Raw genomic sequence first — 72,089 nt, forward strand, 5'->3', positions numbered from 1 at the left:
AAGACTTTGGGAAGGTCATTCTAAAACCTTAATTCTAGCCTGATTTAGCCATTCCTTGACCACTTTTGACGTGTGTTTGGGGTTATTGTCTTGATGGAATACCCAACTGCGCCCAAGACCCAACCTCCGGGCTGATGATTTTAGGTTGTCCTGAAGAATTTGGAGGTAATCCTCCTTTTTCACAAGTCCATGTCAGAAAACCAACAAATTTAGCTGAACTGCACCAATTTTGTCAAGAGGAGTGGTCAAAAATTCAACCAGAAGTTTGCCAGAAGCTTGTGGATGGCTACCAAAAGGGCCTTATTGCAGTGAAACTTGCCAAGGGACATGTAACCAAATATTAACATTGCTGTATGTGTACTTTTTGACCCAGCAGATTTGGTCACATTTTCAGTAGACCCATAATAAATTCATAAAAGAACCAAACTTCATGAATGTTTTTTGTGACCAACAAGTATGTGCTCCAATCACTCTATCACAAAAAAAAAGAGTTGTAGAAATTATTGGAAACTCAAGACAGCCATGACATTATGTTCTATACAATTGTATGTAAACTTTTGACCATGACTGTATATATGTATCATTTCAAATATTCAATGTCAGTTTAACTCATTTACTCTCACCAAGGCTCTGAGAATTACGCTCATGGTTTTCTGGCTTCATCTGGTGGTTAAGGCGCACCAAAATTGTATATTTTTTAAAATTTCAATCGCCAAGAATAAGGTTAATTTGGTTTTATTGGAAAAAGCATAGTTATTTAGCAGGATTTAAAACAAATAGCAGTTATGTTAGTCTAACAGTTCTTAAGAGAAAGTATGTATACTTTGTTTATATCCTATTCTAACAATGTTGCAATTAAAAACACAATGCAACTTTATTTAATTTTTTTTAACTCCATGGCGGAATTTCAGACCGGTACAGTTAAAATTGAAAATCATGTCACATAAGGAACACATGGGCCCGAGGGGTGCACAAGGGAAATTGTCCTGAGACTGTATAAATGTAATTCTTCCTTATTCTTGATGCTGTCTTCTCTACCTGATTGTCTTATTCTGTCTGGCACTCAGGTGGAGGAAGAAAAGAGGGATCTTAATGAGGAGCTATTGAATCTCTCTTCCACTCTGGACAACCTGAGATCTGAAAAGGAGCAAATGGAGAGAGAGCTCCAAACAAAAAATCTGGAGCTGGAGGAGCTGAAGGCCGCCAAAGAGGAGCTGGAGCGAGGGTTGGAGAGGGCCGAGGTGGATCGTAGAGAAGAAGAGGTGAGGCAGAGATGCAGGGTTGAGGAGTTGGAGAAGGGAATGAAGGAGGAAACGGAGAAGCAGACGAAGCAAGTGGACGACCTCCAGGTGCAGCTTGAAGCTTCCCGTCAGCGAGAGATCTCCCTTAAAGAAAAGAGCGCAGAAACAGAGAGGGAGCGAGAAAGGATCCAATGTCTTTTGGGGGAGTTTGAGGAGGAGAAACGATGTCTGCAGAGCTCACTAGAGAAATGGAAGATGGAAGGGGAGAACTGGGAGGGACAGAAAAACAAGCTAATGGTTCGCATTGATGTTCTGGAAGAAGACATTGTAAAAACAAAGGCGGCAGAGAGGGAAGCGTTGGAGCAGCTAGAAGGAGAAAACAGGCGGCTAGTGGAGGGAAAAGAGAGACTTCAGCAGGAGAACCAAAAGCTTAATTCCAGCAAGGAAGAGGACAGACAGAACCTGGAGGTGGAGATAAAGAAGCTTCAGTCGTCTTTGATGCTGATGGTAGAAGAGAAGGAGTGTATGTCCTCGGCTCTTTCTACGTTAGAAAAAGAAAAGCAAAAAGCTCAATGTGGCGAGAAGAAACTGTCAGAGGAGCAACAGAGCCTTCAGTCCACAGTTATCACCTTGGAGGAGCAGCTAGAAGCAAAGCAACTCTCTGTCTCAAAGCTCACTGAGCAGGTACACACACACACATACTTAGGGCCTGATTTACTAAAGGTTTGCATGTACCGTACTAAAACACATGCAAACTTGATAGCAAACCGCAAAGCTGAGCTACTAAACGTGTGCAAAGTGGATTGCATCTGTTAAGTGATCAGAATAAGGCGTGTAATCCATTTTGCGTCTCTGTCTTCATTAATGTTCAAAATGTATGCTGATCATCAAAACGCCCACAATACTGGGAAGAGAAAACGCAAATATAATTATTTAGCACGCACAATGTGAATTATCAACACTCATCACCGTTTTGTGAGCACTATTTAGCTTTTTTTTAGCACGTGTCAGAAGGACGTGCAAATTCACAGTTTCACACACGGCTGCAGGATCAGTTCTCTAGCTGCAGAGACACAATGCACAGACAATCCGCCTTCCTACGTGTGTGTGTGTGTGTGTCAACATTTTGGACAGTCAGAAGTAAAACATCTTAGACATATCATCTATTCAGCAATTCCCTTTTTTAATTTTATAGCTGCTTGTCGACCTAAGGGGCTGATTAAAACAAATTCACTTGATGCGTTTTGGTGTCTGCTGGCGTTTTTTTAATGCTGTTTTTTTTTTTTAGGAAATATGTCTAAAATATATTTCCTACATGAAAAGATGTTTCATTATGCGCATTTTCTTGCCTTTGAGTCATTCCAGACACATGAATGCGCTGCTGAAACGTTCCACAGCATCGCGCACTGATTTAAGTGTCAGTGTGCACATGTTTCTGTTGTCTAGATTGCGATTCAGAAAAGGTGTTACAGATTATACATGTGTGCTGCTGGTTCAAAACATTGCACACCGAGGGAGGAGCATGATAACAGAAAATGATCAGGTGTATCCTTGACAAAAGGCGGTCTGCAACACTTTTCAAGCAACACGCCCACTCATAATACACGCTATTTTATTTTTTGCACATGCTGTCTAGCGCATGGTATTTAGAGCTTAGTAAATCAGCCCCATAGTTGTATAATGTTGCATATCATTGGAGTTGAGCTATTGAGTTAATAGTCTTGCATGTTCATGGTCATGCTCATTTGTTGGTAGCAGTCATGTTCTTTTACAGAGCGATCGATCATTTCTAAACAACTCACTAAGATTTGTGATGGCTTCAGTAGTTTGTGTATATAAATGCATGCTTTAGCTGTGCTGATACTCCAGCTTCTTCCCACACACCACAAACTTGTATGTTAGGTTAAGGGGAGACTCTAGATTGTGCATACATGTGAATGGTTGTCTACATGTCTGTCTGTATGTGACCTGTAATTGATCGTTGCATGCACCCTGCCTCTCAAAGTGTGCTGGGATAGGCTCCAGTCCTAATAGAAAAAAACATATGTTAATTAACAATAGTTTGTATAAATAGGGAACATTATACTGTAACTTGCTTCTCAATTATTGGTATGAAATATGTCTACTTGTTTGAAAAAAATCTCCTTACTTGTCTCCGCCCAGGTGTCTGAGCTGTCGTCTCGTGTCGCCCGTCTGGCCAAAGAGAGAGAGTCGGCCAACACTAAGTTAAATCTTTGGATGAAGACGTGCAAGCAGTTGGAGCAAGAGAAGCAGCTCATACTGAGCAGCTCAGGTTTGTTTGTGTACACCTCCAATTAGGTAAAACAGAACATTTTTAACATGGACCACCCTTACACCAGATGGGCAGAGCAGTGAGGAGGTGAAAAAGCTGCAAGCAGAGGGGAAGAAGGAGGTTGAAGAGCTAACTGCTTCCCTTAAGGAGGCAAGGGCAGAGTTTGAGGTGAAAAACAAGGAGGCGGAAGAACTAAAGGCAGCCCTGGAGGAGGTCAACGGTGAGTTAAAAGAAGTCAACCAACTTGTGGACGAGAAGACAAAGGAGGTGGACGACACCATGAACAAATACTGCAGCTTGATGTTAGAGGTGCACAAACTAGAGGAGGCCAATGAGGTTCTGACGACAAGGCTGCAGCACCTGACTGCCAGCAAACACGCCAACAAGGACAAGCTCCACGGCCGCCGGCGCTCTGCAAGAACTTCCGCTTCTTTAAAAGAGGAGAACACAGAGAACACGGTTCCTTCCACTCCTCAGAGGTCTCCACAGGGATCCACCTCCGGGAAGAGGGCTCATGGAGACATGAGCGATAAAGACAGCGCTCAGAAGGCCCTTCACAACCTCACCAAGAAGATCAAAGCCAATGCTGTGACCACACCTAAAAGAAGAAGTGACCAGGAGGAGGAATTCCAGCCTGAGGGACTTCCAGAGCTGGTACAGAAAGGTATGTACGCATGGCAATGTAACATGTACGCTGCAGAAGTGGAGTCATAGTGTGTTCTCTTAGGGTTTGCTGACATTCCAATGGGGGAAGCCAGCCCCTTCATCTACAGGAGAACCACTGTGAGGCGCTGTAGCCCTCGACTGGCCGCCAGGCAGACAACCACAGCATCAGACAGCAAGGTGGGATGTAACACACACAACTAATCACTTACAGCTTTTCAAACACACTTTTGGTGTTGTACTATTTGACTGGCTACTGCAAAAGATTCCAGGTCAAAGGTAAAATACAGCTTCCCTGATTTCCTCATGCTCATGTTGTTTTCCCCTCATCAGGTGTTGCAACCTTTATTCCAGCAGAGTCCACAGTCTGCAGACGCCTTAAGCAGGAAGTGTCTTAGTGGAGAAGAAAAGGACATGGAAGAAGATAAATGTCATGTTCAGTAGGAATACATAAATACACTGCGAGCAAGTGCATGTGTTTATATACCGTTTATAATTACACTCCACTTGTTAACATCACTCACACCAAACCTGAATCACCTTTTTGGTTTATTATGGGGTGTTATGTGGCACTATTGTAGATATTTAGGAATAGCGGGAATGTTTTAGACCACCACTAACATTGTCTCTGAATGTAAGCTAATCTCACTGTATATACTTCACTGTCCTAAGCTTGTGTACATTGTACAGCCTATAGTAGACCATATTTACAAGGATTCATTACTTTCTTTGTAATGGCAGCTACTTTTTATATCGCCAATTAGATTTTAATAGTTTCTTTAATTGTGTCTTTGCTTTGTAGCATCTCCTAAATTTTGAGCTTTTATTTACATGAAACATGCTCATTGTCTCAGGTGTACTTTTATGATGATGTTGGTTTGTTTTTTATTACTAAACGTGTCTAAACGACTACATTGTCTTTCTTTTTTGTTATTTTGCCGGACTAAATCAAAAACATCCAATTTCAGTGTTTCCGCTGGTCATTAAAAGGCATTCGCCAGTCGACCACAATCATTAAATGGATTGTGATTGTAGGCCTGGGCTAATAATAAGTCAATAAATCGAATGATTTATTGACTTATGGTGGTTGTCGGGGCTGGCGAACTTGCTGTCTTCGTTCTAGTTTATTGTCGTGTTGGTTGGTTTGTCTGGTGTCGGCCTGGGCCTGCCCTTGCGCTCTGCCGCGCCGTTCTTCTGAGTTTCCAATAATTTTTACAACTCTTATTTATTTGTGATAGAGTGATTGGAGCACATACTTGTTGGTCACAAAAAACATTCCTGAAGTTTGGTTCTTTTATGAATTTATTATGGGTCTACTGAAAATGTGACCAAATTTGCTGGGTCAAAAGTATACATACAGCAATGTTAATATTTGGTTACATGTCCCTTGGCAAGTTTCACTGCAATAAGGCGCTTTTGGTAGCCATCCACAAGCTTCTGACAAGCTTCTGGCTGAATTTTTGACCACTCCTCTTGACAAAATAGGTGCAGTTCAGCTAAATTTGTTGGTTTTCTGACATGGGCTTGTTTCTTCAGCATTACATTATATGACAATGTGAACCCCGGAAATTATGTCGTAATAAGCTGACCAACCACAGCTTCTTTTTTATTTTCTAACTTTATTTTAACAACAAAATTCAAACAATCAGAACATACTGGTAAAAGTAAACATGTCTCTATACATGTTTTTTTTCAAAATATGTACCGGTACATAGAAATCATTTTCCTCTTTAATTTCCAAACTGTGATTAAGAAACTGAAACAAAACTACCATTATGAAAGAATAAACAAAAGAAACATAAAACCTGTGCGAGGAATAACAAAAGAAAATAAGAAAAGAAAAAATCAAAGCATCATATAACAATTTTCTTTGAATTTTGATGTAATCATGTAAATTATTTTAATATAATGTATTATAGGATGTAGGAAGTTTTAATGACCTTTTGTTTTTCTTTGTCATCATTAGTAAATGCTGACACAAGTGTAGATTTTTTTGGTAGAGCACGCAAAGATCTGCCGGAGGGTACGTAGGGGGGGAGCAAGACGCTTTGCGTACGCAAGGTACGTGATGCGAGAGTATTTTTCAGCTATATATATACAGGTAAAAGCCAGTAAATTAGAATATTTTGAAAAACTTGATTTATTTCAGTAATTGCATTCAAAAGGTGTAACTTGTACATTATATTTATTCATTGCACACAGACTGATGCATTCAAATGTTTATTTCATTTAATTTTGATGATTTGAAGTGGCAACAAATGAAAATCCAAAATTCCGTGTGTCACAAAATTAGAATATTACTTAAGGCTAATACAAAAAAGGGATTTTTAGAAATGTTGGCCAACTGAAAAGTATGAAAATGAAAAATATGAGCATGTACAATACTCAATACTTGGTTGGAGCTCCTTTTGCCTCAATTACTGCGTTAATGCGGCGTGGCATGGAGTCGATGAGTTTCTGGCACTGCTCAGGTGTTATGAGAGCCCAGGTTGCTCTGATAGTGGCCTTCAACTCTTCTGCGTTTTTGGGTCTGGCATTCTGCATCTTCCTTTTCACAATACCCCACAGATTTTCTATGGGGCTAAGGTCAGGGGAGTTGGCGGGCCAATTTAGAACAGAAATACCATGGTCCGTAAACCAGGCACGGGTAGATTTTGCGCTGTGTGCAGGCGCCAAGTCCTGTTGGAACTTGAAATCTCCATCTCCATAGAGCAGGTCAGCAGCAGGAAGCATGAAGTGCTCTAAAACTTGCTGGTAGACGGCTGCGTTGACCCTGGATCTCAGGAAACAGAGTGGACCGACACCAGCAGATGACATGGCACCCCAAACCATCACTGATGGTGGAAACTTTACACTAGACTTCAGGCAACGTGGATCCTGTGCCTCTCCTGTCTTCCTCCAGACTCTGGGACCTCGATTTCCAAAGGAAATGCAAAATTTGCATGGTTGGGTGATGGTTTGGAAAGGAAGATGCAGAATGCCAGACCCAAAAACGCAGAAGAGTTGAAAGCCACTATCAGAGCAACCTGGGCTCTCATAACACCTGAGCAGTGCCAGAAACTCATCGACTCCATGCCACGCCGCATTAACGCAGTAATTGAGGCAAAAGGAGCTCCAACCAAGTATTGAGTATTGTACATGCTCATATTTTTCATTTTCATACTTTTCAGTTGGCCAACATTTCTAAAAATCCCTTTTTTGTATTAGCCTTAAGTAATATTCTAATTTTGTGACACACGGAATTTTGGATTTTCATTTGTTGCCACTTCAAATCATCAAAATTAAATGAAATAAACATTTGAATGCATCAGTCTGTGTGCAATGAATAAATATAATGTACAAGTTACACCTTTTGAATGCAATTACTGAAATAAATCAAGTTTTTCAAAATATTCTAATTTACTGGCTTTTACCTGTGTGTGTGTGTGTGTGTGTGTGTGTGTGTGTGTGTGTATATATATATATATATATATATATATATCCATGCATGCATGCATGCTTTGGAGCCCCTGCCTCGAAAGAAAATGTTTGGTTTAGTGCCCTAAAATATGAGCCCTCCTTTAAGGCAACACTTGCCTAGACCTTAAAAAGTTCAAATTCGAGGCCTGCTTATATAGATAGATAGATCTCGGAATAAACGTGGACTCACTGGTGACGGTGGCAGAGAAGAGGACTGTGGAAAAACTAGTGAGCATCATGGATGATGCCAGTCACCCTCTGCATACTGTTATCAGTAGCCAGAGGAGCCTGTTCAGTGCTAGACTGCTTCATTCCAAGTGCAGGACTAATAGACTAAAAAAACTCCTTTGTCCCACACGCCATCAGACTGTACAACTCCTCTCTGGGGGGAGGATGGGGTATTAGGATGACAGGGGATGCAAAACAATAACATATACCCCATTATTTATTATTTACTTTTTACTTTTTAAATTATATCTCAACTCTGTACACTGCTGCTGGAATTGTAATTTTCCTGAGGCAACTCTCCTGAAGGAATCAATAAAGTACTATCTATCTATATATATATATGTATATATATATATATATATATACACATACAAAGGACATTGCAGCCCTTTGAGACACTTGTGATTTAGGGCTATATAAATAAACATTAATTGATTGATACATACATACATACACTCACATGGGCATTATGTCTTTTTAGGTGGCATTAAACATTAAATTAATAATTCAGTGTTATTAATATTGCCCTTAACTTTGTAGCTGAGATAGGCTCCAGCGACCCCAAAAGGGACAAGCGGTAGAAAATGGATGGATGTAGTATACATGAAATAGACCCCACCACTAATCATTATGATAAATAGTCATAAGTAGTTATTGAATGAAGAGCAATGTTTTTTATTTGTTTTTTGCTCCTGTGTTCTCCCTACAGTTTGTGTCGTGCAATTTCAGATAGCTATGTCGCCGCCCTCAGGGGCAGCTCGATACTACCTGTCAACATACAGCATGCTATTCTATTCACTCAAAGCACGCTGACATTAAGGGCCCTCTTCCAACAACTCTCCCTGCCGGCTGCACCATGAAACAGCTGCTCAACGAACACATGTTGATATGGTGAATGACAGACCCAGATAACTTATTCCACACAATCCCCAACAACTGCCAATATTACATAGCAGACCATTACAATAGGACAGAGGTGGGACCAAGTCATTGCTTTGCAAGTCACAAGTAAGTCTCAAGTCTTTGCCCTCAAGTCCGAGTCAAGTCCCGAGTCAAGACAGAGCAAGTCCGAGTCAAGTCCAAAGTCAAGACTGGAAAGTCTCAAGTCAAGTCCCAAGTCCTGCATTTTGAGTTTCGAGTCCTTTCAAGTCGTTTAACCACAGACTAATATATTTACACAGATTGTGTATGCTTTTAAAATGCTGTATTTATTTATTAAAACAAGTGCATTTGAAATTGCAGGGAAAAAGATAGTGCTGACATTGCACTTCAAAATAGCACTATTAACCAGTCATTTTAAACATGTAACTCATTCCTTTACAGAATAAACACATTTGAAAAAAACAAGTGCAACTGTACTTATTTGCACAAAAGTGTTAACATTGTATTTCAATGGCATATTGCATTGTAACTAGTTCCACAGCAGTTTATATCCTGTTCTTACCTTATCTCATTTATCTCATGTCATACTGTATGTGTGTTTATGTGTGCGTACACATGAAAAACATAACAAATATATGAACATAACAATGAACAGAGTTGTACTTTTTAGATGTCAGGACCCATGCAATATGTACACATATTCTTAATATAGTATACATTTTAACTGACCTTTATTTGACTATGTTTGTCTTTTTGTATGTGGCTAAAATACGCGGTGCTGCTGACCACCGTCTAACTTTACGTTACTGTGTGTGATACATTGACTAACGTAATGTTACTGTGTGTGATACATTGACTAACGTTACGTTACTGTGTGTGATACATTGACTAACGTTACGTTACTGTGTGTGATACATTGTCTAACGCAACGTTATGTGTAGGTACCTCATGCAACCCTGCTTAAAAAAAAATCACTTGACAAAAAGTATGAATAAGGTAGCAAACTGCAGTGGACGCAACAGATTGCCGTGTTTGCAATGACGTTGTAACCATAGACTTCTTATAAGTAGACGCAGGTTGCTGTGACGTGAGCAATTTGGCCGCCATCTTGAAGTGGTGATGAGGAGCCGGCGAGCAGCCTAAACTGACAGTTGACAGGTAGAAAACAAAGATGTGTTCAGCGTTTTCCTGCTCAAATGAGCGGACTGTTGAAAATAGGAATCGGGGGATTACTTTTCACAAGTAAGATTTAACATTAACGTACTATTGGTTGTATCTTATGAAAATAATATTACCACAGAGTTGAGAAGGATCAAAGATCTTCAATATTTGTATGTGAAAATCACAAAGAAATCTTCTGGGGGAGGATGACGCCCCTACAGGGGTTTGGTTTCCAAACTTTCAACCCCACCTAAAACAAAATTCACCAGCCGCCACTGATTATGATGCATTCTCATTTTAGGCAAAGTATAAGACAATACTTTCTTAACAGTATAATTGTAACCAGGAATAAGTCTTCAAGTAACAATATTCAAATACTAACATTGTTGGGTAAAACAGAATTTGGTTTTATTCTGAATCCAGTGAAACAGATTGGTGGTTTTAGCTGATATGAAGACTTTCAGGTGTTTATATGTGTTTATGTTTAAGTATTTGGCAGACGCTTTTATCCAAAGCGACTTACATAAAATAATACATATAAAACAATCACTGCAAATATTATCATTTAAGGGAAGAATGTAATAGAAAATATCAATACAAAGTGTCAAGACAGAATAAACTCTCTGCTGCTGCAGCAACAGAGATACAGTCTATAGGTCCCTAAGATATATAGATATCTAATGTATTCATACATTGTTTATGTAGGATATACGCATGTATATATAACCTAATCATATTGTTTCTTCAACTTAAAAATAGTTTACCGTTTTTTCCCCTTCTCTAGGATTATAATCCCAGTTTTGATCTCGGACGTCTGGTCACTTATAGCATATAAGAATATTATATTACTGTTAAGCAAACTATGAATACTAAAACACGCCAAAACATGTGTCTGTTATCATAGCTACACGTATGACAAAAAAGGGAGGTGAAAATCAGTGGTATTCAGTGAGGTAAAATGAATTAAATGCGCTGACAGTTCATTGTTCCTGCCAAATGAATTGCACTGAGTGGAGCGGATCACCACTCCAAGATGGCGGCCCCGCGCCTCGTCTGCGCCAGTAGGCAGTAGCGCTCCATGCTGCGTCTACTTATAAGATGTCTATGGTTATAACGTTAGCAGTGAGTTTGCAGCCTCACTGATTTAACTACGCAGCAAATAAAAGTCACGTTACTTAGCCAATAAACGTTATCTTACATTCAAAACTTACCCTTCTTTGTGCAACTTCAAATGTTGAACGTTGTTGCGTCTCCGTCTGTAATATTCGAACTGCGTGATTTCCATACGGCAATTCGTTTTTTGTTGACCAAGTCGTAGTTTTTATACCCGAACGAAACCAACTTTGGCATAATTGTTGCGTTGTTTGACAACTTGTTCGGTGGTTGTACTGCAATTTGATTGGATGAATGCTGCGTGATGAAAACAACGTAGATCTAATTTGATTGGCTGTTGTACTGACAACACACCAGCTGACAGGAATAACACGTTGAGAGACACAGACGAAGAAAATGAAAAATACGGAGCGCTCCCAAATAACTTTTTAAGCGTTGGATTTTGGGGAAAGTAGCAAGTCATGTCAAGTCATGTCAAGTCAAAAGGCTCAAGTCCAAGTGAAGTCACAAGTCATTGATGTTAAAGTCTAAGTCGAGTTGCAAGTCTCTTTACATTTTGTCAAGTCGAGTCTAAAGTCATCAAATTCATGACTCGAGTCTGACTCGAGTCCAAGTCATGTGACTCGAGTCCACACCTCTGCAATAGGAACATAAAAAACAGATTGTAGACTATCAATTATTCACTTTAACAGGAGAAGCATGTATGCCAACTTTGAAAATATTAAACTATACTTAAAACACTTTAAAGAACCATTTGAAGTAATAATGATCTCAGAAAGCTGGATAGATACAACAAGGGGAATAAACTGAGTTGGATGGATGTGAACCTAACTATATTAACAGGAATAATACAATTGGAGGTGGAGTAACAGTGTGTGAGGAAAAAAAAACATCTCAACTACAAAGTAGTTGATTACCTATTAGAATTCATCACTGTAAAAATGTGTTAGTAAGCTGCATATACTGTATAGAGCACCAAACTCAAGTATAGTGACATAGACAGACAGGATCAAAGCAACTTTTACAGATAACCAAACAATGATTTGTATAACGTTAAAGTACCACTGATAGTCACACACACACTAGGTGTGGTGAAATTAACCTCTGCATTTGACACATCCCCTTGTTCCACCCCCTGGGAGGTGAGAGGAGCAGTGAGCAGCAGCGGTGGCCATGCTCTGGAATCATTTTGGTGATTTAACCCCCAATTCCAACCCTTGATGCTGAGTGCCAAGCAGGGAGGTAATGGGTCCCACTTTTATAGTCTTTGGTATGACTTGACCAGGGTTTTAACTCACGACCTACCGATCTCAGGGCGGACACTCTAACCACAAGGCCACTGAGCATATGTGGAGACTTCAACATTGATCTTCTGAACCCAAATTAGCAACAAGCAATTGTTGACTTCCTAAACACAATGAACAGTATGAGCATGTACCCACAAAGCAGAATAACCGAACATGTCACTCTAATTGACAAAATATTCACTAATGACTTTGATAACAATGCAAAGAGTGGTTTGTTAATCACGGACATTACTGATCATCTTCCAGTCTTCACAATATACAATGAGAACTTCAGAGAGACAAAAAAGGATATTTGTAAATCTTACAATAGATTACACACAGCAAAAATAATGAAGGCCTTTAAGAATGATTTAAAAAAAAAAAACATGGAAAAAAGTATATAGTACAACTGATGTGAATAAAGCTTTTGAAATATTTTTGACTGTCTGTATGATAAAAACTGTCCACTAGGAATAGTCCCTAAAAAGAAGAGAAAGGAAGTACAACCATGGATGACAAAAGCATTGCAGAAAGCTTGCAATTTATTCAACAAAGAAAAAAAGACGCTGAACACAAATATTAAACATACAAAAACAATTTAATATGGACTCTACGTAAAAGTAATAAAGAACATTACGACAAAATGAAAACAAAACAATATTAAAGCAACATGGACCATCTTAAACAGTATTATCAACAAAGGCCTTAAGAAAGCAGAAAATCCTCAATACTTTTTAGATGGAGATGGGAAAAATAATAAAATGGAAGATGTCGTCAAAGACTTTGACTATTTTGTAAATATTGGACAACATCTAGAAGACAAAATCCCCAAAAACACATCTGATGATTCTGAAAATAACATCGAACGATATCTCAACACAACTTTCCTAAGCTCAGTGACAGTAGAGGAAATAATAGATATCGTAAAGAGAAGTCAATCCAAAACATCCACTGACGAAGGAATCCGTAGGAAAATGATATTTAAAAAAAAAAAGGCCATTATGGAAATATTTGAACTGTTAATGTACATAAGTAACTTATCATTTCAAACAGAAAAAATCCCAGACCAGATGAATACAAATAAATTAATACCACTTTACAAGACAGGAGACAAACACCAATTCATCAATTACAGCCCTTTACTCCCACAAGTCTCTAAAATTCTTGAACAATTAGATTAGACACATTTATAAACAAGTATGAAGTACTGTCAGCTAGCCAATACAGATACAAAGAAAATATCTCAACATCAATGGCAATAATTGAAATATCTGAAGAAATGACCAACGCAATAGGTCAGAAACTATCTGCAGCTGCAGTATTGATGGACATATCAAAAGCATTCCACACAATCAATCACAATATACTCACACACACTAGAACCATACGGCATTAGGGCAGTGGTGTTGAACTGGGTGAAAAGCTACTTAACCAGTAGGAAGAAATGCGTGAGGATAGGAGATCACACATCAGACTGTTTAGATATATCTTGTGGCGTACCCCAGAGGTCAGTTCTGGGACCAAAACTGTATATGAACGACATCAATAAAAGCACAAAAGACCTCAAGTTAATACAATTTGCAGATGACACCAACTGCATTCTGCTCAGGGAAAAACACACAAGAAGTAATAAAAATGGTGCAGTTAGAAATGGACAAACTAAAGAAATGGTTTGATAAAAACAGATTATCTTTGAATTGAAGTCAAACTAAAATAACGCTATTTGGAAATAGTAGGGAAAATAGTCAAACACAAATACAAAGAGATGGTGAACAAATTGACAGTGCAAGAAAATAAATTTTTTGGGAGTTGTAATAAAATGAGCTGGAAACCATTTCAGTATTGAATAAGGCAAAAGAACAACTGAATCAAAATCCCCTCATTGGTGTTACCACATCGGAGTTACTGTGTTGAGCAGTGGTTCTTAACCTGGGTTCGATGGAACCCTAGGGGTTCGGTGAGTCGGGCTCGGGGGTTCGGCGGAGGTCAAAACACACCCGACTCATCGTGTAAATAAAAACTTCTCCGTATCGGCGTATTAAGGGTACGGCAACATCAGAAGTCACACTGATTTACAGGTGTGTAATTTGTTGTGAGTTTATGCACTGTGTTGGTTTTGTTCTTTGAGCAAGGTGATGTTCATGCACGGTTCATTTTGTGCACCAGTATAAAAAACATGGTAACACTTTGGTATAGGGAACATAATCACCATTAATTAGTTGCTTATTAACATGCAAATTAGTAACATATTGGCTGTTAACTAGTCATTATTAAGTACTTATTAATGCCTTATTCGGCATGGCCTCATTATAACCCTAACCCTAACCAAATAACTTTAAATTAAGTCTTTGTTACTTAGAATATGTTCCCCTGGTATCCAAAAAACTCTAAATTAAGTCTTTGTTACTTAGAATATGTTCCCCATACTAAAGTGTTACCAAAAACATATAACTTTGACTTGAATTTGAAAAAAACCATTTTATTTTTCACTAAAGAAGGGTTCGGTGAATGCGCATAATAATAATAATAATAATAATACCTGGGATTTATATAGCGCTTTTCTAAGTACCCAAAGTCGCTTTACATGTAGAACCCATCATCATATGAAACTGGTGGGGTTGGGTACCTCCAACAAGGTTAAGAACCACTGGTGTAGAGGTATGGAGGAAAAGTACACTTGATTCACTAACAGTACTGCAGAAAAGATCACTCAGAATAACACATAAGACTGCATATAGGGAACACACAAATCATCTGTTCATTGATTCTATAGTATCTATCATTTTGAATTTTTTTCTTCCAAGATGGTGTCGCTGTAGTGTCTGCTGGTGGCAGGAGCTCTGTGCTCTTGTGTCATTCTTTTCTGTTCCTGATGTTTCCCTCTTGTTTTTATGTGCTTTTTTTTGCCTTTTGGTTCGGGACCCTTTGGGACTGTGTGACAAGGAGTGGCACTTTCGTGACTTCTGCGGCGCTTTTTTGTGGACTTCTGGATCTGCCTCCCGGGAGCCTTTTGGCCATGGAGACCAGCTGCTGGGTCTCTGCCACACCAGAGTCTGTTTGGAGAGACTGGAGGAGAGGAGGTGCAGATGAAGAGACAGCGCTGTGGAGCTGGCTCTGAGCGCTGGGACAGACAAGCTTCACAGTGTCTTGGCTGAATAAGCAGGTATCGGACACCTCGGTCTCCTTATACCAGGGGTCGGCAACCCGCGGCTCTAGAGCCGCATGTGGCTCTTTAGCGCCGCCCTAGTGGCTCTCCGGAGCTTTTTCAAAAATGTATGAAAAATGGAAAAAGTTGAGGGGAAAAAATATATATATATTTTTGTTTTAATATGGTTTCTGTAAGAGGACAAACATGACACAAACCTCCCTAATTGTTATAAAGCACACTGTTTATATTAAACATGCTTCACTGATTCGAGTATTTGGCGAGCGCCGTTTTGTCCTACTAATTTTGGCAGTCCTTGAACTCACCTTAGTTTGTTTACATGTATATCTTTCTGCGACTTTCTAGGGCGTGTTTTATGCCACTTCTTTTTCTGTCTCATGTTGTCCACCAACCTTTTAACGTTGTGCATGAATCCACAAAGGTGAGTTTTGTTGATGTTATTGACTTGTGTGGAGTGCTAATCAGACATATTTGGTCACTGCATGACTGCGAGCTAATCGATGCTAACATGCTATTTAGGCTAGCTATATGTACATATTGCATCATTATGCCTCATTTGTAGCTATATTTGAGGTCATATAGTTTCCTTTAAGTCATATTAATTCAAATTATATCTCATGACACACTATCTGTTTGTAATATGGCTTTTAATTTTTTGCGGCTCCAGACAGATTTGTTTTTGTATTTTTGGTCCAATAAGGCTCTTTCAACATTTTGGGTTGCCGACCCCTGCCTTAGACGTATGCTCCCTCATCCATGCGGACTGGAAAATGGCCGATGGGCGGCCGAGAGTGGAGTCAGCTCTCTTGGTTGCTTTGTTGGGTCTGCTCCTGTCTCTGGCCATGCTCCCCCCACCCCAGCAAACGATGGAACACCGCAGAGGCCACCACAGTGTATTTTTGTGGCTGTGTGTAGAAGTGGCTGGTTGCATCAGCTCTGCTCTTTTTAATGTCCTTTGTGTTCTTTGATGTTTCCCATTTACACACACGTTTGTGTGCTATGGCTATGAGGTTTTCTTTCCTTGGCCTCAGTCTGGACCCCCTCTCAAGAGGCCCATGCTTAGACTGAATTTTTTTTTTCTAACTGCACAAATCACGTACAAAAGCAAACAACCATAGACTGCCCAGAAATAGACAAGAGTATTTCTCAACAAAAGAAGAGAAACACAATCTCAGAAATTAGGGGAACCTGAAGCATTTATACACACACACAACTTAGAAAGCATTGAGTGCATCGGTATGTGGGATTAAACCATGGAATGGATTAAGTAAATAATTTACACAATGTACAAGCATGAGTCAGTTTAAGAAACTGTACAAGCAGCTGTTTTTTTTTTACAAAGTATACTAGAGAACTGTTGAAGCAAAGTGACTGATATTACAAACGGTACACATTGCTGGACTGGGGTAGAAAAAAAATGAGTTCCTCTTTACATTAATGTACTGCTTCTGTATTACTGTCACTTTGTTTTAGGGTTGTACGGTATACCGGTATTAGTATAGTTCCGCGATACTAATGAATCATATTTGGTACTATACCGCCTCTGAAAAGTACCGGTCCGCCAGAAGTGTAGATAGAACATGTTAAAAGTGAAAGTAGGCAGATATTAACAGTAAATGAACAAGTGGATTAATAATTCATTTTCTACCACTTGTCCTTAATAGTTTTGACAAAATAATAGAATGGAAAATGACACAATATGTTACTGCACATGTCAGCAGCTAAATTCAGAGCCTTTGTTTGCTTACTTACTACTAAAAGACAAGTTGTCTAGTATGTTCACTATTTTATTTAAGGACAAACTTGCAATAAGAAACACATGTTTAATGTACCCTAAGATTTTTTGTTAAAATAACGCTAATAATGCCATTTTTTGTGGTCCCCTTTATTCAGAAAAGTACCGAAAAGTATCAAAATAATTTTGATACCGATACCAAAATATTGGTATCGGGACAACACTACTTAGTATTTCTCGCTACTATTTCTTTTTTCCTTTTTATTTTTGCTTATTTTTGCTATTTGCGGCACAGGGGTGAGACCGGACCAGCCCTGCTTCTTCCTACGCCTTTTGGACGGTTGGTCATTTGAGCAAAATGTGTGCTTGAGAATGACTAATAATTTGAATTAAATTGAAATCGGCCAATTAGCAGCAAGACAATTAGCACATCCACCCGGTTTTCTACCGATTGTCCCTGTAACTTCAAAGATTCAAACAATACATTAATTACCCACATATGCGGTCCTCTCCAAGGTTTCTCATAGTCATTCACATCGACGTCCCACTGGGGTGAGTTTTTCCTTGCCCTTTTGTGGGCTCTGTACCGAGGATGTCGTTGTGGCTTGTGCAGCCCTTTGAGACACTTGTGATTTAGGGCTATATAAATAAACATTGATTGATTGATTGATTGAATTATTAAGAAAACATAATATTGGATATAATCTTCCCCGATTCGACCTTTGAGCTCATTAACGTATTAAATGTAACAAAAAAGGAGTGTGACTTGACAGTTGGCACTGTGTGGCGTTAGTGTAAATACGATGTTGTAGCCCCAGATCAAGTGTTCTCTTTGCAGCCTCGCATCACTTCCTGACTGGGACTGCTGCTTACTTAGTGTTGCCGAGTAAAGAATGGCTCAAATCATGCATGCGGCACAAAGACGGACAGTCGGTCGGTCTGTACCGAGCGTAGATGGACCAGGACACACATGTGTACACAAATGCGCACTCGGCGGCCGGTGCCAGTCATAACACGGCTCAGCAGATCTCGCCCTGCTTTTTCCCGTATGCCCAACGAGAGTTGGTTCTGGCACCGCCAACACTCCCGGCCAGAAGAGGAAGATATCCGCACAGAAGTGTGTGCGACAAAGACTGGGTCATCTGGCTTCTCTTGTTCCCATACCCCACAATGCATTGCTTTCAACAGCCACTAACACATTATGATTGCTTTTTTGAATGTTGCCTTTATTTGGTTAAACAAGGGGTCAAAAGGTCACACTGACCTGAGCTGACACGTCAATAATCTTTACGTCTGCACATGAGCTGATCAATGAGTATTGACTGGAAGCCACATTGAATGTTAAGTGAATAATCTTTTCCCGGGTCAAACTGTCACCAAAATGTGATTCCCACAGCAAACCATTTGATAATGAACACATTTGAAATAAAGTACTTGGTGAGATGCTCTATTTGTGGCTATTTTTTATGCTAGCTTTTAGCCATGACATGCTGTTTATACGGCAGCACGGTGGTACAGGGGTTAGTGTATGTGCCTCACAGTACGAAAGTCCTGAGTTCAATCCCGGGCTCAGGATCTTTCTGTGTGGAGTTTGCATGTTCTCCCGTGACTGCATGGGTTCCCTCCGGGTACTCCGGCTTCCTCCCACCTCCAAAGACATGCACCTGGGGATAGGTTGATTGGCAACACTAAATTGGCCCTAGTGTGTGAATGTTGTCTGTCTATCTGTGTTGGCCCTGCGATGAGGTGGCGACTTGTCCAGGGTGTACTCCGCCTTCCGCCCGAATGCAGCTGAGATAGGCTCCAGCACCCCCCGCAACCCCAAAAGGGACAAGCGGTAGAAAATGGATGGATGGATGCTGTTTATGCTAGCATCTTCTTAATTGTATCCAATTTTACTGATGCAGTAAGTTCTATGGTTATCATCACATGTGTTTCTCTTTGCCATGACTGGTAACATGTGGTGACGTCACAAAGAAACCCAAATAACTCTGCCCATGCATTTTATTATTATATATATATTTTTTTACATGGGGCAGCGTGGCAAGTTTGGTAGAGTGGCCGTGCCAGCAGCCTGAGGATTCCTGGTTCAATCCCCACCTTCTACCAACCTCGTCACGTCCGTTGTGTCCTTGAGCAAGACACTTCACCCTTGCTCCTGATGGGTCGTGGTTAGGGCCTTGCATGGCAGCTCCCGCCATCAGTGTGTGAATGTGTGTGTGAATGGGTGAATGTGGAAATAGTGTCAAAGTACCTTGAAGGTAGAAAAGTATAACCCATTTACCCATATTTTTAATATGTAGATTTTACGGTAAAAAACGGCCGCTCAGTCGCCATAATTTTACCATAAAATAGATTTTTTTTTAACAGCATAGTACTGTAAATGGAAAAACGGTACCACAGTTTCAAAATAGGAGACAAAGTGTTGGACAGTGGTTCATGTCAAATCCACAGTTGTTTTCACAGTGTTTAACTGAAAGGTTTTTTCCAGTAAAATATTGGTTACTGAACTGCCTTTTTTTTTTTAACTATAAAATCTATTGTCATTTTTACAGTGTACAATTTGATTTAAAATCATAAGTCAGTCAGATATTTAAGTATTTATTTGTATTACAACAAAAATTGTTTGGTATGACAATACAATATATAGTGACATTGAGCAAGAAAAGATCAAGTGCTTTACTGACACATATTACTTCCTTGAGGTGGACACCTGTGCTTTAGATGCTCACTGAGCTGCGCTCTCTCCACCAGACTTGCTAATGTCATGCACGACCATGGCTAAATCTGAGCTTTTGTGCTACTTGAAATGCGTCTTTCATGAAATACTTGGTTTAACTCCAAGTTGTATGAAAATGCATTGTGGGGGGAAACAAAACAAGTAGAGGACAATTTGGTGAACGCACACTTTTTAGGAGAAAAATGTTTGATAATAAAATTTTGACATTTCTCCAACATTATCGTTATTAACTTGGATGCGTTTGTCCTAATGGATGTAAGGTAAGATACATGGAAGGTTTAATTACACACGCAGAGTTAGAGCTATTCTTCATCACCAGACCCCAGGCCTCTTCTTTCTTTCCCTTTAAATTACAGCACAAAGTCCCCTAACTCAAAATAGCACGGACGTGATAACAAAAGCTAAAGAAAGGCAGTCTTGAGATGTTTTAGTTCAATTCACTTATGTTTGGAAACATGAACTCACCCTAGGGCAGGGGTGTCCAACTTTTTTCCACCTAGGATAGCGTACGGAAGAGTCAAGTTAGGACATTTTGATATTCTTTCATTTGGTAACATTTTTAAGACAACATTTTTGTCAGCTTTGTGTTATAGCTCAGTGTTTCTACACTCTTTTCACCAAGCACTACCTCATAAAAACTTGGCTTTCCATTTACCGCCATAATGAGCAACATTAATATACAGTAGCATAGCAGGCCTAAGTATCCATTAAAACAATGCAGAAAGTTTATATAACAAGTATATTTAATATTTTTGGCCACTGTAACATTATATACAGTTTGAACAGTAAAACTATGTTTGAATATAGGAAAATAAAACACTGTACTTTAATCAAGTGGTTATTTGGCGTACCACTAGATCAGGGGTCCCCAAACTTTTTGACTTGGGGGCCGCATTGGGTTAAAAAAAATTGGCCGGGGGCCGGGCTGTATGTATATATATATATATATATATATATATATATATATACATATATATATATATTTTTTTTTTTCCCTCGCGCACTAATTGACTGAAAAACACTGTGGCGCAAGCGTGATGTCACATTATTGATGGCAGTAGGCCAGCAAGAGTCATAGTTGTGACAGCATTAATGTTGCGGCTGCTAAAGCAGTGGTTATTAGTAGCTTGTTGACAATGAGTCAGAACATCACATTTTATAAGGTAATGATCGGATATTACTTTAGTGTACTGGAGTATCAAAACTTTGGAGGTGGTGACACCCCGACCAAGCACTAGATCTATCGTATTACTGTTGCAATGCGTGGGTTCATTTATTATTTGTGTAAGACCACAGCTATCAATTATAGTCTGGAGTGCCACGCACGGAGGGTCTGATGGGGTATTCATATGGATATTAAAATCCCCCATTATAATTATATTGTCGGCATGCGTCACTAGATCAGCGACAAACTCTGATTGATTGATTGAAAGAGCGCACACTTTCTGCACGCTCGCCCGACACTGTGGCACAAGCGCAATGTCACGTTATCGATGTGAAAATGAATGTTTATACAATATGATTAGCCTGAGTGGCTAGGAAACCCAGAGAGAAAAGGGATTAGAAAGGATAGATTTAAAAAAAATAATAATTAAAACAAAATAATAATTATTTTTATGACTTGGGACTTCCCGCGGGCGCTGGTGGGCCGTATCCGGCCGTAGTTTGGGGACCCCTACACTAGATAAAGCCCGTGTACCACACAGTTTGAGAATCACCGTGACAAAGCGTATTATCATTAAGTATTGGAATCAACTTTTCACCGTTTTCTTGTTCATTCTCTTGCTGCCCCTTTTTTCTCACTTTTTTTTTTACAATGTTTTTATTTGATTTGATTTCCACAATATACGGCAGCCATGAAAACTCGACCTGGGGGCCACACTCTGGACACTCCTGCCTTAGAGGGTGTACCATTTTTAGATACAACTGCCAACCGTTGCATTTGAAAATAAGGAACATTTTCAGGAAAATAAAAAACATCCTGGTCTTTTGTTGGTAAAAATATGGTAAGTTTACTGGAAACAATTTATGGGAATGCCACAGAAAAGGGACAAAATACAGTGCTGATCTTCATGCTAATAATGTTGATAATGTTGTCAAATACACATGATGATAAATTGATATCACACCGAGGAAAACCTCTTTCTTGCGTTTGACATTTTGTTTTCTCGAGTTTTACCTGACCCTTTTCCCGCGGCTCTTCCAATCACATCGTTTGTTCTTCACGTGTCTCCTCCAATCAGCTCTCTCCTTACAGTCGGCCCTTGCCAAAGTGTTGCGTATTAGCCTGTTCTGTATTTGAATTGTGAGGCTGTGTGTTGTATTGGCGCTACACTCAAAAGACAAATATGATCATAATACTACAATTAAGTCGTACCTTTATACTTACACAGTAATACGAGGGAAAATGAAGATTAGATATCAAGAAGATCAGCTGCTTGAATCAGGTGGAAAATATATAACTTAATAATAATTTACTTCAATTAACGTTGTTTAATAAATATTTGTATTATACTGTATTAGATATTATTTTACTAAATCACCACCTACTGTGGCTTATAGGCCATACAGTAGTTAGTATTTACATTTACGGGCTATTGGTTGTGTCACAGAGCTCTTAACTGAAAACACTTGTATCTTAAATCTGTCATGATGTGGACTATGGCGGGGTTTGTTTTCCCGAGATGCAAGGAAATTGGATCGGACATGGCGTGAAGGTAAGGACATGTTTTATTTTAACACTAACAAAAGGAACAAACAGAAGGCACGCACAAGGCGGAGGTTCAAACTTAGCGTATAAACATAAACTAGCACTTGGGCAGGAATTATGGACATGAAACAAAAGTCACTAACTGTGGCATTAATAACAAAAACTTACGTGGCAGACCAGGAATCTATGGCATGAAACGAGCATGAACAGAGGTAACAGCAGATAATGTCACCAGGACGACCAACAGAAAATGACAGGCTTAAATAACAGGGACATGATTCGCAACAGGTGCGTGAGTCCAAACAAGTGACAGGTGAAACTAATAAGTAACCATGGTGACCAAAACAATGGAGCGTAAACAGAAAAAAAGAGTCCAAAAACCAACAGGACATAACTAAACAAAACATGATCACAAAGACATGACAAAATCAACGTCTCCTTCACACTCACCTTCCTCCTTCCCATGGTTAGAAAACAAATTTATGGCCATTTTTAGCTATAAGCTAATGCTAGCATCACCCCTATATTAGCGTCCCTTCACTGGCTCCCTGTGCGTTATCGAATCAATTTTAAACTCCTTTTATTTGTTTTTAAATGTCTAAACAACCTCGCGCCAACCTATCTCTCCGACCTCCTTCAGCCTTACTGCCCTACCCGATCCCTAAGATCAGCCGATCAGCTGCTACTGACGGTCCCTGACACAAGGCTGAAGCTTAGAGGGGACAGAGCTTTCGCTGTTGCTGCTCCCAAGCTCTGGAACGACCTACCTCTGAGTATTAGACACGCCTCCTCTCTTCCTGTTTTTAAATCTCTCTTAAAAACATACTTTTATTCCATGGCTTTTAACACTGAGTGTTATCCATCCTGCAATGGCGCCCCATAATACACCTGCTGTGAACCTGTTTTTATGTTTTTATTTATTCTATTTTATTTATTTATTTTTTATCGTGTTCTGTTTGTGTTGTGTTGTGTTTGCTCAGTACTCGTATTATCTTTTAACCTGCCCATTGTACAGCACTTTGGCTACCCTTGTGGTAAATTTTAAATGTGCTTTATAAATAAAGTTGATTTGATTTGATTTAGCAATGCTAATGCTAGCATGTAAGACCGGATGTTGTGTTTGGCTATTAGAGGCTTCACTGTAGCATTTGCTACGCCTACTAAAGGCGGGGATGCTTGCAACTCAAATGTTTGCTTGCTACTTAAGTCAGTGTTTTTCAACCTTTTTTGAGCCAAGGCACATTTTTTTCATTGACAAAATGCGGAGGCACACCACCAGCAGAAAACATAAAAAAAATGAAACTCGGTAGCCGATATTAACAATAACAAGTTGGTCTCGCAATTGTTGGATATGAATTCAAACCATAACCAAGCACGCATCACTATAGCTCTTGTCTCAAAGTAGGTGTACTGTCACGACCTGTCACATCACGCCGTGACTTATTTTGAGTGTTTTGGTGTCTTCTTGTGTGTAGTGTTTAAGTTCTTGTCTTGCGCTCCTATTTTGGCTTTTCCTGTTTTGTTGGTATTTTCCTGTAGCAGTTTTAATGTCTTCCTTGAGCGCCATTCGCCGCACCTGCTTTGTTTTAGCAATCAAAGCTATTCAAGTTGTCGCTATCCTTCTATGTGGGGACATTGTTGATTGTCATGTCATGTTCGGATGTACTTTGTGGACGCTGTCTGCTCCACACCCTGTAAGTCTTTGCTGTCGTCCAGCATTCTGCTTTTGTTTACTTTGCAGCCAGTTCCGTTTTGCATATAGCCTTCCCTAAGCTTCAATGCCTTTTCTTAGGGGTACTCGCCTTTTGTTTATTTTTGCCTGCACACTGTCCTCTGCATATTGTGATCACGACAAAACATGTTCCCGACATCTACAAAGCAATTAGCTACTTGCTGCCACCTACTGATATGGAAGAGTATTACACGGTTACATTGCTGAGCTCTAGACAGTAAAGACACTCAACAACGGCACATTTGCAAATTGTTAAAATTTTTAACCCAATTAGGTGAAATTAGATAATCTCCCACGGCACACCAGACTGTATCTCACGGCACACTACTGTGCCGCGGCACAGTGGTTGAAAAACACTGACTTAAGTAATGACACTTAGCAGAAAGATAGCTCTTATCTTAAAACACTTTTAAGGTGAGGTACTACAGTATGTGGCATTTGATGAGCACTTTAAATAACGACACTGCAAACAAGACAAGGACAAAACTTAAGTATATTTGCTACTCCTGTAGCGTACAAAACATCACTGTATTTAGATTCTAATAAAACACATTCATCATTCCAGACAGTGGTAGAAATATGCTAAAAGCCACCACAAAAACATAGTGTACAAAAATACTTCAGGAAATTGTCATAAAAAACTGTATCTGGCACATATGGCAGAGAAAAAACACATTTTGTAGCTTTTGTTTATTTTTGCACCTCCTAAAAAGTTGTAGGTGGAGCAACAATAAAGCAAGATAGCAAAAAAAAAGCAGTGTCTCAGTTGTTAGTAATCAATAAACAGCCTTGATTATCACAAACACTATAAACCTAACTAAACATATTCTTAACCACTTTTGCGACTTTACTTTTGATTCGTTTTCTTTCATTGTAACATTTTAGCACCACGATCAACATAAACCCAGTGTAAACCAAAGTAAACGTGAAAAGATAAGACACAATAATACCCCTTTCACTTTGCTTTTTCCAAGTAGTGTGTATAGTATTACTGCTTGAGGTGTAGCTATCAGGGCATCGCAAAGTGAGATTAAGTCAGATCTTCATCGTAAAACAACAGGATGGACAAACTAATTGCTGTGAAATCAAAGTGCATTTTGAACTGCAGGTGGAATAGGCCTCTTTGGTTTGCGCGTGTGTTTCTATTACACACACACAAATATTAGTGAACATCTTTGGAAGTGTATACTGTAAAGTGACAGATGCAAATATATACTATATGTAAAAGATTAGGGTCAGCCCATTTTGTCTTATGTACAATTGCGGTTATTTAAACTCAACACACACCTGTTACAATATCAGGTTTTTCAGCCAGAGACTTAACCTAAATCATAATAATATCTATAGAGTGACCTGTGCACTAAGTATGCCCTTACAATGTGACATTTTGGGGCACTTTACTAGGCAAATATTGTTGATGTCAATGCTTTTTCTACACTTTTCCAACCCTCCCCACCACCATGTATCATCTTGTTACTAACTTACGACACTCACATGTCCACCTCCCAGGCTCGTGCTTGACCTTTTAGCACAAATAAAAGGTTTAAGGCACGGTGATGCTTGAACTAAAACTGCCCACACAGCCTGGCAGCCTTGCTTTCGAACCTGCAGCTCCAACTGACGAAACTAAAATCTTTATGAAAGATAAAAATATATTATGGTGTCCTACAGTGGTTAGTGACAATAAGACCTAGAGAATAAGCATAATCGAAAAAAGTTTCAAAAATACCTTCAACTTATTGCAGGGTCCAATAAAATTACATTTCAGCCGACTCTTCACATGCTCCGGAGCTGCTGTGATAGTTCAAATGTTTACCAGGGCTTGAACCTTTGTATTTTTTATCAATGCTCACTGCAGAACTTGTGCAGTCAATATTAAAACTAATACTAGGATGTATTTCTTCCTTAAAAATCCACAGTGTTGTACAGCTGCTCTCAAACAGTTTGTGTGTTTCCCCCAGCTATTTAATGTGTTCAATAACTTTCATATCTCCTCTTTCCAGGTCCAATCCGTTCATAAACAAGCCACAGTTTCGGGTGAGTGTTGACGTCAGCCCCTGAAGCCCCGCCTCTTTGTCGCTCTTTTGTCGGTCCTCGCTGTGATTGGCTGAAAACAACCTCCGGGGCAGCGCGTGCTCGGGTGCTGGGTTGAAGCCGAGCTCAGACGACAATTTGCGTTTAATAGAAGCTGCCCGCTGGAACTTGTCGTAGATTTCCACGCTGACTCGTCTTCGTGTTTCCTTGAACTCCGCCGACACATTGGCGGTCCACTCTGCTGCGTGAGCACGAATTTCCCCTACCTGTCGAGAGAAAAAGGCCAATAAGTCTTTAGCTAAACGGGAAATTGGCATCTGCACCTTTGATGATGACTCATTAAAGTTAAAGTACCAATGATTGTCACACACACACTAGGTGTGGTGAAATTTGTCCTCTGCATTTGACCCAGCCCCTTGTTCACCCCCTGGGAGGTGAGGGGAGCAGTGGGCAGCAGCAGTGGCCACGCCCGAGAATCATTTTGGTGATTTAACCCCCAATTCCAACCCTTGATGCTGAGTGCCAAGCAGGGAGAATAATGGGTCCCATTTTTATAGTCTTTGGTATGACTCGGCCGGGGTTTGAACTCACAACATACCGACACTCTAACCACTAGGCCACTGAGCCATTAACTCACTGAGCCATCAACTCAGTGCTTTTAAATTATTTTCTTTGTGCCCCCATAGAAGGAAAAACATTTTTTCTCACACTTCCACCACTATAATGAGTATCATTTGTCTATAAAAATGGTTATAAGTGTACCTCTGCATAACATTGTATCCTTGTTAACAGCAAAGAAAAGAAAAAAATAAGAAATATTTTGTATTTGTCGGACTACATTTTTCCTACGCTTTGAATCCTACGACCTACAAAACGGTGCGGCTAATTTCATGGATTTTACTTTACGACCACAATGTTTTGTATTCAACAAATAGTTTTTAACGCCGACAGAAACATTGAAAAGGTGTGTTATTGTTTGTGCTGTGGTACCATCTTTTGGACGAGTTTGCTAACTGCATGTGTTGAGGGTTAAAAATTGACTTCCTGTTTCGTGCCTTGAACCGGAAGTATTCAACTATAACGTTTCTGCTCGAAAGGATTCTTCATTTTTCTCTCCAAGCAATGTTTGTAAGTTTTACAATATAAGTAAAACATTTCATACTTACTAAACCGTCCCATGTGTGATGTCTGTAGAAGTGTTTTCATGCATATTTATATGTGCTATTGTAATGTAATCAAGCAGCGGCGTTAGCATGACCTAATATCCTAACACATTTACAAGTGTCTATGTTAGTATTATTAGATTACAATGGCATTATATTTAACCTACTTACAGTTTAACAGGATAAAACTTGTCAAATGATATGAAATCATGTGTAAATCACAAACATTATTATCAAGGTTTAGGTCATGCTGATTAAAAAAATACATAGTAATACTGCAAAAGAGGGGACTTATAAAACTTCAAAATTTACATAAAATTATTCAGTGCTAAAATAAATACATTCTCATTAAATTAATAATAAACATAACATATTTTTCGAAAAAAAACTGTCAATTAAATTTAAGTGCAATACATTACTACTTTAGTCATAATATTTGCGCTTAAGAAACTTTTCTATGACTTAAGCTCCAGACTTCTTTGTGTATGTTTGATATTGTCATTACTGCCCCAAGTGGCAGGAAAGTGTATTAACGGATATTAACATGTAGATATAAAGTAAAAATTATAATACAGTGTATTTACATACTTAACTGGTTCTTGAACAGGGTTCGTAAATCGAAAAGTTCATATAGTGAAGCAAATGTGTACATAAGAAACAATGTAAGTATGAATAATGGGGTCTTGCCTTGACAAAAGTCCCTATTTTAGTGAAGGTGTGTAAACTTTGAACACAATATAAAGTGCTACACAGTACTGTATATCAAGCACATAACTTCAGTTTAGGAGGTGATAAATCAACTGTCTCTTTACTATCAAACCAAAACAACAACGACAAGCTGAACTAATCCTTCTGTATGCTCTGTTCTGTCAACACACGCTTAAAAACGATCAGATATCACAAAAATCCTTAACAACCATATTGCAACAATAATAAATATTTAACAAAGTAAAATCCACTTACAGTACATTAACATCGGCAAATTAGCAGACGCAAGAAGAGAGAAAGGAGCAGACAGAGGGGGAGAGAGGTAGTCTATGAAATAAATCCTCTTTGGCATCTATTTCCAGAAAAGTCAGTTCTCATCACAATCAAAAACTTGCTGTGGTACAAAGCTGGCTTCCTCAATGTCTTCAGTATGCGCTAGCTCAAAATGGTTTGTATTTCAAATCAATGTCTCCCATTGAAATGAATTGAAATCAATTACACACACAAACACGCACGCACGCACGCACGCACGCACGCACGCACGCACGCACACGCACACACACACACACACACACACACACACACACACACACAGACAGCACAATTGTAACATGTCTTTTAAAAAGAAAAGCTGACTTATACATAATAAATACTGTATACAAAAACAATACAAACAATGTAATACTAACAACTACAGTAGTTATATGAAGCACGGTAATGTAATAATAACCACAGCAGCTCTTACATATTTTCATGGATAAATGTCCGCCGGTTAGATATAATTTGAACATTCTAGGCTGGCATAAGACTCACTCTGCTTCAGTATGGTGCAGACTAGCAGTGATACGCTCCAATTGCGTTGCCAAGTTGGCGACACGCTTGGTCAAGTTTTTGATAATTTCTTTCTTTAATTCAATGAATATCATCTATTCAACTGTCTTTCACATTCCTTCCTTGCCATGCTTGAAAAACAAAGTTATGTCGATATTTAACTATAAGTTAGTGTTAGCTACCAAGACCAGATGTTTTGGGCAGATCTGTGACTTTTTCTACGCCAACTAATGGTGGGTATGCCGGCAACTCAAATTTTGTCTCACAACTTAAACATAAGACTTAAACAAGTTGAAAAACTTATTCGGGTGTTACCATTTAGTGGTCAATTGTACGGAATATATACTTCACTGTGCAATCTACTAATAAAAGTTTCAAGCAATCAATAACAAATTAGGCGAGAGACAGCTCTTTTTTCATAACACTCTTAATTTGGGCCACTCTGAATTTCAGGTATCCCTGTGTAAATGTTTTACATAACTGAAGTTATTTTTAGATCAGTTTATAGAGAAAAAGTAGTGCAACTTTAGTCCCTTCTCCTGAATCCTGTGAAAACGCTTCCCTTTGGTGACGACTGCACTCATTTGCATAAGTTGTGTTATATTTAGCGCACAAATGAGTCAAGATGCATGTCCTGATGATGAGCACAGGGTCATGCTTTATGCAAACTCTCTGGAGAGACTCACACTGACAACCTACGAGGATGTGTTTAGGTTGCGTAAAGTCAATTGAATCACGGAAGACGTTTATCTTTGCAACAAAGTTCAAAGTAGGGATGTTCCTATCAGGGTTTTATGCTGCCGATTCCCATACCGATCATCCATGAATGAGTTCGGCCGATACGGATACTGATCACATGCATTAACTGCACAGTCCTTCATTTATTTATGGTGAGTGCTATTGACAGTGTATCAATATCAACACTATATTTAAACTAGTTATTTCTTCTCTTTTAATAATTACAATTGTTTGAGCAAAACAATGTCATTAGTATTTAACAACTTAAAAAAAGCAAAAAAATGCTCTTTCTTACTTATTTTAAATCCTGTTTTTAATTTCTTCAAATTTCTCCTGTCTCCAAGGAGTTATTCCCTGTGTTTGTAAACATGAACAAAAACAACAACAAAATGTTTGAGAAAATAAAAACGTCTATCTAATTATCAATTATATATTGATAATATATATTATATATATATACTGGCAGTTTATGTATTGATTGGCCCTCCTCTTGCGTGTGGTGTACTGACTGTGACAATGCTGACATACCAACAGTTACATTTAAAGTTAAAGTCCCAACGATTGTCACACACACACACAATGGGTGTGGTGAAATATGTCCTCTGCATTTGACCCATCCCCATGTTCACCCCTTGGGAGGTGAGGGGAGCAGTGAGCAGCAGCGTGCGTCGCGCTCGGGAATCATTTGGTGATTTAACCCCCACTTGATGATGAGTTGTTAATTTCATGTCAATATCTGCTCTAACATGGTTCCATATGGACTTCTTAAAGTTTACTAAACACTTACTGTGTTTCTTGGTGTTGTTTCAAGCTAGCTTAGCGCTTGGCTTTGCTCAGTGTGTAACATGTTTAGCCTGGTCCTTCAGTGATAATGGTATTTAAGAAACTTCAAAATGCGGTTTATTTGCTGTGATGGAGGTGATTATTATTTAATTTAGGGGAAGGTCTCCACACTGTGTATCGAGATACATAATCAGCTGTCAGCCAGGAGACAAATAAATAGTGTCAGTTAGACTGGGCAATGATTCACGCAAAATCCAACGGTGCCATCTTACGGTATCTGGGTTGCGCGTGACATCACACCCGGTTGCAAACTCAGCTGGCTCTTTGCACTTCGGCACTTGGCAATCACTCCAGCAACACTGAAAGCGGACTCAACCAAACAACCTCGAGGTCATTTCCAATGCCATCAAAGAAATTGACTCAAAAAACACTCCAACGTAAGTAAAGTAAGGCTCCACTGTTCAAAAAATGCGCTATCTTGATGTTAATAAACGTTTGCTTTGCTATTGATACTCTACCTCTCGGTAATTTCCAATGCCAACAAAGAAATTGACTCAAAAACGCTCCAACTTAAGTAAAGTAAGGCTCCACTTTTCAAAAAATGTGCTAGCTGGATGCTATTATACTTATATATATTTGCTTTGCTATTGATTAACACTGATTAGCATTAGCGATTTTACATGGCGATTTCAACACCTCCAGATCTGGTAACGAAAACTACAATTAAGATACATTTTATAATCAAACAGCTGGTGCGTAATAAGTACCATACCTACAGTATTAACACTTTTTAGGGCGCAACAAAAGACTAGACAGCAAAGACTGAACTGACTAGCCAACACATTATAACGTCATTTAGACTCGGAAATGTGAAAATAAAACAAGATATAACAACTGGACAGAAGTTATCCTAATCAGCTCATTTTTAAATGTTGCAATAAAAAATTAGATTTTTTTAAATTAAAAAAATTAATGATATTTAAAACACACAAAATTACCAAGAATTGGTAGTAAAGTGGATCATATTTATAGAGCACTTTTTCTTTCTAGAGACTCAAAGCGCTTTACATTGCTGCATTCTTAAGCTACATTTAAACCACTGCAGAGGGCAATGGGGGTGAAAAGGTGGGTAAAGTGTCTTGCTCAAGGACACAGCGACAGCGACTGGAATCGAACCTGGAACCCTTAAGTTGCTGGCACTGCTGCGCTACCATCTGAACTATGCAACCGTATCAGTCAAATGTGAAAGGCACCCATCCCCATAGTGTTAGTCAGACGGGATCTGTGTTTGTGATCGACATTAGAAGACATAAATGGGCAATGGACACATCCCATCCATCCATTTTCTACCGCTTATTCCCTTCGGGGTCGCGGGGGGGCGCTGGAGCCATCCTTTTTATGAAAATCACGATACTGGTTAAAAGCAGCGGACAGCAGTCTATTAGGAGACATGGTGCTGTTGTCCCTACACTCTCTCTATATAAAATATATATATATGTAAGTATGTATGTGTATATATGTACAAACCCCGTTTCCATATGAGTTGGGAAATTGTGTTAGATGTAAATATAAACGGAATACAATGATTTGCAAATCGTTTTCAACCCATATTCAGTTGAATATGCAACAAAGACAACATATTTGATGTTCAAACTGATAAACTTTTTTTTTTTTGCAAATTATCATTAACTTTAGAATTTCATGCCAGCAACACTTGACAAAGAAGTTGGGAAAGGTGGCAATGAATACTGATAAAGTTGAGGAATGCTCATCAAACACTTATTTGGAACATCCCACAGGTGTGCAGGCTAATTGGGAACAGGTGGGTGCCATGATTGGATATAAAAGTAGATTCCATGAAATGCTCAGTCATTCACAAACAAGGATGGGGCGAGGGTCACCACTTTGTCAACAAATGCGTGAGCAAATTGTTGAACAGTTTAAGAAAATCCTTTCTCAACCAGCTATTTCAAGGAATTTAGGGATTTCACCATCTACGGTCCGTAATATCATCAAAGGGTTCAGAGAATCTGGAGAAATCACTGCACGTAAGCAGCTAAGCCTGTGACCTTTGATCCCTCAGGCTGTACTGCATCAACAAGCGACATCAGTGTGTAAAGGATATCATTACATGGGCTCAGGAACACTTCAGAAACCCACTGTCAGTAACTACAGTTGGTCGCTACATCTGTAAATGCAAGTTAAAACTCTCTTATGCAAGGCAAAAACCGTTTATCAACAACACCCAGAAACGCCGTCGGCTTCGCTGGGCCTGAGCTCATCTAAGATGGACTGATACAAAGTGGAAAAGTGTTCTGTGGTCTGACGAGTCCACATTTCAAATTGTTTTTGGAAACTGTGGACGTCGTGTCCTCCGGACCAAAGAGGAAAAGAACCATCCGAATTGTTATAGGCGTAAAGTTGAAAAGCCAGCATGTGTGATGGTATGGGAGTGTATTAGTGCCCAAGACATGGGTAACTTACACATCTGTGAAGGCGCCATTAATGCTGAAAGGTACATGCAGGTTTTGGAACAACATATGTTGCCATCCAAGCAACGTTACCATGGACGCCCCTGCTTATTTCAGCAAGACAATGCCAAGCCACGTGTTACATCAACGTGGCTTCATAGTAAAAGAGTGCGGGTACTAGACTAGCCTGCCTTTAGTCCAGACCTGTCTCCCATTGAAAATGTGTGGCGCATTATGAAGCCTAAAATACCACAACGGAGACCCCCGGACTGTTGAACAACTTAAGCTGTACATCAAGCAAGAATGGGAAAGAATTCCACCTGAGAAGCTTCAAAAATGTGTCTCCTCAGTTCCCAAACCTTTGCTGAGTGTTGTTAAAAGGAAAGGCCATGCAACACAGTGGTGAACATGCCCTTTCCCAACTACTTTGGCACGTGTTGCAGCCATGAAATTCTAAGGTAATTATTATTTGCAAAAAAGAAATAAACTTTATCAGTTTGAACATCAAATATGTTGTCTTTGTAGTGCATTCAATTGAATATGGGTTGAAAATGATTTGCAAATCATTGTATTCCGTTTATATTTACATCTAACACAATTTCCCAACTCATATGGAAACGGGGTTTGTATGTGTATATATGTATGTATGTATACATATATATGTATGTATATATTTATATCTCTATGTATATGTATGTATATATACATATATACGTATATATACGTATATATGTATATATCTATTTATATATCTATATGTATTCGTATGTATGTGTGTGTATATATATAAATATATACATATATATATATATATGTCTTAATAAGGTTATCCAAAAAACAGTGCTCGATACCGTAGTAGAGCGCAATATATGTATGTGTGGGGGGGAAAAAAAGAAGAAAAAAAAAAAAAAAAAAAATAGTCTTGTGATTTTTTTCCCACATATACATATATATATATATATATATATATATATATATATATATATATATATATATATATATATATATATATATATATATATATATATATATATATATATATATATGTATGTGTGGGGGAAAAAAAATCACAAGACTATTTCATCTCTACAGGCCTGTTTCATGAGGGGGGGTTCCCTCAATCATCAGGAGATTTTGATGGGAGCATTCACATACCATGGTTTATATAGGGCACAGAGTGGGTGGGTACAGGCTGGCGTAGGGGCGTGGTGATTGGCTCATGTGTTACCTAGGAGGTGTTTCCGTCTGTGGCGGCATGCTGTTACAATTTCGCTGCGCTTGTTGAGGGATGACAGGTCTGGACGGTAAATAATAAACAGTTTCTCTTTCAAGCATAGGTTGCATCTTTTATTACCACTATTGTAAGGTGTGCTGGATGCAAGAATTTGCCATGTTATTGAATATTCAACATTATTGTCTTTGAGCTCCCAAATGTGTTTGCTGAGTTCTGTGGTATTAGATTGGTAGACAACTGATGTTTGTAAGCACCCCCCGTACAAACACTTTCCCAAAGACAACACCCTAAGAAAAGTATTCAACAAGAACAACATTAAATTGAGCTACAGCTGTATGAACAATATACGACAAATCATCTCAAACCACAACAAAACAATTGCAAATGAGCCGTCAGCCCCCGGACAGAGCGACTCCAAAACCAACAAAGGCTGTAACTGTCGAAAGAAACCTGATTGCCCTCTCAACGGGGGGTGCTTACAAACATCAGTTGTCTACCAATCTAAGGTAACACGCAAGGACATTAACACATCCGACACATATGTAGGATTAACCGAGGGAGAATTCAAAACCAGATGGAACAATCACAAGGCTTCTTTCAGGAACCAAAACCTGCAGAATACCACAGAACTCAGCAAACACATTTGGGAGCTCAAAGACAATAATGTTGAATATTCAATAACATGGCAAATTCTTGCATCCAGCACACCTTACAATAGTGGTAATAAAAGATGCAACCTATGCTTGAAAGAGAAACTGTTTATTATTTACCGTCCAGACCTGTCATCCCTCAACAAGCGCAGCGAAATTGTAACAGCATGCCGCCACAGACGGAAACACCTCCTAGGTAACACATGAGCCAATCACCACGCCCCTACGCCAGCCTGTACCCACCCACTCTGTGCCCTATACAAACCATGGTATGTGAATGCTCCCATTAAAATCTCCTGATGATTGAGGGAACCCCCCCTCAGGCCTGTAGAGATGAAATAGTCTTGTGATTTTTTTCCCCACACATACATATATTGCGCTCTACTACGGTATCGAGCACTATTTTTTGGATAACCTTATTAAGACATATATATATATATATATATATATATATATATATATATATATATATATATATATATATATATATATATATATATATATATATATATATATATATATATATATACTATATATGTATACATCTATATATACATATATACGTTCATATACATATATATGTATATATACATATAGATATACATATACACTCACAGCACACTTCATTAGAGACACCTGTACTTTTGAATGAGATCCAGTACACTATTAAAAAGATAATGATGCTCAGTTTTGATTGACATATATTCATTATTGTGGTTGTAGACCTGTATTGCATCACACTGGTACCTGTAGCTGTTTTAATGTTATGTTTTACAGTATTGCTAATATGTCCAGCGAATGTACACTGCCATGTGTAAATATTTCAATAATATTAATAGTTTATCCAGGGAAACTTGTACTAAAAAACAACAAACCTCTTCTTTGGTCCTCTTAGAAATGACTCTCAGCCAGTCTCCAATCATGCTGAGGATAGCAGCAAAGTAAGCCAGTCCGACCAGAATCCAGAACCACACCACTGGTTTGTAGTAGTCCAGGTATTCAATTTCGGACCCGCCTTGAAACAAGATTAAAGCATACACATAATACCCATGAGGCATATACATAAAGAGACTTTTATGTTTTTGTCACAAGATTTACCTGCCACAAAGTCCCCAAACCCGATGGTGGTCAAGGTGATGACGACAAAGTAGAGCGACTCCAGTGCGGACCAGCCCTCGATGTACTTAAATATCGCTGCCGGGAGGGCCACAAACAGCAAGCAGCCGAACAAGACAAACAGAAGCGTGGATATGACCCGGATCTTGGTCTGACTGACGTCCCAGTGCTGCAAGGACAACAGGCCAGGTGCTCTTTTACTGCTTCTTGGACCAATACCATGTACTTACTGGGTTATCAAAAGTACATTATTCAGTATTCCTTTGCTTCAACTTTGATTAGAAACACAACCCGCACATTTTTCTCATATTTTGACCCTCTCCTCTAACTATAAATGATTGTATTCTAACATTCTATTATCTGATTACCAGTTATATTCAAATGAAACCAAATACTTAGTGGTAAATATATTCATAAAAACTAGGGATGTCCGATAATGGCTTTTTGCCGATATCCGATATTCCGATATTGTCCAACTCTTTAATTACCGATACCGATATCAACCGATACATACAGTCGTGGAATTAACACATTATGCCTAATTTGGACAACCAGGTATGGTGAAGATAAGGTACTTTTTAAAAAAATTAATAAAATAAAATAAGATAAATAAATTAAAAACATTTTCTTGAATAAAAAAGAAAGTAAAACAATATAAACACAGTTACATTGAAACTAGTAATTAATGAAAATTAGTAAAATTAACTGTTAAAGGTTAGTACTATTAGTGGACCAGCAGCACACACAATCATGTGTGCTTACGGACTGTATCCCTTGCAGACTGTATTGATATATATTGATATATAATGTAGGAACCAGAATATTAATAACAGAAAGAAACAACCCTTTTGTGTGAATGAGTGTAAATGGGGGAGGAAGGTTTTTTGGGTTGGTGCACTAATTGTAAGTGTATCTTGTGTTTTTTATGTTGATTTAATAAAAAATAAAAAAAATAAAATAAAAAAAACGATACCGATATTAAAAAAACGATACCGATAATTTCCGATATTACATTTTAACGCATTTATCTCTAATAAAAACTGAAACACATTGCTTAACTACATGCATGACAATTGAGCTGTGATAACATTACATCCTAAAAAAAGAACCCCCTTGGGAACACTAGAAACAATCTGGCCTTAAAGCCATTAGTCGTTCACAAACACACAGTGACAATAAAGCACCTGCCTTAGTCATCATAATATATTACTCACAGTCCCTCAGGAGCTTTTAGAATAGGAGCTAATCTGTCCAAAGTCTACATGTACATTTTTCAAGGTCCTAGCCCACTCCCTGATTGATTGATTGATTAGGAGGCGTGTCACTGTCTTAATTAGGAAAGGGCACTTTGGGTAATCATTCATCAAGAAAGTCAAATATCAATAAATTGCTACTGTTCAATATTCCTTTTGTTAGTGTTAGTGTGGCGCTCTTGTTGTCTTGGTTTGTGCACTGCTTTGGCTACTGTACGGTGGCCGACAGCGGCAAACGTGCAGCAAGGTCCAAAACGCACACCGACCGCCAAAACACATGCAATTTCACAACACATAAGTGCGGGGCAAACACACAGCAACGTCCAAAAAAGACACACACCCCCAAAACACATGCAATACGGGTAAAACACAACAGAAGTACACTGTAACCAGAAGTTAGCATGCTACTAGGAAGTAAGCCCGTAGATATGATACTTAGCGGTAGATGCCGCCTGTTCATTGGAATGATGCGACAACGTGGCTGCCATCTTGAGCAGGGGAAAGCCATGACTATTTACTGCAGTAATCAACTGAGACAGAGGTCTATCAATGATTAAATATTTGGTGCCAGTCGGATGCACATCATTCTGATCAGTCTGACAAAACCCCTGCTCAAGACGGCAGCCATGTTGACGTGCTTGACAAGCCTGAAGGCGGCATCTACGTACAGTACGCATATGTATGAGTGAGCCCTACCAGTGGCGCCAGGTGTGAAAGGGATATAGAAGGGGATGAGATCTGGGGATGCCCAGAAGAAAGTTGGGAGAGTGAAAAGGTACATTTTCTGTATTTATTTATTTTTTAAAACAGTGTGATGGAGCTGCCAATTTAATAAGTTGTAAGTTCCCCATGTTGCATGTGTTTTGGACCTTTGGGGAAGGCGTGGCGAAGTTGGGAGAGTGGCCGTGCCAGCAATCTGAGGGTTACTGGTTCAATCCCCACCTTCTACCATTCTAGTTATATCCATTGTGTCCTTGAGCAAGACACTTTACCCTTGCTCCTGATGGGCCTGGTTAGCGCCATGTATGGCAGCTCCCACCATCAGTGTGTGAATGTGTGTGTGTGAATGAGTGAATGTGGAAATAGTGCTTTGAGTTCCTTAAAAAAAGGTAGAAAAGCGCTATACAAGTACAACCCATTTACCATTTACCATTTATAAATAAAGTTGATTTGATTTGACTTGGTGTGCGTTTGCCCCAGTCGCACACCGTACCGCTACGGGCCACTTTGATTGGGACAAAGTGATGCAGTGACCAACCAGAAACATAATATGGAACTTAACGTCCAACAATATGGCCTGGATTTTTCCAATGAACAAGACAGACAGACAAGCAACTGAGGCGACATAGAGTGCACTATTTGGCTGCAACCAGCAGAGGCGCTGTTGTATCAATCTCAACTAGCAGTCTAAAAAACAATAATGTAAGCATTGGTGGTTCAGTGGTAGAATTCTCGCATTCCACGCGGGAGGCCCGGGTTCGATTCCCGGCCAATGCATCATCCTTTGACCTACTCAGTGGCCTAGTGGTTAGAGTGTCCGCCCTGAGATCGGTAGGTTGTGAGTTCAAACCCCGGCCGAGTCATACCAAAGAATGGGACCCATTACTTCCCTGCTTGGCACTCAGCAGCAAAGGTTGGAATTGGGGGTTAAATCACTAAAAATGATTCCCGGGCGCGGCACCGCTGCTGCCCACTGCTCCCCTCACCTCCCAGGGGGTGATCAAAGGGGATGGGTCAAATGCAGAGGACACATTTCACCACACCTAGTGTGTGTGTGTGTGACAATCATTGGTACTTTAACTTTAACAATACATTGACTATGGGAAGTTGAGCAAGATCTATTATACATCTACATCCATACATTCAGAGATTCTTCCATCCCATTTAAAGTATTATTCTAGAAAATGACAGTTGTTGATTGATTAATCCATGTTTCCAATTCCAAATGCCAATTATTGATATACATATTCAACATTATCAATAATACTTTCTAACCATTTACAGTATGTTAATTTTAGCCGCAGTGACAACTTTCTAGACAAAGTGCTACAAAGTGTCCATTTTAGTCTTCAACCTGTACAACAAGTTCGTAGCTTGTCTGTCCTGTGCGTTAAAACAACCTGGCGTGACAGAATTGTTGTCAAAAGTGCTTTTGTGTGAATTATTAAAAGGCACCTTTTGTGGATGTGATTCCTGCTACACATGCGCATGTGCGATCACCTGCACTTGTGATCATGTGACCAGTGCACTCACCACAAACATCTTCTCCACTCTGGCGATTATCTTTCCAAAGATGGTGCCCAGCTGATCGCCCACACCGGCCAACAGGAAGCCGAACAGAGGTATGCCTAGCAGAGCGTAGATGATGCAGAAGATTCTTCCACCTTCTGTGTGAGGAGAGATGTTGCCAAAGCCTGCAGAAAAGACCAGAGGAACATGTCATTCTGTTTCCTCTTCCAAGGAGGTAGTTCTTTTTTTTTTCTGGTTTGTTGGTTCATGGCCAGGATTACTCTCAAATGACCTATATAATGCACCTGAAGCATTGCAGAGATATGAGGCAATTTAGTGTTTTGTGTGACATTATTTTTAATGTGATGGGGGTAACTGTCTTTGAATGTTCCCAACTCCTGCTTCAATGTCAGTATGGTACTGAGCAGAATAATGCTGCCTAGATGCCGCTCAACGTCCCATAACTGACGTGTTGCTCTTCTTCAGACCCCAAGAGAGTTGAGACTGAATGAACAGCGCCTCTGCTGGTTGGAGCAAGCAGTGCACTCCAATTAGCCTTAATTGCTTCAAGATGCGATTAATCGCCAATTTCACACAATTTACAAAAAGTTGATTATTGGATTAAGCAAGTTTGATTCAAATTTTACATTTTATAGACATTTAACTTCTAATTGAATAATACGTGAATCTTAGTGACAGTATTTAAAGATATCCAGGAAGTAGGTAACCAGGACAAGTGTACAATTTGTTGCATTTTGAAATGAAGATTGTTTAGAGTCCTGCACGATGTTACTTATATGCTGTTATAATAATTATGTCTTTTTTTTGGATAGTTTGGTCCAGTTATGTTTGTGACCACACAACAAAAACAGGAACCAAAGCCAATTAAAAATGCGGGCAGCATTGAACGGGCCCTCGCACCCGTTGCACCGCGGGGTTCACGCGAGTCGACCGGCACATATAATGCTTGTGGTCACGTCCTTCCCGATTGCCTTGACCCACTACCAAAAAATTCAGGAAGATCGGAGCAAGGAAGGTATGATTGTTATCATTTTCCACCACAAGGGGGTGAATGGGGTGCCTCAGTAGTCATGCGGTTAAGTCCCACCCAACACCCCAACTTACAATCAAACTTTTCATGTAGATCAGAGCAGCAAAGTTATGACTGTTATATTTATTTATTGAAAGGGGGCAATACTGGTGTCTTGCTAGGACCCTAATAAAATAAAATATCAAATTAAATGAAATTGAAATAAATTACATGAAATAAAGAAGACTGTCGTCATTTGTAGCAATTTTGATCAAGATCTGAACTTGTGAAATTGAGTTATTAACGTTTCATGTTTTGTGGCAAACCATCACATCAAAGTTTGGCGGCATGCTGTCATTTGCAAAAAAAATGTTTGCAATTTATTATCACCCAATAGTTTAGTATCTGTCTCTGATCAGCTATAGTGCAGAAATGACAGTTATATTGGTGATGGTGTGGGGCATTTTTCGACGCTAGGCTCCACCCACTACGAGTAGTTAGGAACGAATACTGACCCATCGGACACTTGTGTCATGTCTGTGATCATTGTTTTGTTTAGTTATGTTTTGCTTGGTTTTTGGACACTTTTTAGGTATTGTCTTCACTCCCTTTGTCACCATAGTAACCATTAGTTTCACCTGGTTCACATCGTCATGTCACGCACCTGTCTCACGTTTTCACATTTTGAGTTACGCACCTGTTTTCACTAATCATGTCATCACTATTTAAGCCTGCAGTTGCCAGGCAGTCAGCCTGGCGACATCACTCTTGACACACTCCTGACAGTCTGTTTCATGTTCATAGTCCATGCTGCCCTGTTCACGTCATCGCAAGTAAGTTTTGTTGATTAATGCCACAGTTAGTGTCTTTTGTTTTTTTGTCCATAGTTCTGCCTTGTGCGAGTTTTTGTTTTTATAGCCAAGTTTTGTACTTCCGCCGTTGTGCGCGCCTTTTGTTTATTCCTTTTTTGAGTGTTAAAATTCCATCCATCCATTTTCTACCGCTTATTCCCTTTGGGGTCGCGGGGGCGCTGGAGCCTATCTCAGCTACAATCGGGCGGAAGGCAGGGTACACACTGGACAAGTCGCCACCTCATCGCAGGGCCAACACAGATAGACAGACAACATTCACACTCACATTCACACACTAGGGCCAATTTAGTGTTGCCAATTAACCTATCCCCAGGTGCATGTCTTTCGAGGTGGGAGGAAGCCGGAGTACCCGGAGGGAACCCACGCAGTCACGGGGAGAACATGCAAACTCCACACAGAAAGATCCCGAGCCCGGGATTGAACCCAAGACTACTCAGGACCTTCGTATTGTGAGGCAGACGCACTAACCCCTCTACCACCGTGCTGCCCAGTGTTAAAATTAAATATGTATTTACCTTCACGCCATGTCCGGTCCAAATCATTTGCACCATGGGAAAACAAACCACACCAAAGCCCAAGTCCTGACAACTTGAGGGTGTCCTCATCATCATTCTACCAAATAAGTTGAAGATCTGAATTTGTGGATCAGAGTTATTAACATTGTGTGTTTTGTCACGAATCATCGGATCAATGTTTGTCGCCATGCCACGGCCACATCTAATGGCGTGGTCAAAACCGCGACTCATTTGGCCAAAGTCCCTAGAAGGAGTTTGTTAAAGTATAACCCCTTTTTTTTTGCTGAAAATGGCCAAAAACTGTCGTAGCAAAGTTTGGCGTCATACCACGCCCACATCTTACGGCGTAGGAAAAATGTGTTCGTAATTTTAACCATGACTAATTTAGTAAAAGTCCCTCGGAGGAGTTCGTTAAAGTACAACCCTTTTTATATGTCGAAAAACGGAAGACGAAAACAGAGATTGCCAACTTCCTGTTCGTTTTTAGGTATGAGTTTTTGAGATTTTTATGTGTGTCCCGTCATGATAGACATATCTTGCGATTTTGATGTCGATACGTGAAACTGGTGGGAGGGACTATTTTTTTTCTAATTTTAAAGGTGGTACTAGAGAGCAAATTTTTAAATTTCATTTTCGGCACCCAAAAAATATAAAATGTTTCGCTATACCTGACGTGCCTGCAAAATATGGGGATTTTTTTTGTCCATGTTAAGAACCTCAAAAAGGTATAGAAGAAATAACACATTTCAATAAGGCCCTTGTGGTGCTCTGCATCGACCCTGCAGGGCTTGCTCTGCTGCTTGGGCCCTAATTCCAATAGAAGCAATCAATGTTTGTAATTGTATCGCTAAACAGTTTAATTTAGAAAAAAATATTTACTGGGAAAAAGAGAAAGATGAGAGGATGAAAGCCACTTGGAGTAAAACAATGTCATGGGGACTCATACACACACACGCGCACACGCACATGCACGCGCGCACACACACACATACGCAAACAAAAGCTACTATCATATGTATTTTTCCATTTTAAAAAAAACAAAAAAAAAACAGTATTAGAATATCTGGTGTACGTGACCTCACTATTGTGCTTGTCAATGTGTATGTGTGTGTGTGAGTGTGTGTGTATGCGCGCATGTACTCCCTAAATAAGCCATTATGTAACAAAAAATCATGATACAAGACACAAGTTATGGATCCGACATCTGCTTCCTGCAATTACCAAACTAGTGCACAGAAGCACGCTCATGATAACATGTTTACCCTGTGTGTGTGTGTGTGTGTGTGTGTGTGTGTGTGTGTGTGTGTGTGTGTGTGTGTGTGTGTGTGTGTGTGTGTGTTTCAACAAGGAAAAGTACCTTCTGTATGAGGACCGGTGAACAAGTTAGGACCAAAATCATGGTCCCAATACGGAAAAACCATTGCATCTAATAGAGAGCCAAATACTAGAGTCTGTGAACATTGCACCAAAGTCAGGATTTTTTGTTGATTTAATGTGCTTACAAAAGTAAACATTGACAGGTGCAAAGGCAGCAATATATGATAAAACAAGACGGCAGCTAAAGGACTTCCCTATTCATCCTTGAAAAAAACCCGCCAGGTGAACAGCTGATTTTACGACTTCCGGTGCTGACGTAAGATAACCCGCATCCCATATGTGACCGTAGGATGAACAAATACACTACGGTACTAAGACTATAGTGGCCATTAACAGTTAGCATCTACTACTTTGGTTGCCCAAAGTGCAGCACAGGGGCCATCTGTGGTCCGTGACTCGTTTGTCATCGGCCTTAAGCACATTTCAAAAAACAAAAAATAGAGATATATCAAAATTAGGGTGGTCTCAAAAAGGAGTTATTTTTTAAATTGACTGTGTGTCGGTATTAAAAGTGCTCCCCCTCTGGTCAACATATGAAATAACAACTGTGTGTAAAAATTTGAAGTGCTCCCCCTCTGGCCAACATATGTAATAACAAGTGTGTGTAAGAAATTGAATTGCGCTCCTTTTGGCCAAAATTAATAGAAAAAATAAAATAAATATGTATATTGAGACATACTGTAATAACTTGAAGTAAATAATGAAGATTTAAAACTAATTACAAACCAAAAATTCAAAAAATAAATAAATAAACTAAAAGCTTACATTTTTTATATTTGCATAGTATGTGTATATTATTAATGTTGTAAATACAAATCTTTATATATCTAGAAAGGGTGGTCCTAAAGAGGTAGGCATTTTTCGGCGGTCTCAAGAAGGTAACAAATACAAGAATGTGTGTGTGTGTGTGTGTGTGTGTGTGTGTGTGTGTGTGTGTGTGTGTGTGTGTGTGTGTGTGTGTGTGTGTGTGTGTGAGAGTGTGTGTGGGTGTGTTCTAGCAAGGCTTACTTAATGGGGACATCGCTCTGTTTACACAGTCACCTTTAGGGGACCTCCGACGGTATGGGGACCAAAAAACAGGTCCCCTAAAGGGAAACCTTTTTAAATGATAGTCAGATCCATTCTGAAGATGCCTAAGTGATTTTTAAGCTTTGGCCCATAAAACATGTTTACTCAAATATTGGTAAAAGAGAAAATTAATTTTCTTGAAAAGTGAAATATTTGTTATCCTGGCATTAATAGTACTGTGATTCTGTATTAAAACTAATATATTTTTCCAAAAACAAAATCTGGTTTAGTGTTCCTTAGGATTACATTTTCATACAGCATGATTATAAAACATTATTACCTTAAAGTATGATCCACATTCAGAATTTTCCATCCTTCTATATATGGTAGTTGGAGTTGCAGACAACTTCATTACTGCTAAATAGCAGTTTACAGTAATGTCACAGAAGATGCAGGATTTGCTTTAACATGTAAGTGGTGAAACTTCCTATAAGAGGACAGCTGTAGTGCTGTATTCTGAGGATCATCCATCCATCCATCCATTTTCTACCGCTTATTCCCTTTGGGGTCGCGGGGGGCGCTGGAGCCTATCTCAGCTACAATCGGGCGGAAGGCGGGGTACACCCTGGACAAGTCGCCACCTCATCGCAGGGCCAACACAGATAGACAGACAACATTCACACTCACATCCACACACTAGGGCCAATTTAGTGTTGCCAATCAACTTATCCCCAGGTGCATGTCTTTGGAAGTGGGAGGAAGCCGGAGTACCCGGAGGGAACCCACGCAGTCACGGGGAGGACATGCAAACTCCACACAGAAAGATCCCGAGCCCTGAGACTCTGAGGATCATGTCATATTTAATTTGAACTTTTTTTTTTTAAATGGTCCTCAGTAGTCACGTACAAATTTGTGTGAATTATGCAAAATTATTTAAATTTGGTCCCCATGAACCATATTAACTCTTTTTCCCCAGGGTCCCCAGTAAGAATAATCAGCACATTACTTCATCAATCCAGAGATTTAAAGACGTGTATGAGCTAACTGGGCAGTGGCCATTTTACCAAAAAAATGTTAAGCCTCCACAACCTGTAGAAAGGGTGGTCCCCACAAGTGATGATCAAAAAATTGGTCCCCATTCTAAATTATAACCAGAATGTGTGTGTGTGTGTGTGTGTGTGTGTGTGTGTGTGTGTGTGTGTGTGTGTGTGTGTGTGTGTGTGTTCCTACCAATGGTTGTGATGACAGTCCCTGCGAAAAAGAAGGCGGAGCTCAGGTCCCACAAGCTGCTGTGATTGGCGACCGTTCCCGCTGGGTTAACTCCCGAGCGGATGGCCGACACAACTTGCTAGAGCGAGACGGAGAAGCAGAGCTTAAATTACGTCTTGGAAAAGTTAAGAAACAAAAGTCAACAACTCTTTGCTCTCCTCCAGGTGACATTGTGTCTGTCGCCATGACAACGTTTGATATTGCGGTGCTAGTGCTTGTATATGAGAAGACAGCGGACCCTCGCCATTTTAATTTTGACTTCCCCAAAATTGCACTATTGTGTTTTGTGTTGTTGCCACCATAGAGGGGTAACACTGATAGCAAAGAGAAGAAATACGATGACGCCTGACGAACAAAGAATATTCTATTGCAAAGTAGAAAAGCGGTACATGCCTCTGTTCTGGCAGCTTAGTACAATATGGCTCAAATGTCCTCTGCAAAGTGAGCTGTGTGTTCATATAAATCCCTTAATATAGTAATCATTTTGTTGTCAGAATTTGTCAGTTTTCATGTTCATCTATTATTCCACTTGTTTGACAGTTAATGTTAACTAGCATGCATTCAGCAAGCCGCCTTCAACAGTACACCTTTGTTATGCTTCATCAAAGAAGTAGTTTACGTTAATGTTGCGGTATTTAGGCTTATTAGGCCTGTATGATAAGAATATTAAAATGGGACTCCACACATTGTCAGTATAGTTCATAGGGCTATCAAAGATAATGCATTATCTCATGTGATTAATCACAAAACACATTTTTGCATTAATCATGTAAAAACGCAGGTAAATCACGCAATACATTTTTGAGCACACATGCCTTTACTTTAATACTTACAGTGGTTTTTACACCCAATTACCGTATTTTTCGGAGTATAAGTCGCACCGGAGTATAAGTCGCACCCGTCGAAAATGCATAATAAAGAAGGAAAAAAACATATATAAGTCGCACTGGAAAAAAACTGCGACTTACAGTCCGAAAAAAACGGCAATATAAATTGAAAAACGTTACCACTTTCAATTGTACACTAAAACTCTGCTGGCTGAGCTTCCCGTTTTTTTTGTTGTCCCCCCAAAATCTACGGTTGTTGTTTTTACAATGTATTAGTGTAAATTAATACAACTGTACCACTTTTATTCTTACTGTAAAACTCTGGCAACTGAGCTGCGAGTGTTTCACTGTTATATCATTGTTTTTTTTACAGTGTAACTAAAACCCTTTTGAGCAAATAAAACATGTGTATTCAAGTAAAATATATATTTTTAAGTTCCTGTATGACCTTCTGACTATAAAATGTAATTGTATCAAAATGTTGGGGTCTTTTTTGAAGTTAATACATTTTTAGCATGCAAGTAATTCACTGTGATTAATCGTGATTAATCAAAACTCAAAAAGTGTAATTAATGTTATTTAAAAATGTAATCATTTGACAGTGTAGTTCATCAAGGCTTTCATAAGCGTGACAGTTTCTCAATGCAAAAAATGTGCTTTTGAACTTAGAGGTTCCCCTGGAGAAAGAAGAAAAGCTCCAGGAGCTGTCCAAGGTGCTAACACGATTGCAGTGCGCACACACACACATTAATATCTCACCTTCACTAGATCCTCCAGCTGACTGTGATTGACACACGCATGTTGGGCCAGGAAGTCCAGTTTCTGAGCCAAGATGGCGAGGCGTTGAGCACTGATGGAGAAAGATGGTGATAGTGATCATTATTCACCTCGCTCGCTGGCATTAATAATAATAATAATAATGGATTGACAATCACTACTATTTGCTGGCGGGTACACCCTAAGCAAAATATCTCTGAGTTTGTTTATGTAACATGTTGTCTATGTCCAGACATGTGCAGGGTAGCTGAGGTCAAAGGTCACAGTTGTAGTCAATGGTATAACTTTTTTTTTACCTCTCGTGTGGTTGTTCCAGGCACCTGAAGACGGCTGCTCCCATCACCAGGTACAGGACCACCAAAAGAAAGATGGCAGTCACCGTCTTCCGTTTCATCACCGTGGCAACCACCTGCAATACTTCCGAATGGTCAGTCAGCCAACGTGCATGCTTGATACTGAAGGTTAAGAATGAATCTACACTGTTTTGTGTCCTCCCACCTCGTTCTCCTCTTGCGGGGTCAGTGTGACGGACTTTGTGGAGAAGGAGAGGCGGGGCTTGGTGTTGTGTGTGGCTGATTTCGGGTCCAGTAAGTCTGGAGCTGCCACTGTCGGGGATAAAATGGGGGGAGGAAAGATTGCTTGGAATTGTGTTTTCCCACACTTCACTTGCTGCCACCATTTAGTTGTTAATTTTAGAAGTCTTTATAAATAAATCACAGACAAAGCCTTGAAATGGCCTTTCAGTCCAAACACAAGCCAACACATGAATCACGCTCGTGTCGTCTCTTTTGCAGAGACAAAACACTGAGAAGTAGATGGCATTTGAGACTATCGAGTCACTGCAAGTACAGAAAACACAGTAGGGAAATATAGTTTATACAAATATCAGTATTTTTTTCTATATCCACATCCATAAATGGCTGCTTTTTTCACATGTTCTTTCTAGACAGTTAATGAAGGCAGTAGATAAAACGGGCAGAAACGACTGGGCAGCATAAGGATGAAAAATATATTTCTTAAACATATTATTTTTTACACAGTTTTTAAATGGAATTTTTCAATTCTAAAAAGTTTGGGGATTTTTTTTTTGTATGTTTATTTTTGCCCTAAGCCTATTATAGACCATCTAAACTGAATGCCAGACCCCAACTTCAATGCAGTTATGTTAATAGCACTTCCCAGGGTAGACGACTATATTTGACACATATCAAATAAATATGAAATGCTATGTGCCTCACTAAGCTAAGTGGCTTTAAATCTCACAAACATTTAACAAAAAAGTTATTAAAGTAATATAATTTAAAATATATATATTTTACTGAAACAATATGTGAATATTATTCATGTAAAACTTAAAACATATCTTTTTTGTAAAGCTAAACTAAACTAAAATTATAAAATAAAACGATTAATAAGAAAATTGAGTAATTTTTTAATTGATAGCATTTCGGTGACCAGGCTAACTTTGAAAGTATTCATACGGCATGCTTGAAACACATTCATTCACAATACACATGTGTACTAATATATACTTTTCTTATATAATAACTACCCGATTCCTATGTGTTTGGACAAATATTTAATTAACTGGACTATTCTTGTCATTTTACATTAATAAAACAATCTTATAAAAGGCCTAACTTTAAATAACCTGTATGCTCTAAATATTGAAGACTAATCAGAATAAAATGAGTTATGTTTGAAAGTGGTACTCACTGCTGGATGAAGCCTATCCAATGCCCTCTGCTCTCCTCTTCTCCTCATCCGACGCCCTCACTGCGTTCGGGGGAATCTTTCCTCCTCTTGGTGTCGCCTCCCTGCGATCCTGAGGCGCTCCTTAAGTTGTCTTCGCACCTTCCCCTCTTCTCCCTTCTTCTTGTCTTTTACCTCCGCTAAGGAAGATTTAGGAGCTCCACGTGTTCTGCAGAAGTGTTTTTGAAAATGTTTTGCTCTCCTGCATGCACGCTGCTCCCCTGTGCTCCCGAACAGGAGGAGGGATGGGATAACAGAGAGGGAGGAGCAGCAGCAGCAGGAGGATGGAGGAGGAGGAGATGGGTGGGCAAAAGGGGCTGGGATGGATGTTCGGCACACACATACATGTTGTTTACATTCAAAATACTTTTTATACCCATATTTCAGTCCAAACACAAGCCAACACATGAATCACGCTCGTGTCGTCTCTTTTGCAGAGACAAAACACTGAGAAGTAGATGGCATTTGAGACTATCGAGTCACTGCAAGTACAGAAAACACAGTAGGGAAATATAGTTTATACAAATATCAGTATGGAGGAGGAGGAGATGGGTGGGCAAAAGGGGCTGGGATGGATGTTCGGCACACACATACATGTTGTTTACATTCAAAATACTTTTTATACCCATATCAGGAGTTTTACAAACAGCATGTAAGCACTAATGAAATATAAAGGTTTTAATATACTTCTTGGAAGTGCTGGATGTTTTTAAATAATAAATAATAGTAACATTTAATAACATAAATATAATGTAATTTTTGTTTTGCTTTGTTCGGAGTGCAGCAAAATATTACAGTACAATAGTGCAACCACAATAATACATATTGTTAAATATTACCTCTCTGATAATCTCCATCAAAAGTGAACATGATCATCTTTATAAAGGCAGAATTTTGCATGTAAATAATATCCTCTTGAATAATTTTGCATGTACATAATATCCTCTTGAATAATGTGCAGCACTTTGGTGATGTTTGGTGTCCATTTCAAACAGGACGCGTTTGTTGCGTCATCTCTTCTTCATGCTCCTCTTCCTTGGTGTCCCTCTTGGCTCTCTTTGAGAGTGTGCTGCTGCTCCTGCTGAGAAATTAATAGCAGTTTAAATCTTCATGCTTCCACCTGCTGGCTTTCACATAATACATGCATATACACATTAATTACATGCATATTGTATATACAACTAAAGATAGACGCGTGTGGGTAGGTGTGCGTGGCTGTGTCACAGTTTGTCGCACACACAATAACATACAAATGTGTTGCTACAGTGTGTGTGTGTGTGTGTGTGTGTGTGTGTGTGTGTGTGTGTGTGTGTGTGTGTGTGTGTGTGTGTGTGTGTGTGTGTGTGTGTGTTATCCAGCAAAGATCATTCACTTCTTGAAAGAATGCACTTCCATCACATTACAAATGTATTTTGTATATTTCAGCAACATTTTACACATGATGAAAAAAAACAACTAAGCAATTTCCTTTCCCGATAAACATTTTGCTAATGATATTATGACCTCTGTCACCTGGCGAAATCAGAAATAGATCAAAATCTGTTTGAAATATTAAAAAGTATAACAATTAAAAATGGCTACACAAGTGATCTTTATAAATTGCCTGCAAGCTCAAGTTCTACAAGCTCCATTTTGTGCTAAAATAGGACATAAACCAACATTCTGTGTGTTTCAGTTCAGTTCAGTTCAGTTTCAGTTTATTTTGAACATGCGTACGATACAATGGAATGCATCACACTTTTCCAGTTGTTTCATTACAGCACGTCCGAAAAGGGGTAGTGAAGTGAAGTGAATTATATTTATATAGCGCTTTTCTCTAGTGACTCAAAGCGCTTTTACATAGTGAAACCCACTATCTAAGTTACATTTAAACCAGTGTGGGTGGCACTGGGAGAAGGTGGGTAAAGTGTCTTGCCCAAGGACACAGCGGCAGTGACTAGGATGGCGGAAGCGGGGATCGAACCTGGAACCCTCAAGTTGCTGGCACGGCCACTCTACCAACCGAGCTATACCGCCCGAGTAGGAAGAAGCAGAGCTTATTTAACCCTACCCCTTGTTTCATCTTCATCTGAATTCATTTCTCCATCTTCAACGCTATTTACTGGTTTTCTTACTGTAATGATTTATTCATCGTGTAAAGCGAAATATAAGCAGTGAAGTGGACATTGATGAAAATTCAAAGCCTGGTATTTTTTTGTGATCATATGCAAATGTCTTTATATGGCAATTAATTAGCAATAGAGGCAAGGTTTTGTCACAAAGTAGAGTATATGTACTGCATGTGCACTAATTCACTGTATGTACCCTATGATTGCTCCTCACAGGATATATAGAAATACCTGTGGATTAATGACCATGAGTGGTTGGGTCAAGGAGTCCTTGCAGCCTGCAGGGCTTCAATTAGTAGCCCATGAAACGGAACTGCCCTCTCAGTGTGTGTTGTGTTGTGCAAGAAGTACAGTCGTGTTGCCAGAGTGCAAGAGAAACATCCTCTCCGGGGCAATAGTGCACATTGTGTGCGTGTGTGTGTGTATGCTCTTTTACTGGAACACAATTAGCACTTCCTGGTTGTCCAGTTTTGATGATCAACATGAATAATACGCTTGTGGAATGTGACAGTAGCTAATTCAAACAAACCGAGGAGTATGGAAATGCCTGGCATGTGTGTGCATGTGTGTGTGTGTGTGTGCGTGTGTGTGTGTGTGGTTGGTGTGTTGGCTTTGTCCATCAGTTCAGGCCCATCTGGAATTCAAATAAGACTGGACTGGATCAATCCAGAACAAAGTTGCTGATCACAGAGTGAGCCATTATTGTTGACACAATACCTGCAAGAAAAAAAACTTTCTTAAAAAGTGTGAGCCAGATGACATGATTATGTTTGTGTAAAAACTGGGTTGAAATTAGGGCGGGAAAAGTTTAAACTTTAATCAGGGCTTTCACAAGGAACATTTTTGGCCTACAATCCCAATTTGATATTTTGGCCTCAAATCTTATCCCATTTCGAGTCCCGATCCGATACTTTGACAATAGATTATATTATGGAAGTGTAAATGTTTTATAGCAATGAGCAAGTAACTAAAGTAACAATAACACACTTTTATAAAGCTTATCTTATTAAATGTAGAATTTTCTAGTATTGTTATAAATCAGATGTTGTATTGAATGCTACATACTCTACAAGTATTTGAACAAAATAATGTGGCTCGTGCACAATAACTAAAGAAAAGCAAACACTACCATTGGCTTTCATTTAAAGGGTAACTGCTCTTTTTTGGAATGTTGCCTGTCATTCACAGTCCTTATGTAAGACAAGAACACATATGTTTTTATTTTTTTATGCATTCTACGTCGGTAAATACGGCAAGTACGAGGTGGCTTACAATGCAGCTCATGGTATATATTCTGGTCTCTAAAAAACATTCAGAGACCACCAACAATACTCTATTTACCTCTCGGGACCTGAATATTGACCAAGTATTGGCGATATTGTTATTATGAGCGCCAACGCAGACAAAGTATTTTCAGCGTCGCCGTTATCACAGAGAGGTAACTAGCTTATACTGCTATATTAACATATTGAGCTGTTGAGCTGCTGCATCGCCTCAGAGTTGGTAATAGTTAGTTCTAGATTGTAAATCATGTCTCCCACCTGGATAGTACAATGTCGTTGCTATAAACTGAGAAGTTGGTTAAATTTGACATCCAACTTAAACCTGGAGATGACGAGAAAGACCCGAAAAGGCACTTGTTTGCGGTACTTTTTTTAACCTTTTGTGAGGATTATGATTAATTCTTCATCTAAACATGAAGATATGAACATCCATTTAGTTGGCATCCCAGTGAGAGCAGACTCTGTACACTAAGTGATTGTTTTATTATGTTTGTAGTTTATATTTATTTTTTATCACTTAGCAAAACTGCTACATGATGCTTAGTGTTTAGTTTGTTATGTTTAGCACTCAGCGTCTAAAACTTGTAGCTCATCTTTCGTACCTTCAGGCTCAAAAATATAAGGTTCTGGATCATAATTTGTCCCAAAGTAGTCTTTGCTGGCTCTCATGAGTAGTATTGTTGTTGTTGTTGTTGAAGGGAAAAGCAAATGTTGTGATGTGTCTGTGGAATTCATTCACCGCCCAATGCTTAAAATTAACAAAATTAATAAATATCACATGTTATTATGAATGCACCGACCCGAGGGTCCCTGGTTCAATCCCCACCTAGTACCAACCTCGTCATGTCCGTTGTGTCCTGAGCAAGACACTTCACCCTTGCTCCTGATGGCTGCTGGTTAGCGCCTTGCATGGCAGCTCCCTCCATCAGTGTGTGAATGTGTGTGTGAATGGGTAAATGTGGAAGTAGTGTCAAAGCGCTTTGAGTACCTTGAAGGTAGAAAAGCGCTATACAAGTACAACCCATTTATCATTTATTATTTACTACATTACAGATACACTTACAACATGCATATAAAAGGTTTACAGGGGTGTTTAGATGTTTTTAGAGCGCTTTATATGCGGAAAAGAGCAACTGCCATGTGCTTTATTCTTATCTGACTTTTGCTAGCGTTTATTTTACAATTTAGAATGCATAAAAAAAGAAAAACATATGTTCTTGTCTCTCATAAGGATTCTGAATGATAGACACAATTTCCCCCAAAAATGCAGTTTCCCTTTAAATAATTTACCCTTAAAGCCTTCCTGTATTCAGAGACATACACCCTGAGTTTGTAAAGAACACCAAAAGTGTCAAACATTATTTTTTAATAATAAGAACAAAACAATTTAAAATATCAATCTAATCACTTTTGTATCGTTTATATACTGACTATCCTACTGTAGGTATTGAAAGTATCGACATTTGCTTTCACCACCCCCACTTTACAGCATGCATCCTAAAATATCAATCTAACCACTTTTGTATCGTTTATATACTGACTATCCTACTATAGGTATTGAAAGTATCGACATTTGCTTTCACCACCCCCACTTTACAGCATGCATCCTCTAGTCCTCCAGTGATAATAGTACTTAGGAAAAACAGTTTATATTCCACCATGGTGGTGAGGATTAGTATCGTAGAAGCGGCTTCGCTCTGCGGATAGACGACACGTTTGTTGCAGCTTGCTCTCAAATTGGACCTGGTGTTCAAATTCATACAACTCCTGCATGTGTGTAAGAATATAATTGTGTCTCCCTGAGTGTACATCCCTTTTGAAGAAATCTTTCACCAGAGTACAATCTTTAGCCATGTAAACACAACTGCGGGAAAGATCAGCTGGGCTCGGCAGTTCATTAGCCGATCAGTTAAAAAAGACAAATACGATCGAGACAACACTAGTTTTAACTCATGCGATTAATCACAAAATCATGCATAAACACAGAATAATCATGCAATTTACTTTGACCGTACATGCTCCTTTACCTTGCCTGCTGATGGTTAGCTGGAGCAGGCATGTGTCAGTGCAAAGATGAGTGACGAGACTCCCTAGTGTGCCCACTGATAAATTTCTCTTAAAATACACTCTGATGGTACTTTAGACAAAACTGTTACCAAGTTTTAAGCGAATACATTTTGTGCACTGAAGTAAAACATTTTAAAGATGCATGTATTACATTATGACAATATTTTCATTTGTGTCAAAATGTTGTTTTTTTAGTTAATTTAAATTATGCATGCAATATGTATGCAAGTAATTGACTGTGATCACGATTAATCAAAATGCAAAAATATGGTTAATCTGATTGAAATGTTTGTAAATTGACAGCTTTAGTTATAATGTACTAAGTTCTCTTTTTAAAAAACATAAACACCATAAGTATTCTGCCTTAATAAAAAAAAAAATCTCGGTTTTTACTGAACGTGTCAGAGAGTTATTACTTTAACAAGGTTTTTTATTATTTCATTATGCTTCTAATATTTGCCTCTTTCACCTCTTCATCACCATAAGACCGTTTTTTTTAACACTTAACACCAAACACCATTGTTGGGCAGCAAGCGCCCCCTTAAAAGCCGCCCAAAAAATATCTGTTTTTCAGCTGTGGTCCGCAGCGGTACTCAGTTTTAATACACTTTTCCACCACTTGTGGCTGCCCAGGGGGCCCACCCAATTAGGGGCCCCCCGATTTTGACGGTGGAATGCAATGATTGGTGTTCATAGCTGTCAATCACAAACAGCTCAGCTTTGTCTAGTGATTATGTACTTTCTCTCTTGGCTGCAATGTTTTTTTCTACTGCTTTGAGCGGGGCGCAAACCCAGGTCGCCTATGTGAAAGGCCAGTGTACTACAACTGAGCTAAAAGCACAGGTAGTCTCCCGGAACGCCACCACTTTTCTGGGCTTCTATTACACTCGCACAGACATGCATGCGCCTGTCGTGCAGGAAATATATTCGTGAACAAAATAATTTTTAAAATGGGTGATATTTTTGGATTGTTGCAATCACACTGAACAAAAATATAAAAGCAGCACTTTTGTTTTTTTCATGAGTTGAACTCAAAGATTTAAAACATTTACTATATACACAAACGACCTGTTTCTCTGAAATATTGTTGACAAATCTGTTTAAAACTGTTAGTGAGCATTTCTTCTTTGCCAAGATAATCCATCCCACCTCACAGGTGTGACATATCAAAATGCTGATTAAACATGATTATTGCACAGGTGTACCTTAGGCTGCCCACGATAAAAGGTCGCTCTGAAATGTGCAGGTTTATCACACAGCACAATGCCACAGATGTCGCAAGTTTTGAGGTAACGTGCAGTCGGCATGCTGACTGCAGGAATGTCCACCAGAGCTGTTGCCCATGAATTGAATGTTAATTTCTAGAGATGTCCACAACATAAATGCGTTAAAATGTAATATCGGAAATTATCGGTATCGTTTTTTTTTATTATCGGTATCGTTTTTTTTAGTTTTTTTTTATTAAATCAACATAAAAAACACAAGATACACTTACAATTAGTGCACCAACCCAAAAAACCTTCCTCCCCCATTTACACTCATTCACATTCATTCACACAAAAGGGTTGTTTCTTTCTGTTATTAATATTCTGGTTCCTACATTATATATCAATATATAGCAATACAGTCTGCAAGGGATACAGTCCGTAAGCACACATGATTGTGCGTGCTGCTGGTCCACTAATAGTACTAACCTTTAACAGTTAATTTTACTAATTTTCATTAATTACTAGTTTCAATGTAACTGTGTTTATATTGTTTTACTTTCTTTTTTATTCAAGAAAATGTTTTTAATTTATTTATCTTATTTTATTTTATAAATTTTTTTTAAAAGTACCTTATCTTCACCATACCTGGTTGTCCAAATTAGGCATAATAATGTGTTAATTCCACGACTGTATATATCGGTTGATATCGGTATCGGTTGATATCGGTATCAGTAATTAAAGAGTTGGACAATATCGGGATATCAGATATCGGCAATAAGCCATTATCGGACATCCCTATTAATTTCTCTACCATAGGCCGTCTCCAAAGGCGTTTCAGAGAATTTGGCAGTACATCCAACTGGCCTCACAACCACAGACCTTGTGTAACGACACCATCCCAGGACCTCCACATCCAGTAGGTGCACCTCCATGATCGTCTGAGACTAGCCACCCGAGCAGCTGCTGCAACAATTGGTTTGTATAACCAAATAATTTCTGTACAAACTGTGAGAAACTGTTTCAGGGAAGGTCATCTGCATGCTTGTTGTCCTCATCGGGGTCTCAACCTGACTGCAGTTTGTCGTCATAACCGACTTGAGTGGGCAAATGCTCACATTTGATGGTGTCTGGCACGTTGGAGAGGCGTTCTCTTCACGGATGAATTCCGGTTTTCACTGTTCAGGGCAGATGGCAGAGTGTAGGAGAGCGGTTTGCTGATGTCAACGTTATGAATCGGCTGTCTCATGGTGGGGTTGGGGTTATGGTACGGGCAGGGATATGTAATGGACAACGAACGCAAGTGCATTTTATTGATGGCATTTTGAATGCACAGAGATACTGTGACGAGATCTTGAGGCCCATTGTTGTGCCATTCACCCGAGACTATCACCTCATGTTGCAGCATGACAATGCACGGCCCCACGTTGCAAGCATCTGTACACAATTCCTGGAAGCTGAAAACATCCCAGTACTTGCATGGCCAGCAAACTCACCGGACATGTCACCCATTGAGCATGTTTGGAATGCCGTGGATCAGCGTATACGACAGCGTGTTCCAGTTCCTGCCAATATCCAGCAACTTCACACAACTCTTGAAGAGGAGTGGACTAACATTCCACAGGCCACAATCAACAACCTGATCAACTCTATGCGAAGGAGATGTGTTGCACGGCGTGAGGCAAATGGTGGTCACACCAGATACTGACTGCTTTTCTGACATGAATGTGTTAAGAGAGTATGGAACTTCAAATTCCTTGGTGTCCATCTGTTGGAGGACCTGCCAACCAACACCAGTGCCACTGTGAAGATGGCCCGACAGAGACTCACTGGCTGAGAGTGCTTAGGGGGAGCAGCATGGAGGAGAGGCTGACCTACTGCATCTCAGTGTGGTACACAGGCTGACCAAAAAGCCCTGCAGAGAGTAGCAAGTGTTGCTGTCTCCTCAGCAGAGTTAGGGATATCGCTAAAGACTCCTCGCACCTTGGAACCCACTGGTTCCAAATGTTACGAATGCATCAGATCACATTTATCCAGACTTAGAGACAATTTATTTGCAAGGGCCTTCTGTGCTCTCAACAATTATGTTGTACCCTTCTCTTTTATGATAATACGAATAATAATAATATGGGGATGGCGTGGCGCAGTTGGTAGGGTGGCTGTGCCAGCAACCTGAGGGTTTCTGGTTCGATCCCCAGCTTCTACCAACCTAGTCATGTCCGTTGTGTCCTTGAGCAAGACACTTCACCCTTGCTCCTGATGGGTCGTGGTTAGGGGCTTGCATGGCAGCTCCCGCCATCAGTGTGTGAATGTGTGTATGAATGGGTGAATGTGGAAATAGTGTCAAAGCGATTTGAGTACCTTGAAGGTAGAAAAGCGCTATACAAGTATAACCCATTTACCTTTATTGTCCATTGTGTTTTTTTATTTTTTTTATGTTTATTTATTATTTTGATAGAAGAAAAAAAATTACAGGTAATGATAAACAGACACTTTTTCCCGGTCATAATATCCCATTGAACAAGGAAAAACAAAATAAAAGTACAAATTAAAAAAATAATAATACAAAAATAAAATACAAAAAAACAACCCCTTTTCACCTCCTACTGGTCCTACATTTTCTTGCCACAGGTGTCAATGCCCAGCCTTCCTCTTTACCACAAGCAGATATAAATTTAAACAAACTGACTAAAAATAAAAACATACAGAGAAGTGTCACTGTCAATTAATCAAAACAAACCAAAGAGAATTTAGGGGAGGATGAAAAAGGTTCAATGTCAACAGTGAGTGTCACATTTGTCTTTGATTTAGCTATGTACGTAACTAATCATACAGCCCCAGGTAAAGTCAAAAAATTTTTAGTGTACCCCTCAAATTATATTTAATTTTCTCCAGATCTAAGTAAAACATGAGGTCCTCAGGCCACAGGAAGGCATTGGGGGCAAACTGTGATTTCCACTCCAACAAATCCTTCTACGAGCTAGTAAGGATAAAAAGCCATACTATTCTTAAAAATCTGCCTAATTTTGGGGGAGTTTGGTAATATTCCAAAAATGGCCAATTCTGCACAAGGAGTTAACTTCAAATGTTGTGCATCTGCAAGATGTTTAAAGATATTGGTCTAGTAGGCTTTCAGAAAGGGACAAGACCAGAACATGTGTCAGTCAAGTGACATCGATTACATGTGTCTGCAATATTAGCATACATTTTGGAAAGTTTAGAGTTAGTTATCAGATTTAGCTTTGAGCAAAATGCGCTGTCATTGATTTGTATTTATGCAGATTTACAGTCACTGTCATCCAAAACTGTGCCAATTTCTTCTTCCCAGTGCCTTCTAATTTTATCAAGAAATGTCTCTTTAAGGTGGGAGAAGAGGATGTAAATTTGAGAAACGATGCCCTTCTGATTTGTGGGGATTTTCAAAATTGACTCTATTACTGATTGAGGTGAACTACTAGAGAAAGAACTGCTATTTCAATCAATCAATCAATCAATGTTTATTTATATAGCCCTAAATCACAAGTGTCTCAAAGGGCTGCACAAGCCACAACGACATCCTCGGTACAGAGCCCACATAAGGGCAAGGAAAAACTCACCCCAGTGGGACGTCGATGTGAATGACTATGAGAAACCTTGGAGAGGACCTCATATGTGGGTAACCCCCCCCCCCCCCAGGGGAGACCGAATGCAATGGATGTCGAGTGGGTCTGACATAATATTGTGAGAGTCCAGTCCATAGTGGATCCAACATAATAGTAAGAGTCCAGTCGATTGTGGGGTCAGCAGGAAACCATCCCGAGCGGAGACGGGTCAGCAGCGCAGAGATGTCCCCAACCAATGCACAGGCTAGCGGTCCATCCCGGGTCCCGACTCTGGACAGCCAGCACTTCATCCATGGCCACCGGACCTGTATATCTCCCCCTCCACAAGGGACAGGGGAGCAGAGGAGAAAGGAAAAGAAACGGCAGGTCAACTGGTCTAAAAAAGGGGGGCTATTTAAAGGCTAGAGTATACAAATGAGTTTTAAGATGGGACTTAAATGCTTCTACTGAGGTAGCATCTCTAACTGTTACCGGGAGGGCATTCCATAGTACTGGAGCCCGAATAGAAAACGCTCTATAGCCCGCAGACTTTTTTGGGGCTCTGGGAATCACTAATAAGCCGGAGTTCTTCAAACGCAGATTTCTTGCCGGTACATATGGTACAATACAATCGGCAAGATAGGCTGGAGCTAGACCGTGTAGTATTTTATACGTAAGTAGTAAAACCTTAAAGTCACATCTTAAGTGCACAGGAAGCCAGTGCAGGTGAGCCAGTATAGGCGTAATATGATCAAACTTTCTTGTTCTTCTCAAAATTCTAGCAGCCGCATTTTGTACCAACTGTAATCTTTTAATGCTAGACATAGGGAGACCTGATAATAATACGTTACAGTAATCGAGACGAGACGTAACGAACGCATGAATAATGATTTTAGCGTCGCTAGTGGATAAAATAGAACGAATTTTAGCGATATTACGGAGATGAAAGAAGGCCGTTTTAGTAACACTCTTAATGTGTGACTCAAACGAGAGAGTTGGGTCGAAGATAATACCCAGATTCTTTACGCTTTGTGTAATTGTTTGGTTGTCGAATGTTAAGGTGGTATTATTTAATAAATGTCGGTGTTTAGCAGGACCGATAATCAACATTTCCGTTTTCTTGGCTTTGAGTTGCATAAAGTTAGTGGACATCCATTGTTTAATTTCATTAAGACACGCCTCCAGCTGACTACAATCTCGCGTGTTGGTCAGCTTTAGGGGCATGTAGAGTTGGGTGTCATCAGCATAACAGTGAACGCTAACACCGTATTTGCGTATGATGTCGCCTAGCGGCAGCATGTAAATACAATGATTTGTCCATTGTCTTTTCATGTTCTTTCTTATGTTTACGTTTTCAGCACCCGGTGGAGTTGCACTACAAATTTAAATGCATGTAAAACAATGACATGAAGTTATTATATTCTCTTCTTGTAGTAACTGCGTGTTAAAAGCCATAAGTATGTTTTTTTGTTGAGATTTAAAATCTTCTAGCTCCGTGATGACTCGCAACTCAGGAGGAAGTGAGTTCTATAACTCCACATGAGCGTTGTGTAAGTGAGGCCCCTTTGGAACATATCACTGTTAATTCTGTCATTCTAAGCTAAATCATGTGTTGATGTTATATTGGGGGTCCAGGCCTAAAAATAGCTAACATAGTTTGCACTGTTGGGGCCCACAAAATAGTGTATGTTAATCCTTCTTATATAACCAAGTGGAGGGGAGGCTTCCAAATGGGACCTGCAGTTTTATGGGTGTGTGTGTGCGTGTGTGTGTGTGTGTGTGTGTATGCACGTGAGTGCACTTGGGCTATGCTGAAAACAAACAGAGTCCTGCAGTTGCGTGACACGGTGCTGGGAAGTGGACACAGCATTCAAATGTAGTAAACAGCTGTAATTGTGTCACTTTTCTGAAACGCAGCTAAACCTACACAAGTGTCACACACCGACTGTTTTGTACCACTGCAAGAATCCTATTGATTTTAATGTAAATGTGGCCAAAGTCGCCGAGAACATAAAGGACGGCGTGGGAATCTGTGGAGTTTAATTGTATCATTTTCTGCATCATTTGCCCGTGAGAGAAAACAAGTAGTTTCCATAATGATACACACACACACACACACACACACACACACACACACACACACACACACACACACACACACACACACACACACACACACACACACACACACACACACACACACACACACACACACACACACACACACACGCACGCACGCACGCAAACTAACAATTAGAGGGCAATCTTCAGTAGGATGTTTGTACAGCGTCCAGCTGTGACATAATGAGCTGGAGTCACACATCGAAACAACACACACGTACAAGTGTGTTCATACATGTTGTGTCCTTTCATTGCTTTGTTGCCATGTTTTTTGCAGGTGTGTGTTACTATTTTTTCTGTAGCTTTACAATGTCGAATTGTGAGGACGAACACGGTTGGTAATGTGAGGAATTGAACTTTTGTCCTTGTTTTAGTTGTGTATTCATCTTTAAATAGAATGTTTGAATGTTGCTTGTTAAGTGAAGACCATTGGTGAGTCTTTAAAATCCATCCATCCATTTTCTACCGCTTATTCGCTTTGGGGTCGTGGGGGGCACTGGAGCCTATCTCAGCTACAATCGGGCGGAAGGCGGGGTACACCCTGGACAAGTCGCCACCTCATCGCAGGGCCAACACAGATAGACAGACAACATTCACACTCCCATTCACACACTAGGGCCAATTTAGTGTTGCCAATCAAATCCGTACTGTGAAATAGTAGTCATTCATTTATTTATTTGTGAGGGTTTTTAATCTATTACTTTTTAGTGTTTTGCCTTCTAGTAACTGTTTGCTGGAATGACACCGACTGATGCTTTTCAATTGAACCACATTGATTCATTCACAACGGTAATCATTTAAGACTCTTTTTACTGTAGCTTGACATTTATTGAATCAAAAATGTTGAAACTCAATGATTTGGTGAATTTACAAACAGCTAAAATGATGCATAAGGCAAACTGTACTTCTGCTACCCAAGAACATACAACAATTATTCTCAAAAAAGGAGGAGAAATATAACCTTACAGAAAAATGTAATGTAAAACATTTGTATGCTCGCACAACACTTAAAACCTTTAGCACCTCAGTATGTGAAATTTAATATTGAAATTGATTAAGCAAAGAAATCAAACAAAGTACTAATAGGATCTAGTTTGAGAAACTGTTCAATTACAAAGAACAAGAACATCGATAAACATTGTGAACCTTATTAAAAATTAGATAATCGTATTCATCTTTTTCTATTATTTACAACTTATTTCAGTTTCAGTTCAGTTCAGTTTCAGTTTATTTCGAACATGCATACGATACAATGTAATGCATCACACATTTCCAGTTGTTTCATTACAGCACGTCCGAAAAGGAGTAGGAAGAAGCAGAGCTTATTTATTCCTACCCCTTTTCATACCATAGCAATTTTATCCAATTTCATTGTTCTCTGTAACAGAACAGTGAACAAATAAATAATAAATAAATAATTACAGATTAAGAACAGGAAGTAAACAAATGTGTTAATAATTTCTATGAAATAAACAGGGGTAGGATTAAACACGATTTGCTTCTTTCTAGTCCTTTTCGGACATGTTGTAAAGAGAAACTGGAAATTGTGATGTATCATGTTTTAACTGTAAGCATGTTCAAAATAAACTTAAATCATAAACCATAATAAAAGTTACCCAGTGGAGGAAAACATAACAATAGTCTAGCAATCCTAATAGTAGTAGTATTTGTTTCATTGTATTATTCAAATGTAACATGTCTTTTTTTTTTGCTTGAGAAATGTTGTCTACTTTTTTAATTGTGTAGATTGAGATGTTAAAGGTATTATTTATCAATATTGAATATAATTAAATATATGTTTAGATAGAACACAATCTAAACATGTTTCATAAAATGAAACATAGAAAACATTTTAACATGAACAAAAGTCTTGCAATATACTCTACTTCAGCAATACCTATATATGTAGTGTAGTTGTTATCAAGAAACGCCTTTTTCATGTACTTTTATTTTTTGTCTTATGTTGAATTTCCATGCAAAGATGACAAAAATATTACTGTATTTAGTTACAGAATTGCTTAAATGTATTACAAGGCTAAATATATTTACGATATTAATTATTATTTCCACATTTTTATTTCCACATTTTGATAAAGTAACTGCAATCCACAACAATGTTTGGTACTTTGTGGTTTTAGCATTATTTCATACTTATTTCATATTTTGATCATTATTTAGATGTTCTCTAATTGGTCGGGGGAAGTCACGTGGCTTCACTGCCGCGTGAGCTTTTACTTCCTGGTTCTATAAAAGACCAACGACGTGTTTATTTCCACTGTGTAGTACACTTCAATTCTCTAACTGTGTAAGTAAAGAGCAGAGTTATGAAAATGTCGAATTCTTGTAATTTTCGGGTGTAATTATTACCCTCCTGTAGATTATGCGAGCAATGGAAGCCAAGCTTGGCTCAGCCGGAGGAGGCTGGCGTGCTATTGTGTGCTGTGGACGTGGCTGAGACAGACGACGATGTCTTCTGGGATGTTCCACGTAGACTTCTTGGACCGAAGAGCACTTTCCACTCGGGAGCGCGCGCCTGACGCAGTGCAGAGGCCGAGGCGCGTTCACGGACCAGCAGCAAGAGAAGGCAGAGTCGCTTCCTGGACGTGAACGCAACACTGCACCTCTACCTTCACATGTCCTCATTTCCACCTGCATCCCAGGTAAGTCACTCTTTGTGTTTGTGTGTTTTCTACATTGCGTACTATTGTTCATTCGGCAAACTGGACCACCGCATTTTACTTCATTAGGAACTAAAATGTATGCTTTGATGCGTGTGATACGTTCAGGGACTTGATGTTTATTTTTACCATACATGTCTGTGTTGGCCCTGCGATGAGGTGGCGACTTGTCCAGGGTGTACCCCGCCTTCCGCCCGATTGTAGCTGAGATAGGCTCCAGCGCCCCCCGCGACCCCAAAGGGAATAAGCGGTAGAAAATGGATGGATGGATGTCTATCGCCTTTTCTCATGCTGTGTGTGCCGTCTGATTGAGGACTGTGGCCATAACATTAGGTACACCAGCTCAACCATGACAACCGACACAACCAGTTTGTAACATATGCAAGTGTACCTAATGGAGTGGCACGAGTAATTGTCGACAATCATTTTTGACAGTTAACCCTTTATGAAATACGTTTTTAGTAACGTTTCAAATTGTTTAAAGTGTTTATGATTGTTTATATATCCAGTATATACTTTATTATCATTAAACATATCTAATGATTGGCTGAGATACATTTTTTATTTTTACAAATCTTTTTATTTGAATTTCCTTTACCAATTAAGCAATTGAGTTCAAGATTCTCGATAAATGTATATTACAAGACACTTATACACAATACAATAATACACAGCTGGGGCCCTAAGCAGATTTGAACAAAAATATTTCACTTTTTTATTTGTGTCAAAAGTATTTTATACATTTTTAATCAAACTTGAATTAAAAATGTTGGTGCTATAAATTAATTCAAGGTAAATAATTTATATTTTTAATGCAAAATAATCTAATTTTACATAGAAAAAACAAAGTTGCACAATTCCTGGTACAACTCTTAGCAGAATTCAATACCTGTACGTCAAATGATCTGTTCAGCGCTAACTGTGCAACACAGGAGACAATGAGGATAACAACAATAATAATAATAATGGATTAGATTTGGGTACATTTGCCATTATATTATGATCAGTGACAGAGCAGGAAGAGGCTAGGAATACATTTGCAGTAACATTTCTAATGAAGCACCCTGTCATTCATTAATTGACATGTTGCTCTATAGGTGTCACCATGACGACACATCTAAGCAGGCGGGCTCCCTGTGTTCTGGTTCTGGTTTTGGTTCTCCAAGTCCACTGGTCCCACACTGCACCTGGGCTAACGAGCTCACAAAGGTAAATTATTTCTATTCTATTGATAAAAACCTCAGTCTGACGTTCATTAAATTGGTTAGATATTGTTTTTTAAACATGTTTGTGTGTTTTATAAAATCTTTTTTTTTTCGTTTCCTTTTCCGGCCATGGAGGTACCCAATACCTTGTAAAAAACCCTCATTCAGTGGGTTTGGGAGAACCCAAAAATGGCAATAGCAATTTATTTTGTAAAGTCTGTGCCTCTCATGTGATCAATTTTTAAGTGTGCTGCAATATAGCTCCTTTACTGTCAAGGACATCCAGGAAACATTCAAAACTTTAATAAATAGTTAAAAAAATATTGCAATTCGGTGCATTTGCAAAAAAGTAAGATTATGCACAAAACAGACTGTAACCTGCTACCCAAGAATACACAACATTTTTTCTCAATTAAAGAGGAGAAATATAAAACTAAGAAAATATTATTTTTTTATTACATTTAAAACATTTGTATAACATGAGCATTAGCAAATCAGTATGTGGAATTAAATTATGGAAGAGATTAAGCAAAGATGTCAAACAATGTATTAATATGATTAGTTTAAGAAACTGTTCAAAGTCGAATGTTTACAAAGTCCAAGGAAAAAGAATCCTGATAAATATCTTGAACCTTATTGCAAAATGAGATAATCTTATTCATCTCATTATGTGAATCACAACTTACTTAACTATTTATTGATGAGAACTTTATTATTTACTGAATTTGTTTGTGTTACAAATTGAGCTGTGTTACAAATTTAACACAAGAAGTGGGAAAAAAACATTTTAGAAATTGCTATGGAATTGAAAAGGGGTAGGATTAAAAACGTTTTGCTTCTTCCTACTCTTTTTCGTAAATGTTGTAATGAGAAACTGTAAATGTGTAATGCACCATATGTTGCAAATAAATTAAAACCATAACCAACAGGATCCAAAAAAAGGCCTAATGTCTAAAAGAAAATGCTGATGTATTTTGTGGGGTCCATTTAAGCCTTGCATAGTCAGCAGGCTTGTCCACAAATAAAAAAAAAAAATCAGGTTGTTTCCCTTTTCTGTCAAAGAGGTCAGGAAAACCTTCCAAACCCTTGTTAAAGGTTATGGTTAATGGCCTAAAATGCCAGTTTTCCATGGCGTCCATTTTTGACAATTTTTGAGTCCTGCGTGGTGTAGTGGTAAGAGCGGCCATGCCAGCAACTTGACCGTTCAAGGTTCGATCCCTGCCTCTGCCATCCAAGTCACTGCCGTTGTGTCCTTGGGCAAAACATTTCACCCTTGCTCCCAGTGCCGCTCACACTGGAATATGTAGTTGTTGGTAGTCGGACGGGTCTTGGGGGCAAATTGGCAGCCACGCTTCCGTCAGTCTACCCCAGGGCAGCTGTGGTAGACTGGATGGATGGATGGATGGATGTGCTGACATCATGTGCTTTGCACATCAAGCTCGTTGAGACTGAATCAACAGCGCCTCTGCTGGTTAAACGGATGTAGTGCGTTTTTCAATTGCTTCCAGACACCATTATTCATCCATCCATCCATCCATCCATCCATTTTCTACCGCTTGTCCCTTTCGGGGTGGCGGGGGGTCTGCAGCCTACTCCAGTTGCACTCGCGTGGAAGGCAGGGTAGACCCTGGACAAGTCGCCAACTGATCGCAGGGCCAGCACAGATTAATTTGAATTATTGTTATATTAATTCATGTTCTCATTTGACAGAGAGGATCCAGATGATGTTCTTCCTGTTGTGTTGACCAATCCTTTTGGATCAGGAGAAGAAGAGCGAAGGTAAGTAACAACAACAGTTTGTGTATGTGTACACTTTGGGCCTGCTTTACTAAGATCCAAACACCACGCGGTAAAGAGCGTGTGCACTCTATAAAATAGCGTTTACTATTAGTGGGCCTATTGCGTGCAATCTACTAAGACTGCGTGTGCAATTGAAAAGTGGTGCAGACCGCCTTGTTTAAACAAGGATATTGCGTTTATTATACGGGGCATCACCACACACACTCTAATTTACTGCACATTCATGTTATCATGCTCCTAGCTGCGGTGTTTTGCTATGTTTTCAAACATGCATATTATCACATAATTTATTCAGAAAGCATAAATAACTACAAATGAACATAAAATACTATTCACTGCAACATGTAAGTGTAAAAAAAACCCCATTATGATTTGTAAATTTTCATCTGAAGTTTTCTTTATTTTTAAGTTAATCATGCCGTGATTTTACCAGCCCGCCCCACTTGGGAATAGATTTTTCTCAATGTGGCCCCTGAGCTAAAATGAGTTTGACAGCCCTGATCTACATTGACACCATTTTTTGTTTCTTTTATTTTTACTGCTGAAGGTGCATCGGAGGGAGGCTGCAGTACTGTGCTCAGATGCAAAAAATGCATACTTCAAGAAGGTTTTATCGTATAGAATATATCTTAGTAATATACAGTCTATGTGGAAACAAAACAAACGTCATTTAAAAAATGTTAAAACACATCGATTGAATTGGTTTTAATCAGCCCCTCAAGTCATCTAGCAGCTATGAAATTATAAAAGGATGTTGCTGAATAGACGATACATCCTATAATTTTTATTGCTAACCGTTCATATATGTTGAAACGTGCATGTAGGACGGAGGATTCTCTGGCCATCGTGTGTCTTTGCAGCGCGAGCACTCCTCACAGCCGTGTGTCAGTTTGCACGGCCTTTTCAAACGTGCTAAATAGAACGCAAAATGAGTGTTGATTAATTACATTGCACATGCTGTAAAAATATATTTGCATGTTCTCCTCCCAGTATTGTAGGCGTCTTGATGAACAGCATATATTCTGCATATTAATGAAGACAGATACGCAAAACGGATTACACGCCTTATTCTGATCCCGTAGGACAGTGTTTTTCAACCTTTTTTGAGCCGAGGCACATTTTTTGTATTGAAAAAATCCGGAGGCACACCACCAGCAGAAATCATTAAAAAATTAAACTCAGCAGCCGATATTGACATTAAAAAGTTGTTGTCGCAATTGTTGGATATGATATTAAACCATAACCAACCATGAATCACTATAGCTCTTGTCTCAAAGTATCAATCAATGTTTATTTATATAGCCCTAAATCACAAGTGTCTCAAAGGACTGCACAAGCCACAACGACATCCTCGGTACAGAGCCCACATAAGGGCAAGGAAAAACTTACCCCAGTGGGACGTCGATGTCAATGACTATGAGAAACCTTGGAGAGGACCACATATGTGGGTACCCCCCCCCCCCTCTAGGGGAGACCGAAAGCAATGGATGTCGAGTGGGTCTGACATAATATTAATATTAATATTAATATTATTTAAAGTAGGTGTAAATTCGCGACAAGTCACATCACGCCGTGACTTATTTTGAATTTTTTTGCTGTTTTCCTGTGTAGTGTTTTCGTTCTTGTCTTGCGCTCCTATTTTGGTGGCTTTTCCCGTTTTGTTGGTGTTTTCCTGCAGCAGTTTCATGTCTTCTTTTGAGCGCTATTCTCTGCATCTGCTTTGTTTTAGCAATCAAGACTATTTCAGTTGTGTGGATGCTATACTTCTTTGTGGGGACATTGTTGATTGTCATGTCATGTTCGGATGTACTTTGTGGACGCCGTCTTTGCTCAACATGCTGTAAGTCTTTGCTGTCGTCCAGCATTCTGTTTTTGTTTACTTTGTAGCCAGTTCAGTTTTAGTTTCGTTCTTCGTAGCCTTCCCTAAGCTTCAATGCCTTTTCTTAGGGGCACTCACCTTTTGTTTATTTTTGGTTTAAGCATTAGATACCTTTTTACGTGCATTTTGCCTCCCGCTGTCGTCTGCATATTGTGATCACGACAAACCATCATCGTCTCACACGACGTGTTCCCGACATCTACAAAGCAATTAGCTAGCGGCTGCCACCTACTGATATGGAAGAGTATTTCACAGTTACGCTGCCGAGATCTAGACGGCACCGACACTCAAGAACAGCACTGTATTTGCAGACTATAATTACTGGATTGCAAAAAATATTTTTAACACGTTTAGGTGAAATTACATAATCTCCCACGGCACACTAATGTGCCGCGGCACAGTGGTTGAAAAACACTGACTTAGGAGACACAATCCACTTTACATACGTTTAGTAGATCAGCTTTGCGTGTGCTATCAGGTTTGCAGGTATTTTAGTACACACAAACCTTTACTAAATCAGGCTTTTTGTGTTATATTGGGTCATGCAGCGTGTGATCGCTGTGGACTTTAGCTGCAGGGTTGTCCTATATATTGATACGATTACACGTACAATAGTATTGCCATATGTCGCCATGTGGGTTTGAATAAACAATTCTCCAAATCTGCTCATTCTTAAGCAAATTCTTATAATTGACCTCTCATTCACTCACTGACCACAGCATTACAGTACACCTACACAATGTAATGAGATCCACTGTCTTTACAAGCACCATGGTGTGAATGAGTGATGGGTTCTCACTTTTCTGTCAGTGTATAGAAAAGCACTATATAACTCTAATTTATTGATATTATTATTATTATTATTATTATTATTAACGGCCGAAAATCAGAATATTCTAAATCTTGTAATGTTGTAATGATGAGAATATTTTTGCTGCACATGTGTTGATTGGCAACACTAAAATTGGCCCTAGTGTGTGACTGTGAGTGTGAATGTTGTCTGTCTATCTGTGTTGGGCCTGTGATGAGGTGGCGACTTGTCCAGGGTGTACCCCGCCTACCGCCCGAATGCAGCTGAGATAGCCTCCAGCCCCCCCTGCGACACCAAAAGGGACTAGCGGTAGAAAATGGATGGATGGATGGATGTGCTGACATCATCTGCTTTGCACATCAAGCTCATTGAGACTGAATCAACAGCGCCTCTGCTGGTTGAACATATGTAGTGCGATCCATTGTCTTTACAAACATAATGTTGAACACTGAGAGCTGTTTCTAATCAATTGTCTCTCTTGTACAATTAATATCATTGGACTGTACCTAATGAAGTGACCTGCACAAGAGTATCACATGTTCTTACACTGCTGAGCAGTAAAGAGTCCACATGGCTGAATTTACATTGATGGGTTGTGCGTGTGTGCGTGTGTGCGTGTGTGCGTGTGTGTGTGTGTGTGTGCAAAGGTTGCTGCAGCGTTACATTGAATTGAGTAGAAAAGATGGCGAAGAGATCCACACGTGGGAACAAGGTAAGTAAATATCTTCTCCTTTTGACAAAGAAAAGACAGACTATGCTGACTCTACAACTTTTCAAGGTATTTATTGTGCTATTGCTGTTGTTTCGGCAGAGGTGTTCTATATGTTTCGTCTCTACGACTACGACCGCAGTGGACTCCTGGACGGCTTGGAGATGATGAAGCTGCTGTCTGACTACAACTCCCAGCATGCACCTGAGTCACAGAGCAATGACATGGTGAGGAGAAGACAACGGTGTTGAAATTTTATTATTATCATCGTTATTTTAAATATCAGCGTGCTGTGTGGTTGTTGTTGGGAGCCCAGGTGGTGACCATGGTGGATTTGCTACTTCAGACTCAAGATCTAAACCAAGATGGTCTGTTGGCTCCCTCAGAGCTGCTCTCTCCTCCGCTGCCTCAAATACAGGTACTGCATGCACCTGCACTAAATGTACTGATTATTTATTGCAAGCATATATAAAAATAATAATTCATTTGAATTAATAAGTCATTTGGAAAAAATGTACGTAAAATGTTAGTAATTCATTCATTAAATAATATTGGAATAAATTGGATGTTTATAATATATAATATCCATCCATCCATCCATCCATTTTCTACCGCTTGTCCCTTTCGGGGTCGCGGGGAGTGCTGGAGTATCTCAGCTGCATTCAGGCGGTAGGCGAGGTACACCCTGGACAAGTCGCCACCTCATCACAGGCCCAACACAGACAGACAGACAACATTCACACTCATATTCACACACCAGGGCCAATTTAGTGTTGCCAATCAATCATTAAAAATAAATATTTATGAAATACATTTAAAGATTTGGAAAATTATGTATTGTGAATGGTTCATTTAATAATGGATACTTATTTTGTATACTCTGTGGTCAACAATTACAAAGTCATGTAATAATTTAAGTTTCAAGCTCACTCAAAGCAAACAAGTTTGTCACCGCTGATCTAATACATTGAAAATAAAATTAAATATGAATAATAATAATGTTATTTAACTTTATTTAATAATAGGATATTGATATGTGGGGGTATTTTTGGTGCTACAATTCAAAAGAAATATTAAGATATTAGAATTTTCAAAGTTTGGATTTAGGGAAATTTATAGGTTTTTGACCATATCAATAAATATACAATATAAAATGTTCGCTTGATTATTGCTGGGGTTACGTTCCAGGATCCCTCACCCCGAGTCTTTATAAGCCCTCCACACAGCTTTCACATACATTTAGAAACGCATTATATGCTCTTTGAATACTCCCTAAAACCTACATCATTTGAACATAAAACTTAAACACTCAAATCTCGACAAAGTACTTAAACATTTACAGTAAGTGAATCAGGAAGTGGCAAAGCAGCACTTAAATACTTTTTTTATGCATGTATACTCTGGAACCTCCATCACAAATAGAAGGTAGGCTTTTTAAACAATACATCTCTTTTTCCTATATTGCATCTGATGACCATAATTCGAAAAACAGGATTCATTGTCATTTAATAAACACATTATAGAGATATTTTAGAGTTAAACAAATTTGACATTACAAGTCAGTCCTAAACAAATTTGACATTACAAGCCAGTACT

The 72,089-nt window shown here is 39.2% G+C and overlaps 3 protein-coding genes and 1 non-coding gene across 9 annotated transcripts in view; 3 read left to right on the top strand and 1 right to left on the bottom strand.

The window, feature by feature from the left end:
- The window catches only part of cenpf (centromere protein F), a 48,947-nt gene extending 43,846 nt beyond the window's left edge, over nucleotides 1–5,101 (top strand). For all 4 annotated transcript variants that reach the window (XM_061964294.1, XM_072913372.1, XM_072913371.1 and 1 more), the window contains exons 34-38: nucleotides 1,068–1,925; nucleotides 3,405–3,534; nucleotides 3,602–4,198; nucleotides 4,262–4,377; nucleotides 4,531–5,101. In XM_061964294.1, the coding sequence (XP_061820278.1) occupies nucleotides 1,068–1,925; nucleotides 3,405–3,534; nucleotides 3,602–4,198; nucleotides 4,262–4,377; nucleotides 4,531–4,641 (1,812 nt within the window). In that variant the 3' untranslated portion in view covers nucleotides 4,642–5,101. The remainder of the gene's footprint in view (nucleotides 1–1,067; nucleotides 1,926–3,404; nucleotides 3,535–3,601; nucleotides 4,199–4,261; nucleotides 4,378–4,530) is intronic.
- Nucleotides 5,102–24,928: 19,827 nt separating this feature from the next.
- Nucleotides 24,929–49,267, bottom strand: LOC133608333 (potassium channel subfamily K member 2-like). Of its 2 annotated transcripts, none has more exons than XM_061963536.1 (9): nucleotides 49,011–49,267; nucleotides 47,793–47,899; nucleotides 47,591–47,703; nucleotides 47,277–47,367; nucleotides 45,652–45,769; nucleotides 39,644–39,804; nucleotides 36,120–36,306; nucleotides 35,897–36,036; nucleotides 24,929–26,709 (listed from the first exon to the last, which is right to left on the bottom strand). In XM_061963536.1, coding segments are annotated over exons 1-9 (1,257 nt in total). In that variant the 5' UTR covers nucleotides 49,012–49,267; the 3' UTR covers nucleotides 24,929–26,370. The 2 variants fall into 2 exon arrangements, with proteins under 2 accessions (XP_061819520.1, XP_061819521.1); XM_061963537.1 differs by having other exon boundaries at nucleotides 47,591–47,711; nucleotides 49,011–49,029.
- On the top strand, nucleotides 38,817–38,887 carry trnag-ucc (transfer RNA glycine (anticodon UCC)). Its single transcript has one exon. It is a non-coding gene; the product is annotated as a tRNA-Gly (tRNA).
- A 14,355-nt stretch (nucleotides 49,268–63,622) lies between the features above and the next one.
- The window catches only part of cgref1 (cell growth regulator with EF-hand domain 1), a 9,561-nt gene continuing 1,094 nt past the window's right edge, over nucleotides 63,623–72,089 (top strand). The window contains exons 1-8 of one of the 2 annotated variants that reach the window (XM_072913373.1): nucleotides 63,623–63,716; nucleotides 63,789–64,071; nucleotides 64,249–64,422; nucleotides 65,187–65,298; nucleotides 67,005–67,073; nucleotides 70,432–70,496; nucleotides 70,596–70,720; nucleotides 70,810–70,911. In XM_072913373.1, coding sequence (XP_072769474.1) covers nucleotides 65,195–65,298; nucleotides 67,005–67,073; nucleotides 70,432–70,496; nucleotides 70,596–70,720; nucleotides 70,810–70,911 — 465 coding nt within the window. In that variant the 5' untranslated portion in view covers nucleotides 63,623–63,716; nucleotides 63,789–64,071; nucleotides 64,249–64,422; nucleotides 65,187–65,194. The remainder of the gene's footprint in view (nucleotides 63,717–63,788; nucleotides 64,072–64,248; nucleotides 64,423–65,186; nucleotides 65,299–67,004; nucleotides 67,074–70,431; nucleotides 70,497–70,595; nucleotides 70,721–70,809; nucleotides 70,912–72,089) is intronic. The other variant, XM_061964297.1, reaches the window with a different exon arrangement.

This window comes from Nerophis lumbriciformis, linkage group LG06, assembly GCF_033978685.3.
Source record: "Nerophis lumbriciformis linkage group LG06, RoL_Nlum_v2.1, whole genome shotgun sequence".
Classification (NCBI taxonomy): Eukaryota; Metazoa; Chordata; class Actinopteri; order Syngnathiformes; family Syngnathidae; genus Nerophis; species Nerophis lumbriciformis.

What these genes read in the sequence shown, in the direction of transcription:
- LOC133608333 (XM_061963536.1), bottom strand. An exon ending in CCCCGCAAGAGGAGAACGAG is followed by an intron (nt 47,704 to 47,792) that starts GTGGGAGGACAC and finishes GAAGTATTGCAG; the next exon opens with GTGGTTGCCACGGTGATGAA. An exon ending in GAGTGGAGAAGATGTTTGTG is followed by an intron (nt 36,307 to 39,643) that starts GTGAGTGCACTG and finishes TTGTCCTTGCAG; the next exon opens with CACTGGGACGTCAGTCAGAC.